The sequence below is a fragment of the Sphaeramia orbicularis genome, chromosome 11 (assembly GCF_902148855.1).
Source record: "Sphaeramia orbicularis chromosome 11, fSphaOr1.1, whole genome shotgun sequence".
NCBI classification, from domain to species: domain Eukaryota; kingdom Metazoa; phylum Chordata; class Actinopteri; order Kurtiformes; family Apogonidae; genus Sphaeramia; species Sphaeramia orbicularis.
In genome coordinates, this window is record NC_043967.1 from 36,253,579 (window position 1) to 36,325,667 (window position 72,089).

A 72,089-nucleotide genomic window follows, 5' to 3' on the forward strand; every position below is an offset into this window, starting at 1 on the left:
GAACAAACTGTGCTCTGTTCATTTACTGTCTTTTCACTTTACATAAGTAAATCTGACATCTGAATCGTCACACTGCCGCTTCAGAATCAAACTAATGTGGACTAAAAATGGTGTCTGCTGACTCTGTGTGGCAGGAAAGAAGAACAGCAGGCTGAAAAGAACACAAAGAACAAAATCGTATGAAAAGAAAATAGAAGTTTATTGAGATTTCTGAATCCTGCTCACCCATCCACAGTAGCAGAAATACGAGAACAACACAGACAAACATTAGTTAAAATCTGACACATAAATACCATTTGTCTTGAAAAATGAAATCCAAAACCTGTTCAGACAATCTACTTCAATCACACAAAAGTTGACGAGGAAAGGGTAGGGCGGGGTGCCGAGTGTCCGCCCCTGTTGAGTCGGAAACAAAAGAAAACGGCTGGTGGTCTGTCTCTAAACCTGAACATAAATAATGCGACTGTTTTTGTGGAGTCAGTGCAGTGGTGGAGTGAGCTGAAGGATTCAGATAAAATCTAAATTCTCTGAGTCTCTTCCTCGACCTGTCAGGGACACAAAGCTACGAGGGGGAAAACGGGGGGGGGGGGGGGGGGGGTGCACGTTTCAGAAAAATGTCGCACAGGTTATTTTCGCACTTAGGTACTGATGCCGATGTGGTTTGACTCGCGCAGACAGCTGGAGGAGTGAACGTAAGGAATTTATGTTCTGTTTTTGTTACTATTTCTTCATTAGAGGAAGGATGAATCCATTTAATTCTGGAGTAGATGCGTAAAAAAAGGAAAGAGAGCTGGAATTTTCTCATTTCTTCTAACACTGATGGAATTACAGAGCTGTCAGGCCTTGGCAGAAGTATGTGCTGTCTTAAATGTCTGTACGGTTAGGATTCGTCTCAATTTTACCCTCCTTTAAAAGCAGAATCTTCATAAACAAACCCATCTGAAAGTGACTCAAAACCATCCTGGGGCCTGCTCAGACCTAACATCGAGTCGAACAAGCGTTTATTATGATCCAGATATGAATGAACGGCTCCGATAAAAAGGTCTGAATGCAGCAGAGACAAACCCACATCTATCAGACCACATCTAAAACTGGCCTGGGTCGCACGTGACCACATTCTTTCAGCACAAATTAATTTAAAAAAAAGATGACAAACTGGTTCTCAACTCTGCAGCACAATTACTTCAGTTAATTTGGATGGTTATGAAGGCATCGGCGACTTCCCAAAACCTCTGTCTTTATTTATCACATCTCAAAAACTAAGACTGATTTGATGACCTTTATCAAAAGAGTGAACTGAGGTAACAAAAAAAAAAAAGCCAATATCTCTGTACGTGGGCTACACTTAAGGACCATCTACCAAATGCAGCAAGCACATGTACATACTCATGTGGACACTTTGGCTTTGTCCAAACATCTGAAACTTCATGACGCCCACAGGGATACGGTATAAAACACCGAAGTGATTAGTTTTGGCTGTAACACACCGACAAATAAACCCAGTCTGTGTCCAAAATCATTCACTTATAATCCACTAAAAAGTGAGATTGTCATTTCAAAAGGCTGTTTGAATGTGTAGTGAGTATACTCTACGTAGTTCGCTCCAATCATCCCACTATGCATTGAAAGCAGCATCCACAGCACAGGTGTCAAACATGCGGCCCGGGGGCCAAATCCGGCCCGCCAAAGGGTCCGGTCCGGCCCCTGGGATGAATTTGTGAAACGCAAAAATTACACCGAAGATATTAATCATTTTAGTTCAGGTTCCCAATTTAATCTCAAGTGGGTCGGATCAGTAAAATACTATCAGAATAACCGATAAATACTCTCAACTCCAAATTTTTCTCTTTGTAAATGTAAAAATTTTCATGTTATTTTACTGTATTTACACTAAAATTATTATTTCACAAAAAATGTGAATAGCCTGAACAAATATGAACATTTGGAAGTGTCTGAAGTGCAAGTTTTCCAATATTCTGCCTGTTATTAGATGTTTGGTGTGTTTGTTGATCCACTGTGATCTGTAACTTGTAATTTACATGTGTAAATGATAAACTGAGACATAATATCGTTAAAATTGCACTTAGTTTTCTTAAGAAATTTCAGTTTGTTGATGATATTCCCATTATTTTAAAGCATAGTTGATAGATGTAAACATTTTGATCGCATAATTTTAGTTTTTTCGCTCTAAAACAGAGGAAAGTTTGGAGTTGACATCATTTATATATTATTATGTTATTATTTCACTGGTTCGGCCCACTTCAGATCAAATTTGGCTGAATCTGGCCCGTGGACTAAAATGAGTTTGACACCCCTGGTCCACAGTATGTCCACTTTTGTGTGAAATGTCACGTTTACAGATCTAATAATTATCATGATTCTACAGCGACATGACAGAAAGTATCCGAATTTTCTCTTTACCGCTCACTACTGAATGAAAAGACTGATAGTTTCTGATAGTCCCTGTGTGAGCTCCTTTGATTTCTTCTTCTTTTAATTAATTTCAGGCAGACCAGGATTCCTAAACCAATTAATTTTGCCTGTACATGCTCGTTAGATCTGTTCAGTAACTTTACCAGAGAACTGACAGGGAACTGTAACACTATCACAAAAAAACTTAGACCAAAATGAAACCAAATGATTGACACATGAATATGAAGGAAGAAAAAAACAAAAACAAAACAGTCCTAACTGTCTGTGCGAGTGGCGGCCTAAGTGGACATGCATGGGGGAGGGGCTGATGGGAAGTTGAGGCAGGGAGCTTCCAGTGACCACCACCTTTAACCAAACTGTGCCAAATACAGAAGAAACACAAAGCCAGAGGTGAAAACTGACACGTCTCAGTTTTCTGTGCAAAAACTCCTGCACGTAAGACCGCTCTCTACAGGGAAATCGTCCCGCTCGACGCCCACTGATACGACAATTTTCCTTATCAGCGAGTTGGGAGTGAACGGCAGCATTGTTCACCTTTCTCTTCCTTCACCTCCTGTGTTCTGCACTGATGAGTTTGGAAAGGTCCGTGCATGGAAGTGTGTGGCTGCGTTTGTGTGTGCATGTGTGTGTGTGTGTGTGTATATGTGTGTTTGTGGTGAAGGTCATGGCTGTGCATTTTTATGTCTCGCTCACACTCAAAAATCTTTGTTTTCATTTGCCCTAATCTAAAACAAAATAATACAGTCTTCAAAGTGGGGAGGGGGCACCTGAAGAGCTTTGTAAAATGCAGGTGACCTCTCCCCTTCTGACAAATCTTCTTTCCTGACTTCTTCCTCATCTTCTTCCTCCTCCTCCTCCTCCGTCCTGGACGATCTAGCGGATGGCCTTCACGGGGCTCTTGAAGCTGGAAGCTGCTTGGAGCTGCAGCTGATACGCCATCGGGTGGATCTTAAACCCGTACAGCCTGAGAAGAATATTCAAATATTAATATTAGAGAAGCCACAATAAAGACCTGTACTGTTTAACAAATATTAACTCTGAATACAGCTGACAACACAACATAAACATCCATGGTGGAACAGATGAGGCTGTTTGCACTGTGATCAGTCATCTGTTTGCTTTCAGGGAGAAGACGCGGATGTGTGAACTTCTCCGTCATCTAAAGCCGACTCCTACTAATGCATAGGGATTTTACTGCTGCAAACAGTCGTCACAGCGTAAACTGATGGGACGCAACTAACGGATTAAGGACAGGCTTGAACAACAACAAATTAAGACTGTTTCACGATTATGAATGCAGCTTACACAGTTACTTTAAGTCTCCACAGCTGAAAAAGGAAGGAGTCCAAGAATAACACTGATGACTTTGTTTTCCTGACTTCCTATGTGACTGTGATTCCTCCTGGTTTAAGCATTTTCTTCAACAAAATATAGCACATTTTATTTTTCAACATACAACCTAACACTAACTGTGCTGATCTGTGTTGCTGCAGTTTTGTTTGATCAAAATACACTGAAAGAACTCCAACTTAATAACAAGTGTTTAAGCCATAACCAAATTGTGTTTTAAATACATTACAAAATTTTAAGACTTTAAATATCACATTTCTGGATTTTATACTTCTATTATGAACTTATAAAAACTAGAGAAAATGTCAGCTGATTTTAGATAAGCCACATTTATTCAGCCCAACCAATATCTTTCTGATGATTACTTGGATGCTAAAGAAAATGATCTGGTAAAATGTGTGTAATTGCCCTGAAGTTTTGAACAATTTGTTTTTTGTTTTTGAAACTTTCAGTCTCATGGAGATGTTTAGTGATCCTGAAATATTATAAGATCTCTCACAAAACCGTTATCAGACACAGACCTGTCTGTTTGTGTCCTTTAACTCATTACATCAGCTAAGAGATAAATGTGCATGAAAAGAACCTATTAATTATAACCAAACAGAAAGGGTTGTGTCATGGTTTATTAAGTCAAAGTATTTTCCCACGGAATAAGTGATCTAAGTTTACACCACCCCTCTGAACCACAGGGTTCATACAGGTTTCTACAAATTAAAATTAAGACTTTTTAAGACCTTTGTAAGACTACTTACAACAGAATTTAATATGTATTTCACAGCCATACTGGCAAAAATTCGTGACTCCTAGAATTTAGGAAAATAATTTATTTACTCCAGTGTCTTGATTCCCACTGTTCCGAGTCATTTCTCACCAGGGACTGTAAAGTTGGCGATACTTGGTTCCTAATTTCAATATAAATTGTCGGGTTGGAACGGGTGGAACGGAATCGACTAACGTTACTTTCTTTCCAACTTGGACATTTAACAGACACATTCAAACACAATACAGCAAGTTTATGGCAACCTAACAAATTTAATACCTTTTAAAGACTTTTTTTAAGGTATTAAATGCAGATTTGTAAACTCAAGACTTTTTAAGACCCCGTGGGAACCCTGTAACCAGACTCAAATGTCCTAGATTAAGGTAGTCACTGTTATACTGATCAGACAAAATCAGAGTTGACTATTTTTTGATTACAAAGCTATTTTTTTTGTTTATATTCTCTAAAAAGCCTTAAGTGATGTTTTCAAATGGCTTGTTTACACCAACCGGCAGTCAATAAAGAAGAGATATTTGTACCCATAAGAGCAGATTATGAACATTAGCCAATCAATATCATGCTGAGTGTGTTCGGGAACATCATGATTGCAGGTTTTTTATTCCGCTCTAACGGGAGCATTAACTCATCTGCTGTAGTTGCTGTCTTGACTCAGATCGATCTGTTGTACTAACCGTGGCACAAACTGATTGGCGGGCCGCTTGGGCCTGTACTCAGGGTGAACCATGAAGAGCATGTGGGGGAAACCAGTGCCGAAATAGGCTCCATCTGTGTGGTGGTGCCTGGAGGACTTAGGTGTGTAAACATCCATGCACTTAGGGCAGTAGAGCTTCACCATGGCTTCTCCTGGGATGTCCGACAGACCTGAGGAGGAAGAAAGAGACACACAAACATGAGGGCTTATCACAGAAACTACTTTACATAACTACAACCACTGAGGCAGCACTCACTTATGCCCCATCACTGACTGTACAATGAAAATATTTAGTTGTTCCTACATGGAATATTCACTCCACATCCTTTTTACCATCCACTTTTACTTTATTCAGATTTCAACACCAACAAAAAAACATAAATAGGAATAAGACACTTGTTTTCTGCCTCTCCAGCTCTCTAAGTATGAAAAACAGTTTTTTCACTCACCAATAGGAAGCATAGGCTGATTCTCACAATAGACCCGAGGGCAATAACCAAAGTCTCCTTGCTGATACTTCTCCAACTATAAGCAGAAATGAAGACACAAAGAGAAGAAATATTTTAGAGATACTTTGGTGTTTGTTCAACCAGGTTTCCTACATTATTTACATTTTCAAATTCCATTTTTGCACATTATAGGAGACAGAGCTTTTCACTCAGCAGCACCACAGCTCTGAAATATTCTCCCTGAGCTTCAAAAATCTCTTAAAAATGTTCTGCTTTTGTGTTTTTATTGTTTTAATTGTGTCTTATTGTTTTGTTGTTTCACTGTGCTTTTTTACACCCGTCTTTTAGCACAGTAAGATTTGTCCATCACAAATGTAAAGTGTTGCAAATAAAAGTAATATTATTATTATCATTTTCCATCTTTAAACACACCTGAGATATTCCTCTGTATAGTAACAGAATGTACAAACTTAAATCACAAAGTAGTAAACCCATGGACTCAACCTTATAGTTGACAAAAATCCCATATAATAGGATGAATTCTGTGTTTTTTTGTTGTAACTTTTATTTTAATACTTGTTCTAAACTTGCTCCCAGATTGTTGAAAAGTGTCAATGTTGAACTGAACAGAATAAGGCTACGACAGTCTTACAGGCCTAATAATACACCAAACACACATGCATTTTTAGAGGATTTATTTAGTGGATTTCATTTTATTTTTTTCCTTTTGGTTATGGGCTTTTATTTATTGATCGTATTATTGATTTTTATTGATTTGATGATTTTATGTATCCATATGTCTCTTAAGGTTTCCTTTCTTTATTGATCATTGCTGTAAGCATGTGATAAAGCTTCACATGAATTACTCATTTGGGATAAAATTACAGTAGGATGTACTTGCACCTGAATGATGTGATAAAATAATGACATAATTTCCTTATTGATTTGATAGCAGGAGTTGAGTTGCTTGTATTACATATTTAAAATCCCATTCTTTGTTTAGTTTGTCCTTCTTGTGAGAAGAATACAGCTCTGGATTTGTGTATGTGTGATTGGTCACTCAGTGCCATAAAAAGCACCACTTGGCATGAATGCAAATGTAACAGAAAGTGATCCTGGGTTTGTTGAACTTGCTCTGTGATACAGGCCCTATTTCTAAGTTAACAATCAGAGGTGTTACAATGTGTTGCCTCTGGAGAAGAACAGAATAGAGGTAATGAAGAACTTGAGACCAAGCATAAAGATCGTGAGAACAAAAACAATTCAAGTCTCTCTCCATAGAAATCAGTGGATTGTAGGTATTATAATTGTAGACAAATGAGACACTTGATGACATAGAAATGGACGTAGCTAAGGTCAACATACAACAGTCTCCAATACAAATTGCACATGAGCGCACAAGCATTCATCAACCTTTTATTCTGAACCTACGAAAATTCCTTCGAAATGAAGTTGCCATCTTTAACACTACGACAGCAGTATTTAATTTGAACATCATGGCCTATAAATCATTTTACACTCTGTCATGAAAAACACAAGTTTACTGCAACATCTATTTAATGCAAACAGGGATGACAGATTCTGCTGATGCAGCTGGACCTACCATCTGTGCAATGCCTCGGTTAGTGAGGATGTAGCGTGCGTGGATGAGGCCGTACAGCATCTCAGCTGCCTGCTCTATCAGGTCGCTCTGATTGGGATTGTCCTCCAGCTCCTCATCTAAAGACAGAAACCACACAGAGGAGCACGTTAGTGTTCACTTTGCTTCAAGGCTTACAAATGCTTCAAAAGGGACAGGGAGTTCCAAAAAGATAACCAGAGTGTGTCATTGTTTTTTTTTCCATGAGGAAGAATAGTGTTCAAGGTGTGACACATCAGAGAAACTTTTAATGTGCACAAGAATAAAGACAAAAGCCTGACAAATTCTGAAGCAGCTGAAAAGATCCTACAAACCGATCACCCACTGAGCAGCGTTAAAACAGAGGAATGCCTAGATCAAATGGCCAAGTTCATGTTCATTTACTAAATAACTGAACTTATTAATGACAACTATCTAAATGAAACACAAACCACTGTTTTCATCTGTACAGACTTCCCTCAAAACAATCATAGAAGTACTTTAGGGGTGTCTAGAGGTGTTAGGTCCCTTTTATCTAAACTTATGTCTACTTTTTGGAGAAATCATCTTAAACGACTTCTTATTTGGGTAGTACAAAGATTAGTAGCACATGCAAAGGCAGGTTTATATAGAATTGCATTTGTAGATCTACATTAAATGAATATCAGAGTGAGTCTGGTTGATCCAGATTTGGCCAAACAGTAAATTAAAGTATAAAGTAAAAGTTAGAAAAGGAATAAAGACTTTTTTTAACTTCAAAAATACAGAAAAACACAGAAGAGCTTGACTCAAATGAACAAAAAACTGAAATGAGGTAATGAAAGTAGGTCTACTATTTGTGGCAACTACAAACTCAAAAATTTAAGACAGCATAATGACTTATGGACCTAACATTAAATTAAATACACTTTAAGACTTTATAACCTACAGACACACTGACTTTGTACACAGCATTCACACAACATGAATGATTTGTACTACTCTAAAATCAAGATTGTGGAAGTATCAGCAGACCTGGTTCGAGGTCCAGGATCATGTCCAGGGCCTGGCGGTAGTGAGGAACCTGCTCATTGAGCCCCGTCAGGTTGAACTTATCTTGGATATAATCTTCATCCACCTGTCAAAGAAAAAGAGATGTTGTGAGTAATAAAATATGTGAGGGATTCAGAGTCGGTGAAGTGTGAAACATTCACATACCTATTTTTGTATCTAAAGAATCATTTACTTTGTTATTGTATTCATCTTCTTCATACTGGCAGGGAGGTAAATAGGAGTGGAAATGTAGTCACATGGTAGATGTGCATCAGTATAAACAAGAAGATGTTAACAGCAATCAAAAACTGGCTCAAACTGCATGTGGTCTTGTGATTACTGTTTGAGGACAGAATTATCTGGAAACTCATCTAGGTGTTCAAGGATGCAGATGTCTATTAGTGTACTATAATTTCCCTTTTAGTTCAGCGTTGTATTATTCCACCACACCTATGTGACAAATATCATTTACTCCACTACATTTGTCTGAGATCTTCCCTTACTTTTTAGCTCACAGTGTTTGTTTCCCTTCCTGTCCATGTATCTCCAAATGTGTTGCTTAGAATGTTGATTTTCAATGTGTGATGAATGATAAGTTGCTTTATGGATTCACAAATGTACCCTTCTATGAAAAGGTACATAAATTCTTTAAAACATGCTTGAATTTGTTGGAAAATACAATATCACAAAGTTTAACACATGCACAATTTACTTTTAAATGCTAAAGGAAGCACTGCTGTAAATCTAACCACCCAACAGTGCATGAAGCCGTAAAATGAGTGTAACGGGTACAGCAGTAAATGTAACACACTTTAATGCAGCATTGGCATATGTTATAATAAAAACAGTGAGAGGAACCATCTTACATCAATATGGCTACTTTCGCTTTTAATACTTAAAAAACCTTCTCATAACACTTGGATACTTTGACAGATTTTATAGGATGGACAATGCTTACAGTGTGGTATCAGTGCATTAACTTTAAAGGAAAGATTCAAGGACTTCTTCCATTCCTGTAAATATTTATGTACATGTATTTAAAGCCTGATCTGGATTATGTTTCTATGTTAAAAAAAAAAAAAAAAAAAGGCATCAAGGACACCAAAACAGAGTACACACACCATCAGACTCGTTCCTTTGTAGTGCAATATAAAGGTGTTTGATGATCAGTGTACACAACCAGTTGATGGTAAACCTACCTCACAGAAAAATTCGTTCCCCCTCAGCCCACAGAACCAGGAGATCCATGACACTTCCTCTGAACTGCTCATCTCTGAAGGCCTGTAAATAAGCGTTAAACAATTATTTAAACATCACTGAATAGTATAAATGGACTGTATCCGTGAATCACGAAGCTAACTTTGTCCACAAATACTTTGAGTTAAGAATGCAAACCTTTAGCTCAATATATCCTACTCAGGGTAAGTTGTTAAACATATTGTGAAATCTACCTGCATTGAGATACACTACATCACCACGAAGGCTAAGCTAATTTAGCTAACATAGTTTTTAGCTTCCCAATACCAATGGCTTCACAAATCTGTCTCTGACAACCAAAATCAAACACTTAAACCTCCCCATATTCTGACTCAATCTAAAATTTGTACAAGTCAAACAGGTTGGTAAATAGCTAACATACCCGGCACATTAGCTCGCTAAGCTAACATCGGGCTAGCGGCTAAAGCTCAAAATTCAATATGGCGCATCGTTAGAAAAAAGGCCACCTGCAGATAAACTCTTTAGGTTTCTGTTTGGGTTTGGAGTTAGACCATCTTAATACAGTTATGGGAGTAATCAAAACAGCCTACCTGCTTTAAATTTTTACGCCGCGGTAAAATCCGACAGGCAAATTTTAGCAATCTCACGGTAGTAAATAAGATGGACACCACCTCCCAGTTCACCCTCTAGGTTAGGGTCTTCTTCTGGGTCCTCATAGGCTTGTCAGTAGGACACGCGACCGGTGGTGCGCTGCTGCCACCCTCCGGCAGAGTTTAATACTACATGTTCGTTTATAATAATAATAATAATAATAATAATAATAATAATAATAATAATAATAATAAATTGCATTTATAAAGCACTTTTCATTCAACAGAATCTCAAAGTGCTACAGAGAAAAGACAGTCCAATAAAAAATAAAAGAATAAAAATAAAAAATAAAAATACTGCATCAGGAATAAAAGACTAGGCGAATAAAACAGAGGTTACAATGCTGTTTGATGTGTTTCAAACACCCTTCACATTTTATCCACTTAACAGTTGTTGCTTTAATGTTAAATACTTTATTAAAGCCTGTAACCACATAAAAATAATGCTTAGTTGTTATCTTTGACTATGAAAAACACTAACTTTTCAATCTTACATTTCAGATCAGTGATGGTTTATAGCAGGGGTGTCAAACTCCTTTTCCTTCAGGGGCCAAATTCAGCCCAATTTGATCTCCAGCGGGCCGGACCAGTAAAATAATGACATAATAACCTATAAATAATGACAACTCCAAATTTTTCAGTGCAAAAAATAACATTAAATGATGAAACTATTTCTATACAAAACAAAAAAGATGTGGATAACTGGGGAAAAAAAGAAATTTCTGAAGAAAAGTAAGTACAGTTTTATCAATATTATGCCTCAACTTATGATTTATACATGTGTGTTACAGATCAGATCTACCAAGACACAAAACAGGCAGAATATTGTTAAAATTACACTTATTTTTCTTTAGACATTTCAGGTTGTTCATATTTGTTTTATCCTCTTAACAGTCATTGTTTTAATGTTCAATTTGTTATTAAAGCCTGTAACCACATAAAAATAATGCTGAGTTGTTATCTTTGACTATGAAAAACACTAACTTTTACATCTTATATTTTAGATCAGTGATGGTTTATTGCAGGGGTGTCAAACTCATTTTCTTTCAGGGGCCAAATTCAGCCCAATTTGATGTCCAGTGGGCCAAACCAGTAAAATAATAGCATAATAACCTATAAATAATGATAACTCCAAATTTTTTACTGCAAAAATAACATTAAATGATGAAACTATTTCTATCCAAAACAAAAAAGATGTGAATAACTGGGGGAAAAAAATAAATTTCTGAAGAAAAATAAGTGCAATTTTATCAATATTATGCCACAACTTATGATTTATACATGTGCGTTACAGATCAGATCTACCAAGGCACAAAACAGGCAGAATATTGTTAAAATTACACTTATTTTTCTTTAGACATTTCAGGTTTTTCATATTTGTTTAGGTTATTGACATTTTATTATTAAAGGATATCAGAATTTAATGTTCAGAGGAAAAATTGGTGTTGCCATTATTTAGAGGCGTGATGTCATTATTTTTTTCACATTAAACCAAGAACAAAAATTGGAGTCATTATTTTCAGGTTATTACGCTGTTATTTTTGAGTTTGATGCCCTTGACTGTTAATATCTTCAGGATAATTTTTGCATTTTGCACTTTGTAAATTCATCTTGTGGGCCAGATTGGAACATTTGGCGGGCCGGTTTCGGCCCCTGGGCCGCATGTTTGACACCTTTGGTTTATAGGAATATTTGTCATGCTTAGAAAATGCATGAAGATACACATTAGTCTGACCTGCATTAAAGAGTCAGTCTATTTATAGGTCAGATTTTCTAGTCTCCTAAAATGTTTCTTAGTCTTTCATTTGCAGACTGAAACGCTTTGCTTCAGAGGGCTACCACATTAATACAAAAACATCAACAATAATAATAAGAACAATAAGAATGAACATCTACCTAATTTAAGCTGTAGTGAAAAAAAGTCTTAATGAGTCCTTAGAAAACATCTAAATCATGCAATTTGGCTATATATACAGAGCATGTTTACAAACTAAAAATAAAGCATATGCAAATTTGTATTAAAATAAAAAAAAAAAAAAATCAATATATTCTCTTTCATTTCTTATTTTAGACAGCTCACCTCTGAAGTTGTGTCTAAAACAGGACAAAAATAAGTATCATTAAGCCAGTCTTGACTGGACTAAACAAGCACTTTTTTTTTTTTTTTTTTGGCTATGCTGTATTGTAAAACGACTTAGAAATGTTGCAGTGTTTTTAACTTAAACAAATAAATGGCCTTAAAAACCGAAACTAAAATGGACAAGTCAGTGTAGACATTTATACAGATTGAAGTAACAGCATGAATTGCACAGTGTTGTGTATGTAGGTCAACTGTTAAAATTTAACATGACATCAGTAATACGATGAGTTATAACCAAAGTTTCCTTGAACACAGCAAAATATCTTCTTTCTTGTCTTATCTCAAACAAAAAAGGTCAGTAGTTATATTAGTAGATTTTTCTTTGGCTCTACCCTTGTACGGTTTTGGTAATGACCATTTTCTCACCATTGTGACATAAATATACCACTACTTGCCGTGTACTTCTGTCTTCAGACGGTGTAGTTATGCAGTCCGTTCTGCTTTTAAACAGACACAGGGTGTTTACGTAACCAACACAATCAGGATAGAAGCATTTGTCTCCATCTACTTTAAGATCTTTTACACATTTTAACCAGTCTCAACAGAAAAAAAGCACGTGATCCAAAAATATAATAGATCTGTACAGTTCAGTGACAGTGTAAGAGTATAGACAAACAAATCTCTAGACCTGAGGAATTTCCATGGATATTCGTCGCCACAACAGTTCATTTCCTGCTGGAAAAAGTCAAAGTATCTGCTGTTGAGTTGTTTATCAGTTCTTTCTTTCCCAATGAAATCTTTCTTAACTTTCTATAGCTTTTGTTTTGTAAGTAAACATCAAAATCAGACTTCTGAAACGTTTTGTTACTGCTTACTATTGTTCCAAAATTGCCTGAGATTAAAAATATTGTTTCGGTTATGAATAAATTGTACACTTCGGAGTTTCAGAGTCTCAACTTTTGATGATTACTGTCTGTATAAAAGCAGGCTACACCATCTGAAACATCATTTCAGAACACAATCCAATGAAGGAACCAGTATATTATTGTGAAACTGTATATACATAACAAAAAAAATCCAGTTTTTCTACTTGAGAAGAATGAGGCGTGCAATGTTTTTCCATTAAATCAAAAGTAGTTTATTTTACTTTGCCTTCTCTGTATAACTTTATTATAATAAGACACTTCTCTGCTTGTACATTGCTCCCTTGAACTAAAAATGGCAACATTTGTTTGTGGGAATGTAAGTTGGGGTAGACAAAAACTTAGATACATACCAATATACATACATGTGTGTATATTACGGTTCCATTAATAAAACCATAAATGCTAAAACAGTTTGAACCACTCCAGGTACCTCGGTAATGCTGGAAACGTAGTACAATCTTTGAGTAATTTCTGGAATACACTACTTTTGTTTGATTTTTTTTTTTTGTCTTTTTTTCTTAACATGGGTACATACAATAATGCGCACATCAACATTAAGAGTTAAGGAGGGATGAAGGACTCTTTGAGCCAGTGTTAAGTGAACAGCTATCCATGTATAACCAGTAACAGGCAAGGCAAGCTGCACCCATCGGTGTGAGTTCATGCTTAGAAGTCAAAGTGGAAAGGAAAACATGTCCAACTTCACTTGCCTGCTGAAGAATGTATAATTAAATTACAAAAAAAAAAAAAAAAAAAATGGTGAAGCTTTCCACTGCATGTTCTTCATTTGGATGATGAACATATACACACAATTGAATGTATATATGCGGATGTATTTAAGAAAACAGTAGAATTACCATTATAATAATAATAATAACAAGAATATTGGTAAAATCAAGTGTGGGCAAACAAGGCAGAAAAGTGCTTGCCATTCATGTTACCCTCTGGTCCCCACCCCTACCGAGTTATTACACAGAAAACACACACATGCCACACACATACACACACACGAATCATCAAATGCCCTACTCACAACATCCCAGAGACGATCTCAAACTGTCAGTAAACAAACAAACCCCAACTTACAGCAGTGACAGAAATGATGTGAGAATTTAGTTCATTTCGGATGTTGTCTCTCTTTTTTTTTTTTTTTCCTCAAAGCCGTGTGCCATTTTATGTCTTTAATGTGTGATACAAACTAAGTGTAATCCAATATTTCCCGAACATTCCAGGACCGCATTATTCGTTGCAAGTGAATTCTCAGAGAAAAACTGTGTGGTGAAAATGTAGAAGGTGATTCACACTCGTCACCCCCTTTTTTTTTTCAGCATAGTCCTGTATTTAATTAGTTTGGGCTACTTGTTGCCACCAGGTACTGAAACAGCCATCCTGAAAACACACACATGTTGAAAAATACTTCCTCAGTCAAGGGGCTCTTTTAAGTCCTTCTTGGTGTGAGGAGTCTCCACTAGAGCGGAGTGTGTACATCGCAGTGCACACACACAACAGCAGAGGAGGTGTAATAGTACAATACTCAGCCTAGCTCTGTACTCTGGGCCCAAACAGAGTACCTGTCCTGTTGCATCACATGTAACTCGCCCAAAATCAAAACAAAAAAAAAAAAAAAACCACAAAAAAAAAGAAAACAGCAACCATGGATGTATGTTATACTACAAGGAGTGCTTATTAGAACATATTCAATTACCTATTGAAGCATAAACAATTCTATGAAAGTCAAACATTTGTGTATTTTCATGACCTACATTTTCATTTAACTCATTCTTCTCCTAATAAGATAGGTAGGGTTTTTGACCTGAAATTATCTTTGATAGAGAAAAAAAAAGTGTCTCCATAAAAATGGAAGTCACTGAGGAAATAATGGTTGTTAGAATAAAGCCATCAAGCTATTAATACAGTCCTCGAAGGGTAAACAAAACTCAAATGAAAGAAAGTGAGCTATTGTCCTTAAGGAGACTCATTTTTTGAGCTGCTGTAGGTAAAGAGGATGCTACGATGAGGCCAAAAAAGCCTTTATATTCTAAAAAAAGGACCAATAGCAAGGAAAACGCCAGAGCAGGTCAAAAACTGGATGGGGGGGGGGGGGGGGGGGTGTCACACAGTCTACCTGGACAAGCAGCAGAAACATTGATATTAAAAGACAAATTAATGCAGGTGTAGGTGAGCACTGAGCAGTAGTACTTCGATGGGTCTTATCACAGTAATCAGAGACCAAAAAGTCAGCAAAAGGAGGAATTGGGGAATTTAATAAAAAGGTTTTTAATGACCTGCTTTGTAGAAGAAAAAAAAAAATAAACACACACACCCAACATTTCTCAGAGGCTGAAACTGAAAAAAAAGACACAAAGAAACAAATATCTTACATTGTTCTTGTTAAAAGATGAAGCTGCACTAATTCCCTTTGTGAGGGAAGTAATGCAGAACTGCACTACTAAATACCACCCAAGGCCAAAGTGTGGTACAAATATACACAGGTACATAAATATAAAAGTTAGCCCAATCCAACATTTAGCCAATTTTTTTCCCCACATTTTCATTTTGCACCCACATGACCGCATGTGTTCGCTTAAGGATGTCGTATTGTGCTTGTATATGCAAGTGTGTGTGGATCTCGGTGTGAAACGTCGTGCATCTCTGCTGCAGAACCACATGCTTCTTAAATCCGACTTGGGTGAGATCCATTTTGAGAAGGTAAAAGGGGGCCACAACTGAACAGAGACGGAACAAACGGAGAAATTTACAATAACGGACGGTAGGTAGGAGATCAATGCAAAGGAAAAAGAGGTGGGGGTAGATTAAGTGATTGTGAATACCATCTCCATATACTGTACAATGCACTAATATGTTAAGGGATGCAAACAGATAAGCCATGGAGTAATGATCAAAAGGGATTTGGGGTGTAGGTGGATTTTTGTGTGGATGTGATGTAGGTGCTGAAATGTTTGGAAATGTTCCATCACTTCCTATTTTTTGGGGAGGGCCAGTTGCCACGTTTCTCTCCGCGGCCACCACCTCCATTTCCACCTCCACCAGAGCCCCCACCAGGCGGGCCTCGTGGACCTCTGCCTCCCCCTCCACCTCCACCTCCTCCAGCGTTGACCCTCCGATTCTGACGCTCCATTCCAGGACGCTGACTTGAGAAGCTCCGTTTATTGGCAGAGGGCTCTTTCCCTGATATCTCCCGCTCTACAACACCTCCACCTCCGCTGCCTCCTCCTCCCCTGCCCAGGTGGTGGTGATGGTGAGATGAATACGACTTCCCTCCGCCTCCTCCCTCCCTGTCTCTGAACTCTGTGAAGTCGCTGCTCTCAGAGGCGGTCTCCCACTCCTCATTGGCCTGGTCCGAGTTCTGGTTGGTAAAATCGGGGGACTTTGCTCCATGGCTATGGTGGTGCTGGGGATGGGGTGGCCCCGCGTTGCCCTGGTTGTAGTGGTGATGGTGGTGGCTGTTTGCATTGCTCAGATGCCCACTGCCACTGTTACTGTTGGTTGTCAGCGTGGCATTGTGATTCGCATTTGGAGCAGTCACTGGAGCAGAGATGGGGGCCCCATTACTTTCCTGAACTGAATTCACAGATGGAGACGAGGGCCTTCCTCCCCCAATAACCCCTACCCCTCCATTTATACGTGCCGCATTCTCTCGCTCCTTCAGGCGTCGGAAGCGAGGTGGTTTGTCCTGCTGATGCTGGGAGCGCCCGTGACGGCGTCGTCTCGGTGGTCGTTCAAACCCACTAGGTGGGAACCCTCGCCCAGCAGAAAGGGGAAGAGCATTTGGTGCTCCAGAGTTTGAAGTGGAGTTTGTATTTGCTTGTTGGGTCACTACACCACCATTTTCTGTTGAGCTCAGAGCAGCAGGAGTTGCAGCAGGCAAAGGCGGTTGTGGAGGATTGGACCCCTGACTCTGAGCTGGACCTCCATCAGCAGTCTTATCTTTCTTATCAGCACCATTTGCTCCCCGGCCCAAGTCTTTGGGGCCAGAGGTTTGTGCTGATGCCTGCTGCTTCCGGGCTGACACTGATGACTTTGAGGATCCACCATGTGAGGTGGAATTGGGTCCAACCCGGTGTCCCCCAGCTGGACCCCCGACATTTCCACTACTCCTGTAGATGTTTCCTCCTCCACTACCTCCACCTCTGCCCCTTCTTGAGGGCACACCTCTAGGGGTGAAGACCCGGGCCTGATTACCTCTGGGTGGAGCTGATGGACCACTGGTTGTGGCATTTGTGTTTTCAGAACCGTTCTTGGCTTTCTGGTTGTCTTCCTTGTCTGAGTGACCGATGTCACTTGCTCCACTCTCACTTCCAGTCTCTGAGCCTCTCTCCCTCCTTCGTTTGGGGATTTCCTCATATTCCGAGCCCTCACTGCGGGTTTCACTCCGGTTCCGGGCCCGAGCTGGGTTATGCTGAGACCGGTCCTGACCATGTCTTCCTCCAGCCCCCTCCCCCTTTGACTCCTGGTGGTGGCCACCAGCGATAGATGCACGGTAGTCTCTGCCACTCCTGCCACTAACTCTGCCTCGGCTGCTACCGCCAGGCCCAGCGCTGGCTGTGTATGAGCCTCGGTAACCACGACCGCGGCCATAGAACTCTCCTCCTCGCCCACGGTTGGCTCTGCCACCTTTGGCGCCGACGCTGTGGTGGTGAGAGGAGTTACCACTTCTATCAAAGGAGCGTTCTCTGTCCCTCCTGGAAGAGGACCCTGTAAATCCAGCAGCAGTGGCGTCCACATCTTTGGACCCTCTGCCTGATCCTCCACCACCTCCTCCTGAAGGACGTTCTTTTCCTCCATTCCTGGATTTGGCTGCTGGTGCAGACTCATCTTTAGATGGTGCTGAACTATTCTGTGAAGCAGAGGAACCTTCCTGTTTTAAAGAGGTGTTCTGGCCACCATCTTGCTCTTTATCTTTCCCAAAGCTTGTTTTTTCTCCTCCATCAGCCTCTCCACCTTCTCTCTTCATCTCCTTAAGAACCGGCTTCTTAATAGGGCCGGCCCTCTTGTTGGCATTGCCACCTCCTGTTTGGTGAGAAGGTTTGTGGTCTGCTGGAGCGTTGGAGGAGTCATCACCACCACGGTGATTCCCACCTCCTGCATTGTTGCCTCTCCTGCCATGGGAGGACCCTGCACCAGTATTGCTGCTGCCAGGTCGCGGGCCCCACTGGGTCTCTGTCTTGTGTTCCCGGCCCCCTCTTTGGTTTGATTTAGGGTGGGGATGTTGCTGCTGCTGAGGCTGAGGATGACTGCCATGTTGAGAAGGAGGCGAGCTGGAAGTCATGGAGGAATGCTGAGCATATGCTGGACCTGTTTTCTCTGGTTTCACATGGCCGCTACTACCAGCATTCCCACTGTTCCCTCTTTCAACATTGTGACTGCCACCAGCTTCCCCATCTCTCTGGTGATGATGGAGGGCAACCTTGACATTCCCATCTTCTCTGGCTGAAGAAGAGGAGGATGATGAAGAACAGGAAGATGACAGGGAGGGTTGATGGAGAGGGGGAGAGGAGTCTGTCTTCTTGTTGGGGGCCTCACCAGTCCTGTCGCGGTTGCTGTCAGACTTATGGGAGTGGAGAGGGAAGTGAGGCTGCTGAGGGTGTTGGCTGTGATGATGATGGAGGTGCGAGTTGTTCTCAACAGGGGCGAGGTCTGCACGACCGTTGCGATCGTAGTGAGGATGTGGGGCTCCCCAGATCTGACCCTGCTGAGATCCTCTAGATGGACCTTCATCTTGGTGGGTGAAGTTTCCTCTCTCAGCTGCTCTCTGCTGCTGCTGGTGAGGCATCCTTGCACCTTGGTCAGGGAAGTTGCTGTAGTTTCCTCGTCCGCTCATGTAGTGATGAGGGTGATGTCCACCTCCCTGTGTGCCCACCTGTGTACCAACAGGAGGTGGTGTCTGATTGGATGTTCCAGAGCTCGCACTGGGCTGCTGGATGGGTCCCAAACCACCTTCTCGCATGCGATGTGGAGGAGTATCACTCCTAAGACAATGAAGATGAAAAGAAAACTTAAGTTAAATTCAATTCAGCTAATTTTAACAGACTGCATCACGTGGCATTTGACAGCCCACATGACGTCACAAGAGTATGAAAATCCATGCCCTTTTATGTTTGCCTTCTTTACTATCTGTGCTACATATTAAAAAAAGAAAACAAAAAAAATGTTGGCTTATCCTTTTTTGGCAATGAATACAGAAAGTCTTGTCTTTCAATCCATCAAATGAACAACAGCAGGACAGCAACAAAAATAACTAGAAGCACTCAGAGAGCGCAGACCTCTGCCAAGGCCGATCAGTGGGCCCCACCACCACCCCCAACAAAATTTAATCATTTGTTCCTTGTGCCAGTATCAACATTTCCTGAAATTTTCATCCATATCCGTCCATAACTTTTTGAGTTATCTTGCACACAGACAAACAGACAAACCAACGCCAGCAAAAACATAACCTCCTTGGCGGAGGTAATGAGTAAAAAAACTTTAGAATCCAAATGCTTTTTTAAACATTAGGACTGCTTAATTGCCATCACTTAATTAAACTGAATTGCACATTCTGCATATTCATACCTGGGGCCTTTGGCCATTTCATCATCCTCCAGCGCCTGCTTCTGCCTCAGTGGGGAAGTAAGCCCACGGCCCTCTGCTCCTCCAGGAAACACCTCTGGCCCCCAGGCAAGCTTAGGATCTATTGGGGGAGTCCCACGGTGAGGATGTCCTGGATGTTGCTGCTGCTGCTGCCTGTCGAAAGGGTCTGAACCAGATCCCCCTGAATCAGAGCGCTCACGCCCAATAAGACCTGCAAGATAGACAGAAATTAATGTTGGGTAGAATCTTTAAATCACTGACTCACGTCTCAGCGATTACAACTTCTACTCACCAGATGGGTGCATGCCAGCTGAATAGTAGTCCATAGGAGGAGGGCGGCCCTGCATCATGCGAGGGTCCATATAGGGCATCATCATCCAGCGGGGATCAAAATTCATTGGCAGAGGTGGAGGTCGAACCATATTGCTAGGTTGATACAGGGGTCCACCCTGCTTAGGTCCAGGTCCTGGCTGTGGTGTGGAACCTGGTGAAGGGCCCTGTGGAGCCTGAGGCTGTGGAGACAGCTGGCTTTGTGAGGCTTGGCTGTGCTGCTGCTGTTGCTGTTGCCACTGCTGCTGCTGCTTCAGAAGCTGCTCCTTCAGACAAATGACAAAATTTTAACTTTTGATTATCACAATTACACAAAACAGATTAAAGAGCAAAAAGTTCCCATCACAGAATCTCAGTCAAACAACGCAGACATAAACTAGTCCTAACCTGCTGTTGCCTCTGGAAACGAGGAGGAAGCGACTTCTGGTATTTTGAGTAACCCTGGCCAGGAGGACCACCCGTTTGACGACCTGCTCCCCCTCCGATATTCTCAATCTTCACTGGGTCTACTCCTCGGTCACCTCCACTTCCACTTCGAATGTGAGGACTGCTCACAGTCTCTTCCTTATTCTCTCCTAGTAAAGGTAAAGGTACCTCCACGGTCGGTTGCTGTGGCTGTGTCACAGCAGGCTGAGGACACTGCTGGGCATCTAAACAAATGAAAGATTGAATAATGAAGTTTAGTAAAGAAGCACAATTTCTGCAGGTTTCAAGAACTGAAGACTTTTAATCATCATCTCTGGTGTTGATGTGTGTTTTTCTATGTTCCAATGAGATCTGGTCATTTTACCCAAAATTCCAAATATAAGCATTTTCTTGCAGAAGGTGCTGCTGGCTTCAAATTTATTATTTCCAAAAGGCTTCAATCAACCATTTCAGCCAGATCTCACTGGACTTGTACTTACCCATGTTAAGGTGATGTTAACAGAATAAATCTTGTCTTATTACTTATAGCAGTAGTTTTAGAGTTGATTTAAAGCCAAAAATTCAGATTACTGGACTTCAGACTTTTGAAGGACTCTTGGAGACCCTGTCGTATATCAACATATATTAACACATACATACACCAAGTAATGTAACCAACAAACGTCATTACCGATCAAGTGTCTGACATATACACCTCACCTGCACCAGAGTCATAGCTGCTGTTGCTGCTTGCTCGCTGTCTTTCACTGACTGCGGGACCCGAACCAGTCTGGACCACCAGCACCGGTTCCTCAGGATCAACACAGGGCGATGGAGGCTGGCTTATGTTGGGAGATGACGCAGAGGCTGACATAGATGGACTAGGGCTGCCTGCTGTGGCAGTTGTAGAGTTTCCATCAAGGCTGGGGGTTTTACTGTTGTTTCCTCCACCTCCTACATTGCTGCCCTGCTGCTGTTGTTGCTTCTCGTCCAACCTCTTCAGCTTTTCAGCACAAGCAGCACGTCTCTCCTCCTCCATTCGACGTTCTTCCTCCTCCCGGCGACGACGGGCTCGCTCAACAGCAGCAGAGATCTCTGAGGAGGACTGCTTCCTGCGTTGACGCCAGGTCTCATCCTCATCATCTCCCTGGGCCCCGTGGACTAGGAGGCTAGTCTGTGAGGGAGGGTTAGGGCTTCCGGCTGCTGGCGCATGTTGGGAGGGTCCAGGTTTCCCAGGAATGAGAGTCCCTCCTTGGTTGTGGGGCCGGTCCTAAAGAATACGTTCAGAAAAATCTTGTTTGTTTTTTTCCCCCTGTTGTAATACTTTAACGGACACTGGGATCTCGAGTAGGGCTGTTCAATATGACAATATTTTTTTTCATACGACGACAACATCCATTGTTGCATGTTATTATCATTCACCCCCCCACACACACACACACACACACACACAGTAAATCATATTCCTTAAGTCTATACTTTTTGTCAAACATTTTACATTCTCCCACAGCTCATTGAAGCAGTCAAGAAATTTGCATGAACGGGACAAACACTTATGGAGGACAGTGGACATGATACAAAACAGAATAACTGTGGACAGCGGGACATCTCTGGCCATCCAAAATAAAACAAGGACCTCAGAAGTATGTCATATGGACATGGTTTGGGTATGAAGGCAGACTCAAATAATATTAACCTCTTATCATTTCCACAAATACTGTGAACAGCACAAAGCAAGTCTACCAACAGTATCATTTTAGTGATTCATGTTTGGTTTTAATTATTTTTTATTTTTTTATTTACGCAAATATTTTAGGCCTAATAGTGTTTTCTATTTACTCTACTTTGCAATCTAATAATCCAAGTTATTTGATGATTTTATATAAAATGTTCATAGAATTAGCAGAAAATGTACCATATTGAGTTATGGATCAGTATTTGGATACAAAATGACCTGTACTGGGAAATGAAACTTTGGTCACATCGCACAGCTCTCAGCTTATACATAAAAACTGACCAATGGTTACATCAAATAAACCAAAACTTAAAAGACAAAAAGCAAACTTTAAACTCAAAACACATTTTCTGCCTAAGAGCTGTGGGTGGTGGATGAAATAATGATAGGAATGGTTTGACTATGAGGCCCTATCCAGATGTCTACCTGTCGGTAAAAGGAGTAGGGCCCTTGTCCAAGAAGCGGCCCAGGTGGGGGGGAGGGCTGCTCCCGGGGACCACCCAGTCCAGGCCTGCGCCCCTGTATACAGGCAGACACAGTTAACCATGCTCCACCATAGTACTCTACACTGACAAACACATACTAACATGTCAGGGTTGCCCTGTATGGTTAAATCAGACTGTCTATCTTCACACAGCTCCACCATGACCGGTCTGACCAATAACTTGCTACAGGTATTTGGTACACTACCTGGTAGCTGGATGGAGCCCCCTGTCCCGCCTGACCCCCCCAGCCACTGCCTCCCTCCTCGGCCCATCCTGGCTTGCTGGAGGGGGGTTGGGGGCCATTGTCAGCATTATTATTGGGAGGGGTATGGCGTGTTTCCCCACTGCTTTCCAAGGCTCGGGAGCGTGAGGCTGCAGGAGGGGCATCCTGGGACCTCTGCAGCTCACTGAAGATGAACAGATGACAGAAGAAATAAAAGTGGATGTTTTCAAACAGATAAGAGTAAAGCAAATACAGGTCAGTCATTTTTCACACCAGAATATCATTATCATTGTTAGTTAAAACACCCTAAATGCCACATACTGTGAGTCATTCTTGCTTTCTGTTCTCTCCTCTTCCACCTCTTCATCTCCTTCATCGTCACTGAACTTCAACTTGGCTGAGTAATCAATTTCTTCATGAGCTCCTGTTAGACATAATAGCAAAACCAGATTTGAACTAAATAAACAAGCATGAAGCACATTTAGACATGAAACTTACAGAGACAATCAAAATTCAGCCCCTTATTAGGAAGACCTATGTAGTGACTAGCAACCCTCGACTTTGGTAAGCAGCAAACAATGACAATACAGAAGCATTTGCATTAACATACATTCATTATTAAAGTACGAGTATCTTTCACAAGTTATTGCCCAGTTAATGATTTAGTAGAATACCTAATAACTCTACATGCAATGCCTTAGGATTCTTTAAAATTAATTTGGGCTAGTACCACTTTGTACAAAAAAAATCCACTGAATACACTCAAAGAGCCTGGACCTCATCCAACATATTTGCAGAATACACTAAAAGAAATTCAGCAAGGTTTCGAGTCATCAACTCAAAACGACTGAACCTGATTTGAATAAATTTCCTAGAACTTTGGAGTGCGGTGGACACGCAAACGACACAGATTGCAGGGAATCTTTTACCCAGGTAAATACTTTTTTGGGAATAAAAGTTCCTGGGAATGTTGGCGGAAAGAAGGCTTTAACTAAAAAGGCAAACCAAAACCCTGACACAGTTTCAGTAAGTTTAAATTTACACTTCATCACAAACACATTCTTTACATTAACACTATCTAGTGCATATGCAAGCTGCTTATTGTAGAATGAGTGTCTCCGGACCTGCCCAGCCCTCATCGCCATCATGGTCCAGCTCATCTAGCTCCTTCAGGTCATCCTGCTTTAGAATGGAGGGCCGCTTCACTACTTCTCCACCTGCATCACGAGGGCCTCCCTGAGGCCTGCTGTCAGGACCACCCTGCCCACGGGCAAACCTGAAGGAAATGAGGACACATTTACATGCACATTCACTTTTATTCAAAAAGAGAAAAAACAAATTAACTGTTAATAAAAACAATTACTTTATAATATTGACATTGATAAAATATTGACTTTGTCAAGGAACATACCTGGGAGCAGGCCCTTCCCCAGGTGACGGGTACCTATAGGGCCCCTGAGGACCATAGGGGGCCGGGAAGGGCAGATAGGGAGGGTACATCTAAGGAGTAAAAAAAGCACACAGAATAAGTTTAGGCATCATATTCTCATTATTGTGGCACTACACTAGTTGTGGTTATCTACAGCCATCTTTATAATATTTCTGCACACAAATGTTACAATGAAAGAAGAAATTAGCTGTGTAACTTCAGGAAAAAAATGGCATCACATTAAAAGAAATATGAAAACCACTTCTATAGTGTCTGCCTGAAAGCAAACAGGAAGGAGGACTTACGAAGGGAGGCATGATCCCTCGGTATGGGGGAAACCCAGGCCCCACAGGCGGCTGGGGTAGGGGCAAGGCGGGGCTGCCCGCGGGAGGGTTCCTAGGTGGCCCGTGGGACTGCGAGTTCTGAGGGGGGACCCCAGCTGCCCCATCCATCACCAGAGCCCCACCATTGCCACCCTCTGCTGCCCCCTCCCCAGTGAGGGTGGGTGCCAGAGCTCGGCCCCCACCGTCCCGCCAGCTTGTAACGTCTGAGGACAGAATAGAGGACAAGAGCACTCAGAATAGTTTAGGAATTTATTTCTATAAACTGTAGAGCACAGTGCACCTGATAAAGAAGAAAAGTATTTGGCACTGAACACTAGGACAAATAAATTTAAAAAATTGCATTTCTGTAAACACAAACTGGACAGGTCAGATGTGTACAATAATTTAAACTGAAAGACAAAAACAAGAAGATGACATCAATAAAAGAGAGCTAACTGTCGTACAGTAAAAAATTATACCGACAGGAAATAAATGAAAATGCTGAGAGGAATAAGGCACATTATGTTCATTTGATCCATTTATATGAAGCTAATTAGAGACAAGTGTCACAATAAGGCCATTATGTAATAATCGTGCGTCTCTGCAAAGCCATTAATACAAAAGGATAACACAGTATTTTAATATTAGACATTTATTAAGTCTACTTTATGCCACAGATAGGTACAAGTTTTGAAACAAATCTGTACCCTGTTAAAACTTCACACTGACTCTTTTTTCAATTAATTACAGGTATATTATGGCTGAAATATCATGTAATTTGTTTTGAGTCCAAAAAATAACTAGAAGAAGCCATAACTGTATGATAATTACCCCAGTTATCAACTTACCCACCGCAAAAAAAGTTGTCATCAGCATACAAAATCAGTGCTAAATCGGCCACTGGCTTCATTTAATGAATGGTCGATCAATTATTGGAGATTTAAAAGGCATCACTCACTCTGGGGGCGGAGGCTTGGTCCGGGCCCATACCACTGATCTGCAGTGCCCTGTTCTCTGCCAGCTCTGTCCTGGTCGCCAGCCGCCTGCAGGGTGGGAAATTCCTCGCGAGAGAATGGCGACGGTAGGTTTGATCCCTTTCCACCTGCACAAGAGACAATGACAGTGTGCTCATTCACTGAGGGCAGATATGTAACAAGAAGCTCCGTATGAAAAAATGCATGCATATAGAGAGACATATAACAAAAACAGGACTGACCATCCCCTTGTGTTCCATGTGTAACACTGGCCTGTGCCCATGACCTTGCCCCTACGGCCTGGGTTGAAGCTGGGGCCAGAGCCTTATCAAAAGGACACACAAACATAAGTTACACATTACACGTGTCAACCAGGTCCATTATGAATCTCTGAACACTGTAGGTAATGTGGGTAACTATCTGGTAAGCACCTCTGAAGCTGGCGGGGTTCTCGGGCGGGTCGGTGCAGGTATCTGTGAAGCCACAGGCTGCTGCGATTCCGGCTGCGGTGCTGACAATGCATCGGTACTAAAAGAAAAAAAGAAACAATACAAATAGCAGAGTGGGGATATTAGACAAATATGAAAAAGTAATAGAAAGAAACAAGGATACATAAACTACATAAAAATGACACAATGTCACAAAAATGAAAACCGTAAATCTAACCATGGAACAGCATGGAATCTATAATCATGATAAAAAACTACCAGTTACTGGCCGGCAATGACTAGCATTTCAGTTTGAAAGATAATGTAACTTAAGATATTCAGTGTTTGACCAAACATGCATGCAATGTTTGGAGGTGTGTTCACAGTGTTTCTACAACATAACAGAGAGCCGCCTTCTCAAAACACTCTTATCCATATGTTACCATTTAAAGCTCATTAGGTCCCTGAACATTACAGATGGCAGTGTTTGCAATTTTCCTTCTATTTCCCCATTGCTGGATGCATTCCTGGGCTGTTTCTGACCTCAGCAGATACAATCTAAAATTTGTGTGCTAGATGACTAGTGAGGAGTTCCTTTAATTAAACTGCTTTCTTAATCTCTAATGGGTAACCGCTACCAGTAGTATAAATATAGATGTTAAAGTCCATATACTTGCCTCTTTGGGTCTGCTTGTTCCTGTTTGCTTGCCCATCCTGTGCCGTCTTTGGGAACGAGCGAGACGTTGGGATCGTTGCCTTTGTTCTCTGCCTTCAGACTGGGCAGGTTGGCAGGGGGTGGCATACGCCGCGCGGAGGCAACTTTACCAAGAGACTGCAGGCCATGGCGGGGGGGAACTGATACAGGCAAAGGAAAGGAGATAATTAGTACAGATGGACCTCTGAAACCCAACACCAGTAAAATCTACTGGATGTAAGAAAGGCCCGATAGGAGATATGACATTTTTACTTTGCTGCATCTGTGCATTTAAATGCCTGGCAACCAAAACGGCTAGAGGCATGGCAGTTTCAGTCTAATGATTCTGATGAAAACAGATTCAGAAGATGTTCCATTTTAAGTTATTAAAAACTTTAAATGGCCACATCACTTCCAGTTTACGTAAAAGTGTAAGTAGAAAACTGTGAAGCATAGAAAAGTCTTTCAATTTCAATAAGAAATGCTGTGCTGAATTTCAATCTCTCATTTGTTCCTTTGAGGCGCAGAGAAACCACAGCAGAGCATGGCCCCACTATGTAATCGGGGGAAACGGGGACAGCTGCTTCGATCTAGTGGGGAGCTTCTGAATAAAACATAGACTCAACACAGAAGTCAAACAGTGTCCACAAATAAGCCTCTGTTTCAGGTCAGGCTCATTGGTACTAAAGACTCAGCTGACATGTTGCGGTTTAACGTTTACCATTCACTTTCAAGAGTATGCATATTTCCTTGCGATATGGCAAAAACTGAACATTGTTTCTTTCTTTAAGAAAGATGCAATTGTGGTATGCATCACCGATCTATGTGAAATATTCACAGTATCAGCAACTCCTGGTTGGCAAGCAGGTTATGGATGCAGCATGTCATCATTTTTCTTTATTGGAAATCAACAGCAAAGCTATTAGGTAGGCAGTAGGCTAATGCATCAAAGCTGTTGCACTTGATGGCAAGAGACACCACAGCGCTGTAAGGTATTTATAAATCACAAAAACAAGAAATTCTAACTTTATTATGACAAAAGACATTACATCTAATAATATACAACACAGCTCTTAGAAAATGAAAGTTTGTTTTAACATAAAACCATTAGTCACAACATAAAAGCAGTCTGATGGGCAAACCATTTTGAAAACCAATACTCTCTACAGGGGTGCAGAAAAAAAAAAAAATCAACCGATTACACTCTATATAGCTTATTACATACAATGGAAGTGCATGCATAATAAAGCCAATATACTCACCAACAGGCTTTTGTGTTTCAAGGCTCTTTCCTTTGTATGTATCAAACAGGTTGAGAGACGCATACTTGGTTTTGCCTTCCTTCCCCTTTGCAGTTTGCCCAGAGCGCTCTGACATTGCGCTGTCCGCTCATTGAGTATGGTGAGGCCTGAGACTTAAGAAGGGCAGAGAGGGAGACAAGAGGGCAGAGATTTGACACCAGGTATAGACTGAAAGTAAAAGTAAATGCATCCATAAGTCCGCAAGCATGCATTACAAATAGTATTATGCATCTACAGTGTGGTTCAGCAAAAACAAAATGGGATTTCATAATGGTGACTAAACTGAATCTGGAGTGGTACAGAGCTCATAGTTAGTTATGCACAACAATACAAAGGAGTTAACATAACTGAGACAGTATCATGACATAGGCGGTGCAGTAAAATTGGTTTCAGGATAGAATACTTCTACTCGTACATTAGTAACACTTTTAAATGAAATAAAATGTCTGTAAGGTTCGAGGTTAACTTTTTGCTATGCATGATGGGGAGCCGTTTAAAAAAAGCTTCAAACAATACAAAACATTTTTCCCTTGACAGAGCAACACTAACAACAATAAGACATTGAATCAATTAAATACTAATGATTAAAACAGTCTGTAAAACTAAACTGTGCCTCTGTTTTTATAGTTTTTAGCCTTGGTCTGACAAATACAATATTACTAGTAAGCTTTTTAAGCTGCATATGAAAATTAATATTCCACTAATTCTGTTGTTTACATGCCACCATGCACAGATACATTAAATCAGAGGATTTCGGTGCCGGACAATGTAATTCATATGCCATTTATTTCACTCCTTCAACAACCATCTTGAACAGTTTAGCAATTAAATATTTGCACATATTCATCTCTCAAAGCATTTAACAGTAGACTAGGTGGTTCTCCTTCCAAACAGAAATGTGGGCTTTTTGGGGGGGTGGGCACAATGAGATATCCAGAATATCCAAATACAATACGCTGACATGTACTGCATCAAATTCCACATACTATCATACTTGGAAAAATAGTTGGTGTCCAAATATAGTTACTGTTTACTTAATCTTCTCTGATGTGAAATTGATCCTCCATCAGAATTTTTTTTTTGTAGATTCCAGTATATTATGATTCCATATGACAAGTGTAGATGTACATAATAATGACAAAAAAGGAATTCCATAGGACATTAAGCCTATATTTTAATAGCATGCCATGGGTCTGAGCCAGATATTACAAAAAATAAGTGTGCCTACCCTTGGACCATGAACTGATTTAAAATAGCTTCCCTTTAGTCATTTCCACAAAGCCGTGTCTCATGGAGTAACACAGTATTTATTATTTGTCCAAAGATGAAAGGGCCTAATCTCTCATGATGTACAATGTTAAATTAGAGATAAGTATGAAAATTGTATGAAAATAGCAACAAAGAAAACCTCCATAAGTCAGGTTTATCTTCAAGGCCATTGAACTTGGGTATAATTTGTATAAGCACATCATCTCAACACAAATTTCACATGAACCATAACCTGCATTATGCCAATGTTTATTATTTAATATGGACAGACCTAGTACAGTGCATGACTAAACACTTCACCATAGCCAACAGTGTATACAAGACACAGAAAAAAAGCAGGACCATGGTTTCCACAGCAACGTTTTATAAATGATATTCTGCAATGCTTTGCCTTGAGACTGGGTAGGCTCCATGGCAACTGCCGTGCCTTTAGCTTGAACTCATTTTACTGCACATCAATAAAACACACTGCGACAACATCTGTCCAATTCTAAATGATTTGGCTGCATCAGTCAGGTTAAACTGTAGCCTCCCCTCAACTCATGGCCCATTAGGTACAATTACTGAGGACAGATGACTCTTCTTCCATTATTAAGCTACAAGTAAATTAGTCACTCCATTCCCTAACCTTGAATAAAAAGGTAAAGTGACAGGAGTGAATTCCAATGGCCTGTAACTACAAGAACGATCAAAGCAAGAGATAAAGCCAAGTACCCAAACCAAAATAATTCTGGCATCATTATGCAACATGTTGGCCTGTGAAATTTAATACCTCAAATCTGTAAGAGGTATTGAAATTAAATCATGGCAAGCCTACCAACAAACAACTGACAAATAAAAGTAAAAACGAGTACAAAATCTGTCAGCAAGATGCTGATTCACCACAGCTTCATTCAGTAAGTGTTCAGATACTACGAGAGTGATGGATACATTCTTCCAGAAGATATTAACTCATTTGGTGTTTTGACATTGGTACAGACTGTAACCCAACATGCTAATTTAAACTCTACCTGAGGTGGACAAATGGGTTAACATGACTGTGCTGTAGCAGTGAAAATTCATTCCTCATGGATGGAGGCATTGTCATCCTAAAGGACACCACTCCCATTAGGTTTTTCCTTTCATTTGCCATCCGTCTGTAAATAGACTCAGGCTTTACTTCCGGCGCCATCACAGATGGCAACCAGCCTGACGCGTTTTCCCTCCTCCACTTTCTGTAAGGGGAATACCTAAATCTGTTATGTGTAGGGGATAACATTGTTATCAGTATGGCAGACAGTACTTAGGTACTTTATTGGAAGCCTGAAAACAAACTAAAATATTATCAAAGCTACAATATGGCCAAATGTAATATCCCAAGGTAAGATGTGTCACAACATAACATTATAAATCAAAGTTTGAGATGCTTCAACTTACAAATCAGACTCTCCAGACATATGGAAAATTGCTTGCTTGGACCTGATACAAGCATTTATATTTCTATAGAAATTGTTTTTTTTTGTTTTTTGTTTTTTTATTGAAATGACACACAAACATTACAATTCCCCACTAACATTGTGATTCATAATGCAATCGTATTATCTGTCAAAATAATTGCAATACGACTTTACAAAACTCAGTTCACCCATTTTTATACGGTTTTAATTTGTGACTAGTAACGCATCTTTGCCAAATCATGACTCATATTGTAAATTACAGTATCTTTAGTATTTTGTACTTAGTTATTTATCTTGTTATATTTACTTGCTATTTTGCACTAGGCAATGTTGTGGCACCAAAAATTCCTGCGGGATTAATAAAGTTCTTATCGTGGATGGCTGCAACAACACAGCTCATACAGCAATATTCTGAACATCAGTGCTGTGCCCATGCCCAGCCAGTCAACCAGTTTAAACACGGATGAACACATCAACCACCAAGAGACTCCTAATATATAACGCCATCTGCCTTCTACAAAGCATTGCTAATCTTTGTTAATTACAAAATCCACAATGTTAGCATCTCACATATGAATATATTTCACAAGAGACTACAGGATAAACAGTTATTGGTTTCACAGCACAAGCACCGATCAGTCGCCCTGCACCGCGTCTCAATAGCCAGATGAGATTAGAAAATTAGGTCGTGGGATGGTTGGTCAACTACATGTTGGATGGGGATTAACTAAGGCCAGCAGCTCTACTACCAAGCCATAGCTGCAGTAACCACAAAGGGGCCTTGTAAACCTTGAGTTAAAGACCAGCGCTAACCACGTATACATGACATTTGGATGATACAGTCACCTGACAGCGACCCCCAGTAAAAACTTCAACCAATATGCCAAACACAAACTGAAGTTATGAATGTTCCAAACACATTTATTGTGGTGCTAAGTATCGTTAGCAGGCTAGCACACGGCCTCGACGTTCGCGTTGGGAGGGGGACTGCGTTGATGTTTCATAATGCATTTTCAACACCTTGCAGTAACATTAGCCTCTCACTCTTCAGCTCGGCGATGTGTTACGTTTTGAGTCACACAAATGACATCGGAGCTGATTTTTACAGTAAACTGTGTCACATACCAGTCGCTCTGAACAGACAGTGGGTTACGCAGAAAAAGGATTTTATGGGGAGAACAAAACAAAATGGCGGTGGACCCAGGCCGAATGCATATTCACAGTCAACCGGCACAGTTGTATAGCTATGCGATCGCTTATCATAATACACCTGATTATGGAAGACCCGGTTGGTGGTAGTGTACAGTTACGCTGTTAAGTAAAACAATAACCACGCTGACATGTAATATAATGTTATGATATTGTACTGGCTCTGTATTAGCCAAAGCTACACGATTAGCTTCAATGTAATCCAGGCGATAACGTTTATCTGCCAGTGATAGCCACTTTAACTTCGAGTACTTCAACAGTTATTACACTTATCTACCCCATTGTTGGATACGACTAAAAAATACACGTGGAAGTTAATTCAGAAAACTCCTAACCTCAATCGACAGCAAATGCCACTCAACCACGTAGCCAAGCTATGCTAACAAGCTAACCTTAACGTTAGCTAGCAAACAACAACCAATACACTAGGACTTAAAAAGCAGACTGCAGCTCTGCAGAACACCTTCGCCCGTTAGCTGATAACGGACATAAGTAACGTACATGAGTGACGGTAACTATTTTTGGTTAAGTACAGCCTAACTAAGCAGGTGTTGCATTAAAAACTTAATATTTTCCTCTGACTGACCTGGTCTTGTCCCGACTGTCTCGAGGTTGTATCACAGAATGAGGTTAGCTATGCTATCGCGTAGCTTTCTAGCAAGTGACCCAACTAGCTAAGCAACGTTATCCTCCTGCATTAACAAATACAGATGGTCCTCGCAGTGGCTTGCACTAAATTACAAGTAAACTGTGCTATAAAAGAAAAGAAAGTAGTGGGCTTACTTGCACTCCTTTTCTTTTGTCCCAAAATAAACGAAAAGGGGAAAAGAAAATTGTAATACTGGACTCGAACCGTCACCTAAAGAGCCGTCAACGGCTACTGAGAATTGTCGTGAGATGGGAGCCGTGTGGGACCTCTACAGTAAAGACCAACACCAAACTCACCTCAAATCAAAATGTATAAAATTACAAATTTAGATCCCTCTGAAACAATGATATAGTAAAATTGGTCCTGATTTTGTAGTATGAGTAAAATATACACAGACACTTAAAAATACCCATACCAGTGTAAATATAATAAAATATGTAACAGTATTTGAGCTCTAACAGGAAAATGTAAAAGAATTAATAATAATGGTGGTCAAAGTACAGTAAAGAGATCCCTGCCTGGGTGTTATTATCATGTATTTACTGTTATATTCATTCTAATGCTGTATTAATATTGTGTTTTACTAATGCATTATCATAAAATTTGGGGGAAAAAAATCTTTTTTTGGTAGAAATTCAAGATAACCCTTCAGCAATTTATAATGGTCATTTTAACATCTGATAACTGAAGTACACTCAATGAGTTATATATAAAACATGATATATTATATGTATGATTAGAATTTAAATTGTGTCTAAGGGCCCCGTTTATAAGCAGAGGACTGCTTCTGGGGTGTCCTATTACAAAATGTACCTTGTAAATGAATTGTTGATCTTAACTATTTGTAATAATTTTGTAATAAATTGAATTGATTGATATTAAAATAGTATAATTCCATTTTTTACATTAGATATCCATAATCACTGTGCATCACCTACCTGAGGTTAAGACAACCTTAACTTTACTCAACCATGAGAAGAAAAAAAAAGTGAGAAGAAGACAGTCATTTTGATAGGAGAGTCATTGCAAAGAGACGAGGAATAAGCAAAACAGCTGTTTATTACAACTTGTAAAAGAAAATGTACAAAATCCAAATACAAAGTGGGTGAAAATGCATTTCAACACCACACCATCTTTTCATGAGTTCAGAAAAGCAGGCTGGTTTTCTCCTTTGTGACAAGTTTATTTTGCTTAAAGAAAGGCAATTTCCAGCTCCATCCATAAAAAGACACTATCCTTAGGTTTATCACAGCATAAACTTTAAGAGAAGAAGAAGAATAGCACACACTGAGATGTAGTAGAGTACTTTTTTTAATTGCAGGAAATTTAAGTACTAAAAAAAATTATTTAATCTTAAATTTGTAGTCAAGGTAGTTGAGTAAATGTATTGCAAAAGATTCTACCACTATCCACATCATTATTGCAATGCTGTTTTATTTTATTTTTTAAGTATTGCTAAATATGTCCTGTTTGAATATCAACTATAGTGCCTCCACGTCTCATTAAATTTCTCCATTTGCAAACACAATTTCCGTCCCTAATACTCAAAGGCAAATATGAGCAGCTGTTCATTTCCTTGTGATCATTATACCTGTTATTCATTAAAAAGTCAAACTCTTCATCATAGGATTAAAGATAAAGTGCCTTTCAAGTAAGTGAAAAACAAAAGAGTAAAAAATGTTACAGATAAATCATCGATATCATTCATTACCCTTTATTATGTTGTAATCATTGATATGAGAAAAAAAAAACATAGGACGGTTTTGAATCATTTACCTAAAAACATGAACATTAGCAGTACTGCACACACACAAAATTCACCTGTAATAATTTATTAATTATATAAAAGTTTGTGTTGACCTGCATAAAAAAACCCTGTGTAAATTTGTGGCAATACAGGATTCAACAAATAATTGATTTGTAAGAAAATATGCAAGTCAGTATTGTGGAATGGAAAGTGACAGATCTATACACTACAGAAGATCATTGACATATTTTATTCTTCACATTCAAACACGCAGCTCATTTTTTCTTTCATGACAATTGTTCTTCTAATACCGCACAGCCTCTTCAGTAGAAAATGGCCAAAGATTCGAGTGCGTTCTCATAACAAAAGAGTATGAACATTATTCAACACATTTTATGGATTTACAAAGGCATAATCAGTATTAATCTGAATGAATACATGTGATTCTCACATCTTAATAGTGTATAAAAGCTACAAGCAAAAACCCATTAAGATGAAAATAGGCCACTTTAATATGAACTTACATTATGAGCGATAAGAAGCACCTCATTTCATAAAGGTGAATAAATGATCAAGTTTACCAGAGCAGAGTCTGTTAACTTCATAATTATTCGACTGAAAAATTCAACAATGAACCCTTTTTATATAAAGGATTTTGGTGGGATGCTTTGGCAAGTTGTCAGATTTACTCTACGATGTACAGTACCATTGTGCATTGTTACCTGCAAATTAGTGTATAATATAGAGGTGTGCTCTTCAATACTATCCACTCATTACATCAAATTTCATCTTATCTAAGGACATTATTTAAAAAAAAAAAAAAAAAAAAAAAAAAAAAAAATCACTCAGCCCATACCTCCACAGTCGTATCATTCATCCAATCATGTCTCACAATCAAAACAAAAGGCAGGGGAAAAAATATGGATAAAAATATGTTGGTCCTTGACCAACCCCTCCACCAAGTTTCATGAAAAATGTACAGCAGTTACTGCATAATCTTGCTAAGAGACAAAAAAAAAAAAATTAAACAAATTCCCACAAGTGATTACATAACCTCCTTGGAGGAGGTATTAAAGGCTGTGCAAACTTCTAGCAAAACATAGTTTTTGGTGACAAATCACCACACATGGAAATATGAGACTTGAGCGAATTATCTGAGAATTCAAGAAACAAAAGAATCAAACAAAGATAACTGTATTCAGACAGCTGGAAACACACAGTTGACCATTCACCCTACATTTTATACCATAAAGTGAGTTTCGAAGTCCCTTATTTTGTCCTGAGAAAACTGAGGGAGTACTCAACCTCTTCCCGTTTCCTTTTTCTTCCAGTTTTTTGGCTCTAGGGAACAAAAACAATGCAGGATCAAAATGGGAATCAGAAATGCTGATCAGTGTTTCTCAGACTTATTAGTATGACCAGTCAGTCTGAAGTCACTGGATTGAATTTCTAACTGTTTACTGTATTCATCTTTCTCTTCCTTACCTCTTGCTGTTGCATTCTAACGACCGCCGTAAAGGTGGATCTTCGCAAAAGATACAGTCTCGTCGTAGTCCTTGTGACCTTTCTCGTAGATGACAAATATGTACTTTCGGTCTTCTGCAGAGCCGCTATTCAGAGACGTCATGCAGGAGTAGCCACTTGGCCCTGCCCATATCTGGACAGATTTATCCACCCAAGATTTGCCATCAGTCAATGACCAACGTAAGGTGAGGTTAATTCCTGACAAGGACAGAGAAAGAAGTCAGTGACTCTCATTCATTCATTCATTTTCACTTTAATCTGAAGTAAAGGATGTTGAGTATATAAATTAAAGTTCCCGTAAAACAGTCAGTAGAGACTTATTTATTCTTTTGCATATTTATGTGTAAAAACAGGAATTGATGGAGGCCAACCCCTCCTGAAAGCCCAGTCTGTTCTGATTGGTCAACTTCACCTGTGGAGCGACAACCCATAATCCACAGCACCTCACAGATCGAGCTGTATTTGGTACAATTGGATGTCATGGAGGGCAGATATAAAAACTCATGAAATCATTTACTTGGATAGAGAATTAGAATACACCCTCAAAAGCAGGATGAGTCATCAATTATTATTATATTATTATATTTTTTTGTTTTCCTGAAAATGTCAAAATACATTTACAATACATATAAAACTAGCAAATTTTAACCAAATCGTAAGAGAATCTGCAAAATTAAAATGTGTGTTCATCATCATGGTTTCATGGAGTATTTTATATTACAACATATTACCTGAGCTGTGAACTGAGGAGCTTAAAGATGCAAGAGAAAGTCTTTGTCAAAACCCTAAATATGGCTTTAACTTTTGCCTCTTGAACTGGTCTGGATCATATCATGTTTTAAAGTCTTCCACTTGTTTTCAAAGTCTTTGTAAACATTTGTTTCTGCAGCTCTTCATGCATAGTAGTGCTTCTTTCCCATTTCCATCTACATTTGTTTCTTGTTGCAGTCTGTAAGCAGATGCTCAGGGCTTTTTAGTGGTAAAAATGCAAATTCTAGCTGAAAGGAAACACATTGCAATTGGACCAAATACAGGTGACAAGCAGCTCAAGACATAGGATACAAAAACAGGATTTGATTTCAGAGGGACTTTCAGTAAAGGATGTTCAGTATGCAACTATTATTCATGCTACAATGTCATATTTTCGCAGGTAAAATGACTTCATGGTGGATTTATACCCCAGTCACTATCAAAAACACATCATGAAGTGGCATTAACCGGCACTGCTTTGACAATACCGTATAATAGTTGGACCAGATACGGGCATTAAGGTGATATATAGCACAAAACATGTTAGGTAAGAGCACTTTAAAATCAAATATGACTTCATGAGACTATTAAAAGCAGTATGTAATGTGACCCATTAACAGCTCTTACTGTGCGCGTCACTTGCTGGATTGGTGAAGTACAGCACTTGGTCTTTCAGCAGAGCTCCGGCTGCGACGACAGGGTCCACCAGGTGTTCGTCAAAAAACAGTTCATCTACAGGCAGAGTCAGGCCGCCATCGAGACTGCGCACTATGATGCGACACCGACAGTGGTAGGTGTTCTGATTTCGCACATTGATGACGATGGTTCCGTCTGTCATCTCAACCGGCTGTAGAGGGAAAGAGAGGTTGAAGAAATATTTATACACTGGACTGATTATTTCAACTTGCGCATTCACATACAGTCGTAGAAAAAATTATTAGACCATCAAAAGTCATCAAAAACAGTGGCTATGCAATAAGTACTAACTCCTGTGTGTGTCACGTGACTAAAACAGACAGAAAAGAAAACATGGAATGCCTAAAAGCACTGTTTTTGTCAGTACAATGCCATAGATATTGATGTAAGAACTGAAGTGATTTTGGTTATTATCAAGAAAACCATGGAAAATGGATAGATATCAGCTCTGAAATTAAACTCTTATGAGCTATTTTTGTTGTTATCCTTATATTTGTCCAAACAAATGTACCTTTAGTTGTACCAGGCATTAAAATGAACAAGAAACTGAAGAAAACAAGGGCGGTCTAACATTTTTTTAAGCGACTGCAGACCTTTGATGGAAAACAATGCTGATTCTCAGTGTAGAAGAATGGAATTCATATTGATGTTCTGGGGCATCATTGTATAAAGTACCAGAGAATGGATTTACAACAGTGCAACTGAAGACAGGTTATCTAACAAGTAAAAAGTCAGGTAAATAGTAAGTAATGAAACGAGCAAGACTCCCATTATCCCATTTTCTCAGGATATAAACATCTGCCACAAGGTAGTAGACTCAAGGAGCCAGAGATGTAAATAAAACCACCTTATTTTTCTTCAAAAAAGGTAGCAGCAGTAGCAGACACTTAAAGCTATTGTTTGTTCTCCCTCTATTAAGATGATGAAACCCAAACTCTTATAATTCATTTTAACCTTTAAAGACCTGGAGCTATTTTTGTGCAAACATCCAAATGAATTCTCCTCTACATAAGACTTACCCTTCCTGAGTGATTTATTACCACTTATTATACGAGGGCTGTTCAATAAGTTCATGGCCTCACCCAGAAATACTGGTTGTTATAATACATGATGTTACATTCTTTCGTGATGGGATAGTGATGCTTGAACATCGATGGACCAAGTGCATTGCTGTAAATGGAGATTATGTTGAAAAATAAAATATAAATTATCAGTCTGTGTTGTTCTGTTCTGGGTGAGGCCATGAACTTATTGAACGGCCCTCGTAGTATTATCTTCTGCATGTTGCATTTTTCGGTGAAAATCAGGTATTTTCCAGTATTCAATAAAGTAGTAAAGAAGTAAATTCAAAGGTTGCTAACTCAAAACAGAGAAACCTAAAGAAAAAGTGAGGTTTTCCACAAAATATATCATTAACTGAACATAAAAACATATATCTACACCCATTGTCATTTGTCAAACTACATGGGCTTTAATGTTGCAGAAAATGATTTTGTTTCTGTCATTCACTACTGAGCCTCTGAATGTCCAAAAAAGACAAATATGATTCCTCCAACAAGCTGAGAAACTACACTTTATATTATTTCAATGTACTGGTTAATGCTTCAAAAGTAAATATTTTAGCTCAATAGACGGTTTTGGTTGACTGCCAATTTAGGTTTTTAAGGGTTGATGCAGTAGAGCACTCAGTAATGTTACTGTATTTTATTCTTGTCCGTGTTAAATGTAAAGTAAATGTCAAGTAAAATGTTTCTTTTAGAGAATGCAACCGACTGTGGTGCGGTGCTGTTTAAACAGACAGACAACTTTTTCCTTGTGGTCAATAACATTACAGGAGGGCATGATTCAATAACTGTTTTACTGATTCTGTGGGCCACAAGAGGGCAGAATAACCCCACTCAGCTCATATTTACAGATAAGAAAAAGCAGAATTAGCAATCATTTATCAGTTATGTGTCTTTTTTTAGCTGCTTAATATTTGAGCTGCATCACATAGCTGTTAGCTTTCACTGTCCATAGTTTGGGACTGAGCAGGTAATACAATGCGTTTATCAGTGCTGAGTTTTTTAACAAAACCTTTTGGATTGCTGCTGGAAACAGGAGTTGATAAGAGCACATAGACTGACTCATAGGTGTATTGTAGTAAATGATAAGCAGAACCTAAAACCAAACAATGAGCTAAAAGACTCAAGGCTCCTTAGAGTGACTATTTTCAGTTGATTTCATTTATCACAAAAACTGACAAAAAAAAACTTAAGTGAAAGTGAGTGAACATCTGAAGGGTATTTTGTTCCCGTTTACTGTTGTTCTGGGATTGCACCATCGTGTTTACATTCTCCAGCAAACAGACCTGGCACTCATCAGGGTTGAAATCCTGTGGTCTCTTCTTTTGGTTGTAAGGAATGCTTTTCAGTGCTGCGCCGTTGAACCAGTTGCGTCCATGGTCATCGCTCAGGATGCAGAAGACTCCGTCTCCCTCTAATGTCCCATGACCACACACCACCAACCTCCCCTTTGCTGGGTTGTAGCGCTTCTGTAATGCAAAGATACAAAGATGCAAAGAAATGTAACTGAACAGAGAAAAAACAGGCCAAATGATTATCAAATAAACTCAAGTTGTCCATTATGTGTACATTGTTGGGTATGTGTATCCAACCTTTTTTTTCACCTTGACTTCAAACAGTCAAAATAACTATTAAGATAATCAAGTATTTCCCAACAATTATTATGATATAAATCTGAAATTATGTAAATTTGCATTGTTTTTACACAAGCAATGACCCTACAAAAGCCTAAGGAAAACCCTGAGATGTACTCAGCTGTCAAATAACAACTATAAGCTGTGATTTACATTGGACTTTTACATCAGGAACAGAAAAAAACACAGCATGAAATCAATCCATTTTGCTGCTACCGACATTGCATGGAAAATCTGTTTCAAAGCAGTGTATGACTTTGAAGAGGAACAGTAAAAAGTACAGCTGTACAGAGACAGCAAAAAAAAATCCTAACATTATCTCATAAGTATAATAAAATAATTATCTCACCACAATCATCACGCAAAGTTTGTGACTGAGCTGCTATGAAACAGGTTCAACATCTTTTATGCTGGAAGGAATCTGCACGAATATCTCAGCTACAAAGCAGCTCAACTCAGGAAGTGAAGTGAGATGAGCAAGTCAGTTGTTTGATATGAAATTAGAAAATGGTTTGAGCTGTATCATTTATCTAAATGTGTAAGAAATCACATTTTTTATCACAGTATTTTTGGATAGTACAATGCACTGCATGTAAAAAAAAAAAAAGACAGAATTTTTCCAACCTAAGTAATAAAATAATTATTACAAACTTAAAACAAAGTGTAATTCCAGTGTAACTAACCCCATAACAAAATGTTGAGACAGGAATCCAATAGAGTTTTTATGTTTCACCATTTCTGCTTTCATATTTCACTTCCTACCTGTAAACATGCACGATGTCACTTTTCTGTCAATGATTTGTAATCCTTTCATAAACATCACATGGAGGCAACAGGAGTCATTTAGCTTAAATTTTAGCTCCTTTTACAAGGACGAATCAGCTTATCCAGGGCTCCTCAGATAAATATTATACACCTCTGTTGATCTGTTCCTTTACCTGGATGCCAAAGCCTGGTCCAGGTGCAAAGCTCTTCACTCCGAGCTGGACTGAAAGGTTTTTAGGCGGGCTCCAGCTCAGGCCATCGTCCCTGCTCTCCACCATCATGGTACTGGATGGCCTGCACTGGTACTTGTGGAAGCAGATGGTGTAGACTAGGATCACTGATCCCACCTCCTCATCCACCACCACAGCACCAAGATTCAGGCCGTCAGGCTTTAATCCATCGTCTATGATGAAGGTAGTCGGGGACCAGGTGCTTCCTGGAATGATTGAAGAATTGAACATTTAAAACATTGTTCTGAGTAAGAAATTTGCAGTAGATGGTACCTTACAGACCACATTGTCAGTTTCTTTTCAGTGTTAAAGCTCAAATGATCATCTTTTGTTGTTTTTTCCTTCACACAACAACTGTCCATGTCTATTAAATAGATAACAGGGTTACTAATACAGACAAGGAGAACAAGTGGAAATCAAATGACTGGGACAACAGAAGACTCAGATATATCTTTTCATGTTAGAGACTGAGTCATCAACAAAACCTAACATTTAATTCCAAATAATAATTCAGTATGAAATAGAGTTGGAGGTAAAATCAGGCTTTTTACATTTGTTCCTTCATTAATAGTTAATGATACTCAAGAAAAAAAATGGCTTCCAACAGAATGGGATCCTTAATAAATGATGGTTTTGTCATCATAAATGATACAGTTCATTCTTTCATCTTGTCTTTTCCAAGACTTTCTTCATAACACCTGAATAAACAAAAAGTAACACCAAAGTCCTATTCTTCAAAATACATATAAAACTATTTATGTACTCCTAAAACTAATTATAATAAATTGAAATGAAAAACTAAATTTAAAGCCAAAACAGCAATTTAAAAAAAATAAAGGAAATTGTCAAAATATAGTACTGCTGCAATCGTTAGACACTGTGATGATCAAAATAGTTTTGTCACAGAGTGCGTTGTCAACAATCTACACAGTTGGTGGTTGAATCCCCTGCTCCCGTTAATCTATTGATGTGTCTCTAAGCAAAACACTGAAGCCCAAGTAACTCATGCTGTGAGCTCTGTCACCACTGATGTGTGATGGTGTGCATGAATGGGTTACGGCAAAGATTTACAAAGATACAAGAGCATACGCTTCACCAGTGACATTAAACTATTCACTTCCTATCTCCTAAATAGACATGGCCAGAAAAGTGGATGACTTAATGTTTATGGATCAAAGCATATAAACAAAAGATCTAAACAAAATAATACACTAATATCACATGTTTTGCAGGTCACTAACAACAGCTTTATTTTCTTCCTTGTTTTTATCTCAATCACACGCAATTTGTGGTATCTTATTAGTTGTTCATTGCTAAGAGACAGGCCTCAAAGTATTTTTCCCCACGATCTTTGTCTCTGAGAAATGTAACTTTGGTGTGAGATGGGTTACTTTGGGTCAACAAATAAAAAAATCAAAAAAAAAAAAAAAAAAAAAAAAAAAAATCTGCTAAATGCTTTCACTTCTCTAACTGTAAATAATGGGACAGGATCTGCCTCTAGCGTCCTGAGAGGTGGGACAGTGGAGAAACCAGTCACCAGTGCGTCTTTGGCTAAGGTTAGGCAACATGCTTTGTCAGTATTGTCATCAGGATATGAACATGCATTATAGTCATTTGACATGTGATGTCAAGAATGACAAATAAACTCAAATGCATCAATGTACAACTATTTTTTGCTGCTTTATACAAAAGACAAACTTACACAATTCCGTCTCTATCTAACCTACAAGAGAAGTCTCTCAGTTTGACCTGATTTAAATGGTAAATGAAGCACATTGTACAGTTCTTTGTGTACCAGTAGGTAGAAAAGCACTGTATGAATATAGTCATAACCACAAATTTTGGCAGTGGCACAAATTTTCATTTTGCAAGTTACTACTTCCGTTTTTCCTCCCACATGTTTCTGTGGTAAATTAAAGAACAAGCTGCACAAGTTTAAAAGACTTTTATTCCGAATTAATCCCAGTTATGCAAAAAAAACAATTTATGTCCATGCCAAAACTTTAGGCTATGACTATATGTCCATTCACAAACTCACTGAAAGCTTTTTGCTGTAAACCTATGTTTTGAGATTTTAATTTTATAGCAAATAATACATATCTGATTGATTTGAATGCTTCATATGTCCCCAGGTGCAGAAAATTTTTGACATGATTGAAACTATATTTATACATGTGTAACTATCTTTCAGAATGCCCTAATTCTACATCCTTCCTGTTACGTTTTATTGTTTTGTTTGTGTGCAGCCTGATTATTGTGCTTTTGTGCAACTGTCTACTGGTTTTCATCTTACCTTTGTCTGTGGAACGCCGCATTGCAATGAACTTCGCTCCCACATCACTGGCTGACATCTTTCTGCCTTCTGCAAAAGCCAGAAGGCTTCCCTGTGGAGTGAAGGTGAGCAGTGGGATCCTGTAGGTGTTCACCTCTCCCTGGGTTCCACTCACCCACAGCAGCTGCTCCTCATACAGCAGAGGATCAATCTGAATCAGGAAGCCACAAAATGAGAAGAGAAAGTTAGAATAGTCTGACTGAAGGAAATAATATAGCACGCATAGACCTGTTCAATCAAAAATGATATCTGAAATACCAACAAGGAGTCAGGTTCTATGTGGTTTTACTCAACTACTGCAATTAAGAATAAAAATTAAGTATTTGTACTTTACGTGAGTATTTGCAGAAGTGTTGATTTGGAATTTTGTGTGATAAATTTAAGGATGTAGTATTTTTTTTTTTTTTTTTTTAATTTTTTATGAATTAAAGGAGCTCTGCAGAAAATGCTCATTAAAAAGTATTTCATAAATTTGCAAGACTGAGGCTCTGGTCATTCATAGACTATGTGATGAAGGGCTGAAAGCTTGTAAAACAAAAGTAAAATGCAACATAGCCATTACTGAAGCGGTAACATGACCCCAAAGCCTTGACTACTTTTACTTTTCATACTTTAATTAAATGTGGATGATTTGTAGTTTACAGGGAGGCACAATATCAACCGAAATGAACCTTTTTTTTTTGCCCAAACTAGAAACTTGTGTAATGAGTGGTAAGCCAATGCATTAAAACAGACATTTCTGGCTCCACAACAGTGAATTCTGACTCCTCGTATATTTACTTACACGATAAATTCATGATATTTTGACAGTTAATGAGAGTTGGCTTTACCTCAAGGCTACATACAGATGATAAAAACAGAGCAGAGAAAAGCAGCGGCACTGAAACCAGCCGGCTTCCTGTTTCCGCTGTAGGTCCACGTCCTGAAGCCATGTCTTCACCCGACACACAATTAACCTTCAAATAAACAAGTTAACTTTCGAAATTAATCGGTAAAAACAAAAAAGAAAGACAGGGATAAGTGCGGTCCTCAGCGTATCCGCATTACAACCTGGAATTCAGTCATCTTCCGTGGTCGTCATATGACCAAGGTGGGCGGTCACATGACATCATGACGTAATAAAATAACAAAATAAAATAAAATAAAACCAAAAATAAATAAATAAGCAAATAAATAAATAAATAAATAAATAAACAATGGCCTCTGTGGATTATTAAAAAGTCTCTAAAATATATCAGGTATAGAGATTTTTTTCAAAAATAGAACTTCATTGCAAAGAATACAGTTAACAAAGAACAAATATACAAACAACAAGGTCACATACACATGAACTTACAACAATCTTAACCCTTTCATGCATAGTGATCACAACAGTGGACAGCTATTCTACAGGTGTTCTATTGTTAATTCATGGGTTTTGTTGTTTTAGTTCAATATCAGCCAACACAGTGGACACTTATACATCATCCCAAATACTGCAATTCATATAATGGGCTCTATGCACAGCCCCACTACTTCCTGAACTTCAGGTGGGTTCTTTATTTCCTGTCTTTGATTATTGGACACACTGATTTATCCAGGTGTGTCTACTACTTCTTGTTGTGACAACTGATTAATTAGGCACACCTGGATTAATCAGTGTGTCCAGTAATCAAAGACAGGAAATAAAGGACCTGCCTGAAGTTCAGGAAGTAGTGGAACTGTGCATAGAGTTCATTACTGTAACTTTGCTGTTCTTGATAAACTTGATCTGCACTAACATGTTTTAGTGTAAATCAACTGCTAATTGTTATTAGACTGTAATTAACAGTTTTCTGAAAAAAAAAAAAGATTTTGTTTGTTTGTTTGTTTTTTTGCATATCCTCCTGAGACCCAGCAATGCATTTTGTCCTCTGTAGGGGACAAAAGTTCGACAGTTTAACTTAAATGCTGTCTATTGCAAAGGACATTCCATTAAAAAAATCAATCAATGAAGAAAATTATTTTAAAAATGTATCTGAAAAAACTGTTGCATTATGCAGTTTCCAATCAAGACATTTTTTTTATGTAAAAAAAGCTAAAATTGTCAATTTCCTGGGTCTCAGGAGGATATTATCTCCATGAAATGAGTAATAACTAGTATTTGAGTATGAAAAAATGTGAGAAAATGTCAGATTAGTGGCATTAAAAATGTTTTTATGTCATAGTTTTCACACAGTATATCACTTTCTGATGATGAGTTTTAAATACATGTTTCTTTGCTTCAAAAATTAAACACATGGTGTCCAGCTGAGTGGACATTTTTGTAACTCCACGAAAAATAGGTTCACAAAATTTTCAATTGCATTGTTTTTTTCATGCCTAAAGAGGAATAAAAACACTCAAGAAAAAATATTGACTAAGGTTCTCATAATTCATGCATCAAAGGGTTAACATAAAAAACAAATACATACAAAGCAATTCTATAACATTAGTTCTCTGTAAACAGTTATTCATATAGTTTGACAGTATTATCACATTTGGGGGAGTCTATAAGCTTAATACTGTATATGCAATGTTCAAATTCAGCCAGGAGTCTGTGTAAACTGGGGGTCATTTTCAACAGTCATAGTTATGGAATTTACAAAACAATATTAATAAGTTAATAATGTACTCAATGCTGCTCTCTTGGTGAACAGAATATGTAATAACAGACTTACAACCAATTAAAATGGGGTGTCTGACTTTACACAATATATATCTTACCGATTTAATATCATAGGGATAAAATAACACAATAGTAGTATATCCGTGCACTTTTGAATGGTGTGTTTTACTACAAGTATTGTTATTAGTAGTAGTAGTTGTTGTAATAGTAGTAGTCGTAGTATGAAACTTTAATATAATATCAATTTTAAAAATTAAAAGTGACTCTCAAGTGATTTTCCTCCCCTCTACATTTAACTTTCCCTGAGTGATTTGTCACCATTTCATATAATATTACCCATTTACCCCTACATTTTGTAATTTACATTGAAAATCAGATATCTTATTATATTTAATTTACTGATCATGTATACGTTCCCAAAGCTCAGTCTGAATTCAATTTTATTTCATTAGTGTGTCAAAACAGAGAAAACCGAGGAAAAAGGGACCTTTTCAGCAAAAAATATCATTAACTGGACATAAAACATATGTCTACAACCACTGTCATTTGTCAAACTCCATGGGTTTTACTTGTGAATCAGTGTTTTAGAAGATGCCTGTGTTTCCATGTCTGCTGCAGAGCCTTTGAACATCCATACTGAGCATATCTGATGTCGCAAAAAAGCTGAGAAACTGCATTTTACTTTAATTATTTCAGTGTATTGGTGGGATTAGTTATTCCACAGTTATTAAATGTTTTAGATCAGTAAATGCTTCTTCTCTAGAAGGTGTGTAAGGGTTACTGATGTTTGAGTTTGCTATTGTTCATTTCAATAATGGACTTAATTTAGACTAACTGGAACAAAAAATATATCATATTTAAGAATGTTACAATTAAGCATTATATATACGTATATTCTATTTATTGCATGATTGACTTCATGTCTATTTCTTTTCATCAAACAACTTAGCTAAAAGATCACTTGGAAAAATTTATTAATTTGTTTTTTAATGATAAAATAATTTCGACATAATTTAGACAACATCAGTTTTAAACTACACACAATTACATTACATTCATTCATTCTTGCTTGCATTTTCACATCCTTATCTGTGTATAAGTACTGTTCATATTGAATATGATTGAAACCACTTTTATCCACATGGGGGCAGAAGTTTTCTAAAACAACACAGACTTTAGAGAATGTTTATTTGTGATTCTGTGGTTGATATTTGCACATTTCTCCTTAGACGTACAGAAATAAAAATATGTTATTTGGTTATTTCAAGTTAAAATTTAACTTCAGCTCAAATGTGTCTGAGAGAGAAATGTATTTAATGGGTTTAACAGCAAATAAAGTCTGTCCTAAAATATGAAAAGGATGAACACTGACATTTACTCACATTCAGAGTGTTGAATTTTGATGAATGGCTTAATTTTTTACTTTGTAATGAACATTTTCTAAGGATAGACGTTAGGCAAACTTGTATCTGATAATAAGTAGCTGATTTGCTCAAAAATACAAAGCATAAAATTGCTTTTCACCTCATTTTATGAATATATTAGTAACTTATTTGTGAATGTGCTTTAGTTCATCAAGCTTATGGTCGTTTTGGTAGTTTGTACTGGTAGTGAGGCTCTTTATTGTTTTAAGAGTAATCTAATCTGCCTTGATTACTTTATACTGTGTGATTCTAAAAAATGGCACCATGCTCCAGAAAGGCAGCTTTTTTTTTTCTTTTTTTTTCACAAGCAAAAGTAGACAGGATGTTTTGTTTAAGATTGAGTTGTGATAGTGGTTTTGTAGCCTCATGAAATGTAAACAGATGTAACCAGGACATCAACATAATATGAAGTGTAAGAAAACAGATAATAGGTTTATATAAATTAAAAGTAATACACAGATGTCAATTGAAACAGCAACTGTCTAAATTAAATCTAAAACTAGTTGATTGGATGTGCAGGAAACAGAGTCCACGTCCTCATATACTTAAGTGCTGAAACATTTCCTTGAATTATCTACAGTAAGTCCTATAAGCAAAGACATTGAAGTCTCTGTTTCAGGTTTAACCATTGAACTCTTCTTCCTTTTAAAGCTGCCAAGGCTCTGCTTCTACAACAATGGAGGAAAGAATGTTACCCTCAAGAAGAATGAACAGTAATAACTGCACATTTGGCTCCTCATGAGCAAGTAACACACTGGCAATTAAATAAACTTCATCAATACATGCTTTCCTCAGTTGTATATGGCTAAACCTTGCCATCAGTTTTCATATTTTATTAAATAAACTGGACGACATGTTTTGTTTTGTTTTGTTTTGTTTTGTTTTTTTAACAGATCTCCTTTTAACTGCTAAAGGTAAAATGTCATCAGCTGAGTCAAACTCTGAATGAACTGCAAGTGTTTAACTAAATTTTGTGTTCAATCCAATCCATGTTTATCACTCTGCTAAACAAGGAAACTCACTGAAAGGCTTGTTTTTTTTTAGTAATGTTGGTCATTTTATTCCATTCATTGGGTTGTTTTTCATGGATTTTATAGACTAGCGGCATTGTACCTGTGGTGCCATCGTATGATAGCGTCCTCCCGTGGTGCAACAGCGGCATTGCACCCGTTCGCCCTCCCATGCTGCAACATCGGGACACGCGTCGGACACGGATCGGACAAAGACACGCTGGACACAGAACATCCATTATAGTAGGATGTTATGATTAGGTTTGCATGTTATGATTAGGTCAGCTGGTTTCAGTATCCTACTATAATGGACATTTCTGTGTCCGACCCATGTGTATCTGATCGATGTCCCGATGTTGCAGCATGGGAGGGCGTATGGAAGTAGTGCTGTTGTTCCACCACGGGAGGGCGCTATCGTAAAATGGCACCATGGGTACAATGCTGCTAGTAATCATAATTTATTTTATATATTGTGAATACGCTGCTCTTGCACATACAGCGTCTGTTTTTATGTATGTGTGTAATTGCACTGTCTGCATATATTGCTCTGCAGCTGTTCAGCACTTTGCCCTAAACAATTTTTAAAATAATTTTATTGAATAAATTGGAAGACATGTTTTTTTTTTTTTTGTTTTTTGTTTTTTTTAACAGATTTCCTTTTAACTGCTAAAGGTAAAATGTCATCAGCTGAGTCAAACTCTGAATGAACTGCAAGTGTTTAATTTAATTGTTTGTTTAATCCAATCCATATTTATTACTCTGCTAAACAAGAAAACTCACTGAAAGGCTTGTTTTAAGTAATGTTGGTCATTTTATTCCATTCATAGGGTTGTTTTTCATGGATTTTATGGATGTTATGATGAGGTCAGCTGGTTTCAGTACAATCAAAATTTATTTTATGTATTGTGAATACACTGCATTTGCACTTACAGTGTCCGTTTTTATGTATGTGTGTAATTGCACTGTCTGCATATATTGCTCTGCAGTTGTTCAGCACTTTGCCCTAAACACATTTTTTTTTTGTATCATTTTATTGAATAAATTGGAAGATATGCTTTATTGTTTTTGTTTTTTTTTTACAGATCTCGTTTTAACTACTAAAGGTAAAATGTCGTCGGCTGAGTCAAACTCTGAATGAACTGCAAGTGTTTAATTTAATTGTTTGTTAATCCAATCTATATTTATCACTCTGCTCAATAACAAAACTCACTGACAAGCTTGTTTTTAGTCATGTTGGTCATTTTATTCCGCTCATAGGGTTGTTTTTCATGGATTTTATGGATGTTATGATTAAGTTTGTATGTTATGATTAGGTCAGCTGGTTTCAGTATAATCATAATTTATTTTATATATTGTGAAAACGCTGCTTTTGCACTTACAGTGTCCGTTTTTATGTATGTATGTAACTGCACTGTCTGCATATATTGTTCTGCAGTTGATCAGCACTTTGCCCAAAACAAATTTCCTCTTATGAGTAATAAAGTATCTCTGATGATTTCATCACTGCTGCATGAATAAAAACAGGACATAAACTCCTCAGTTGTCTTTATATTTTTAAGTTGATAGAAAGTTATATATGAAGTATGTATTATATGAAGTATATGAAGTACAGGTCAGAGTTTATTAGGTTGTAAAGTCAGAAAAGGAGATTTAATGTACCTCCAAACTGTCCTCATAGGTAGTAAAAAGTTTGTTTGCATAATCTGTCCTCATGAATCAGCAACCACTCCAGGACTTTGACATCTCAAGCATCAATAAAGTACATCTGGCTTCATTCCATATTTGTACAGTGCTAATTAAAGCACCTTTCTTTTACTCAAACATAAAAATATTTCCTTATAGTTTCATTTGTTCTTTATCCAAGTGACAGTGGCAACCAAATCCTACAAAAACAGGCCTGGATGGACTTTTTTAATTACCATCTGTTAATAAAAATGGGTCAGTTTGCTCAGTTCAGTTCAGTCTACGGTCGTCTGTTGGAGCTGCTGAGAACCACAAACCACATTCCTGCAGTCATGCGGCTGAACTGATCTGAGTCACACGCTACCAGAGAAAGAGAGAAGTAGAATAGAAACTATGTGGAGACTTGTTAGACTGTGAAAGTACACACAGAATGCAGGCACTGCATGTTCTTCAAGGCAACTTCGTGTGGAAATACTGATTGGAAATAAATATTACAGGAGCGCTGGTATGGAAAAACAAACATCACAACTTTTCTAAGGGGATGGACCTTCAGCTCAACTGCAGGTTTGGATGTGTTCAACTTCCTACTTACTATCACTGTTGGTTTTGAGTTTTATTTTCACTTTAATTAAAAAAAAAAACAAAGTTAAACATTAAGACACAAGTCATACAGTATTTTCTTGTGAAATTTTGAGAATACATTTTGTTTCAAGCTCCTACAGCATAAAAGTTTTTATCTTAAACTGTTTGTAAAATGTTACGTTTTTTTTTTCTAACAAGCTGTTCTTGAAACTGTGATGAATCAGCAGTGTGTAGCACCGGACATGTAAACACAAGATGTTAATTTTAAGATAACCGTTTAAACTGATCAGACCATGCTGCTTCCTCTGTTTAGCAGAGAAAACACTGATGCTGCTCATGCTCACACTCAGCCCTGAATGAAAATGAAAACAGGCACAGCGTAAGGAAGCGATGAAACACTGGTTTTGAGTTGGTGCCACTTTATTTTTAGGCGAGAAAAGTGAAAATGAGAGAGTAGTCGAGCACAGAGAGGAGGTCTGTGTTAAAAGATAAAGCTGAGACCGAGGGGATGAGTTGACATCTCTCCTGCAGACTTGAATTTTCACACCTCAGTGGCAAAATTTGGCAAGAGAGTGACATGGAAAGACACCACAGAGAGCTGGATTTGTAGGTGTTCATTTGCTTATCTGTTACCTTCTGTCATTTTCTCAGTTTTACAGATGTTAGGCTGTTAAAAGAAACAGAGGAAGTGAAACTGTAGCTTGTGGAAGGTCCCCTTAACGCATACAGTATATGTCTTATCCTCTACAAACAGACCCAGCAGATACACTGATAAAACATAATGTTCTGGATCCATTTTACACTCTTTACAAGACCGATACTAACAACTGGAAAGGAAGAGATTTGAAAACATGTAAAACACGAAATAGATTAAAAAATATATTGTAAAATGGATTAAAAATAAATATAAGTCTGAAGTATATGAACATTATTTATAAGATTTGGGACTTTTGAGAGTATATAACCCATATTCAGCATATAAATCTTTCAAAATCTGCACAAATAATTAATACAAATGTACTTACAGTGAGATAAGGCTTCATTCTAACATGTTTTGGTCACTTACATAAACTTTCTAGTAATTATCTATCTGTTTGGATATCTGTTTGAGTTGTATAAGGTTGGAAACTTAGAAAAAATGGAAAATGGATGTGGGTGCTTGTCTGAAACTGGGTTCATTTTGGTACCTGGCACTTTTCCAGCTTTTTAGATCCAATAATAAAAGAGAAATTTACATATATTTCCCCTCAGGATGTACCTGATGACCTGATATCTGATGACCTCAGATAAATGCAAAAAAATTATACTCTTGCTCTGAGCCATCCCAAAATTAATGCATTTTTAATAAAAAAAAATATTGGAGCCAAAATGGGACCAAAATTGGGACATGAAAAGCTACCTAGGTGTCAGTGCATTTGAGCTGGAGAACATGGCTTGAAATGGTTTGATATACCACTATAAGTAAAAACTCTGTTTTGTGAAACACTCTGTCTTGCATAATTAGTTTGATTCCTAAAATGTACCTGTGAGAGAATAAAGAGATATTCAAAAAAATAAAAAAATAATAGAAGCGTGTAATGTTTGTGTAATTCTGACCGTGTTTACATGCAGATTTTTGTATTAAATATAATGTAAAATAATGTAAAAATGTGTTTTATCTGAAAAATAGGAAGACTTTTTTTTTTTAACAGATCTCTTTTTAACTGCTAAAGGTAAAATGTCGTCAGCTGAGTCAAACTCTGAATGAACTGCAAGTGTTTAATTTAATTTTTTTGTTCAATCTAATCCATATTTATCACTCTGCTCAATAAGAAAACTCACTGAAAAGCTTGTTTTTACTAATGTTGGTCATTTTATTCTGTTCATAGGGTTGGTTTTCATGGATTTTATGGATGTTATGATTAGGTTTGCATGTTCTGATTAGGTCAGCTGGTGTCAGTGCATTTGATCTGGAAAACATGGCTTGAAATGGTTTTATATACCACTATATATAAAAACACTGTGTTAAATGTGTCAGTCCTAGTGGTTGTTCTAATCCAGACGTGGGTTTTTCATGAATCTCAGTCTAATTCCAGGTTTTGTATGTAACCAATTGTGTCCACTGGCGTTACATGCAGAACCTGCCCAGTTAAACGCATATAAATCCCAAATGATTTTGCAACAGCTGTCATTTTTGTGAAACACTCTGTCTTGCATAATTAGTTTGATTCCCAAAATGTACCTGTGATAGAATAAAAAGATATTTTTAAAAAATCGAAGCGCATAATTTTCGTGTAATTTTGACCATGTTACATGCAGATTTTTGTATTAAATATAATGTAAAATAATGTAAAAATGTGTTTTATCTGAAAAATAGTTTCTCTTTTATGTCAGCAAATATTCATTTTTAAAATAGACCCAAAGTGCTTCCAAACTTGCATCATAACATGAGTCTACATCTGGTTTGAATTTTTAGCCCCATGTCCTGTTTTTAGGACCAGTGTCATAGGTGCACCCATACTCACAACACTTTCATAGGTTTCTTTTGTGCCTCTGTGAGCAGATCTGCAAAGTGAAAAAAGAAGTGATCTTGTTTCGATACTTTTTTTTGCCACTTCAGCTAGACTAAATAGATGTTTTCAGACATTATCAGCAGCACAAACAGACTAAACAGATGTAGATGGGAGGACCTGCCTTAATCTTACAGAACAGGTCAAATCAGAATGAATGAAGGAATGGCATATGATCACTCACTGTAACCTTGAGCAATACACTGTCATTGATCAGTCTCTCCATCATCCATATAATGGATTCATCTTTGACCTCTAACTCTTTCATAAGGTTTCATAGTTTCCTTTTTTTCTTGTACATTTCTAATGAAACAGCAAGTGAAGCATAACAGCAGTCACATGGTGCCTCTAGAAAATCCCTGCTTCCTTTTGTTCATGCTCAAAGTGAAAGGTTCAAGGGTGTTAAAGCGTCACGGAAATTCAAGATATGAATCACATCATCAATCATCTGAAATAAGAATGTAATACTGTAAGTTTAACACATGAGCCGTTAATATCACATGCATACACTGTAAAAAAAAATCCTGTTTTTACAGAAAAAAAACTGGCAGCTGTGGTTGCCAGAACAATACTGTAAAAAACACATCCAACCGTAAACATGTTTACAGAGTAACATGTAGATTTAACATTTTAAACATGTAGATTTAACACTGGATTGAAATGATAAATGGTCTGCACTTATTTAGCACATTTTCTCCACCTTCATGGTGTCCAAAGCACTTTCCAAAACCACCAGGTCCAACTGGGAGCAATTTAGGGTTCAGTGTCTTCCATGGACACTTTAACATATGGACAATCAGAGCCAGGATTTGAACCACCAACCCTTTGGTTTCTGGATGAGACGCTCTACCAACTCCACCAACCCATTCATTTACAAATTTAAAATGTTACATTGTTAAATGTTTACTTTGTTTATAACTTTATATATATATATATATATATATATATATATATATATATATATATATATATATATATATATATATATAAAAGCAAATACACTGTTATTTCAACAGTATGGTCTGTGCAGTTTAAACGGCACCACATTGTTTTTCAATTTACAGTTTGATTTTCTAAAAACAAATAGAAATCCATCCTTTCTACATACAAATCTGGTTTTGTTCACAAACTCTACCTATAAAAACTATAGCTATATTTGATTTAATTATTAACACAAAACTCTTTTCAAATAAACAACTTTGCATTGTATTGTCACTTACAGTTTTTTAATGTTGCAATTTTACAACTTTTTGGTGTTAATTCTACAGTCATTTTTTACAGTGTATGACAAATCCAAATATTCCCTGAGTTTTTAATCCGATCTTTTTCTTCTCCAGGATCAGTGGACGCCAGGAATAATGGAGGATAAAAATGGAGTTTGTCATGTGATGGAAGAGAATGAGGTGGATTTTCAGACCAGACAAAACAAACCCCAGGAAAACAACTACGACAGACCCAGATGGTTAAATGGTATTGTTATTCTTTCATATTTCATAAAAAAAAAACACCCACATTCACAAGTATTTGATTGGTAGTTGTTGGTGTTTGAGGAAACATGTAATTTCTAATATTTTGAAACTTTAAGGTTTGAAAAATCCCCTTTTATCTGACAATACAATGACCAGTAAATGTTGCTCAAGCTCTTTATTGCGGCTTTGTTCATTCATTTATTCACTGAATGAATACATTTTTTGCTCGCAATACATTAAATATACAGTAGTGATACAAAATGTAAAAGGTAATTCATAAAAATTACAGTTTTAATGTACAAAACAAATTAATCAGCTCCAAAAATAGCTAGAAGATAATTTAAATAGAACTGTGTTTTGTCCTTTTTATCAAATTAAAACACTTACAGAGCATGATTTTATAATTGTTCAACAAAATGTACTCTGACAAGTTGGCTTTCCTTTAAAACATTATCGTATCTACAAGATAATCAAATAAATAAAAGGTTTTAGGAAATTAAATGACATTTAATATCCTAGTACGGTAAAACCACTGCTTTATAAAAAAGATTTACAGCCTAATTTTCCTGTTTTCATCACTTGACATTAACTCACAGATTTCTAAAATTCTCTATAACATTTTGTATTATGACAGGATAATATTTTAGTAATAAATGGATAATAAATTTAGCACTATTGTATGATTGCTAAAGTAATAACTATGTAACAGCCAGCAAAAATTCCTGGAAATAATTCCAATATTATAACAAGCTAACTAACTATAAATTACTTTTTTTTTCTTTTTTTTTGGAAAACACTGCGTAAATTAGATCTATAATTCCATGATTTGTTACTTGTAAACATCTGTGGTCATTTCAGTTTAATAACCATTAGTCTGTGCTGTTAAATGCAAAACATGTAATTTAAGAACAGAATAGAATATTATTTATTGTTATTGTAACATGTACAATTGAATGAGAGTGCCATCCAGTACAAAACCATTAAGGATCATATAAAATACATTAGAATAAATATGATAAAACAGCTAAAATACATTTTAAAAAAGATAAGCACAAATGCACACACACCATGTAACATTGCACAATTTCTGTATTAACTGTCCTTGAGTATTGTTATTTTATTATTTATTGCAGAAGGGCACCACAGCAGGATACAACTGAAAAAAAAACAAGACACGAGCAAAGACGCTAAAACAGAAAACGCCACAACACAATAAAAGAGAAATCTACAGCAAACTCGAAAAAACATAACACTCCGAATAAATTTAAATGTATCGAAGTACAGAGGGCAGAGATTACGAAACATGATGCTGTCAAATCAATGTAAAAATGAAGGCATGGAATAAAACAACATCATGTATGTCAATATAAATGAATTACCAAAACAGGGTAAAATTAACCCTTTCATGCATGAATTATGAGAACCTTAATCGAGATTTTTTTTTTTTCCTGAGTGTTTTTATTCCTCTTTAAGCATGAAAAAAAGAAAAAAAAAAAAAAAGAAAAAAACAATGCGATTGAAATTTTTTTATGAACCTATTTTTCATAGAGTTGCAAAAATGTCCACTCAGCTGGACACCATGTGTTAAATTTTTGAAGCAAAGAAACATATATTTAAAACTCATCATCATAAAGTAATAGACTGTGTGAAAACTATGAAATAAAAACATTTTTAATGCAGCTAATCTGATGTTTTCTCATATTTTATCATACTCTAATACCAGTTTTTACACATTTCATAGAGATAATACGTAAAAAAAAAAAAAAAAAACTTTTTGTTTGAGAAAATTAGCTGTTGATTTACACTCAAACATGTTAGTCCAGATCAGGTTTATCAAGAACAGCAAAATTAAAGTAATGGTCTGAATATCAGTGTAGATGATGCATGAGCATCACTGTGTTGGCTGATATCCTCCTGAGGCCCAGGAAAGTGAACATTTTTAGCATTTTTACATTAAACAGTCATCTTGATTAGAAACTGCACAATGCAACAGTTTTTTCAGATAAATTTTTAAAATCATTTTCATTTATTTATTTTTTAATGGAATGTCCTTTACAACAAACAGCATTTTTTTTTTTTGTAAAACTGGCAAATTTTTCTCCCCTACAAAGGACAAAAATGCATTGCTGGGTCTCAGGAGGATATGGAACGAAAACAACTAAACCCATGAATATACAGGGTGGGGAAGCAAAATTTACAATATTTTGAGGCAGGGATTGAAAGACAGTGTATGACCAATTAGTTTATTGAAAGTCATGAGAATTTATTTGCCACAAGAAAATTTCCATAATAGAAAATGTTTTTATTCTATGTGTCCTCCTTCTTTCTCAATAACTGCCTTCACACGCTTCCTGAAACTTGCGCAAGTGTTCCTCAAATATTCGGGTGACAACTTCTGCCATTCTTCTTTAATAGTATCTTCCAGACTTTCTCGTAATAGTTTTGCTCATAGTCATTCTCTTCTTTCCATTATAAACAGTCTTTATGGACACTCCAACTATTTTTGAAATCTCCTTTGGTGTGACGAGTGCATTCAGCAAATCACACACTCTTTGACGTTTGCTTTCCTGATTACTCATATGGGCAAAAGTTTCTGAAAAGGTATGGATAATAGTGTTAGGTATGATTATGACATCAATATATGTTTGGTTTCAAAACAATTGATGTAGTGCCTGCTGAGAAAAAACAACTAAATGTTCATTGTAAATTTTGCTTCCCCACCCTGTACAAGAGAACAGCTGGAAAATAGGTGTCCACTGTAGTGACCACTATGCATGAAAGGGTTAAATATTCAATATTCAATATTCAGTGTCATTTCCAGATCACTCATATAGAGGAAATTGTGTTTTTTGAGAGTCAAGATTTCCCGGATCATAGTGTTTTTAATTATTATTTAACCGCGCTTATAAGTACGATTTATCACCAGGTTGAATTAGGAGATTTAGAGATGATCTTTCTTTTAAATGTGAATCGACATGTCGTCTTTGTGCATTGTTGCAAATTCTACACCCGGATGTAGATTTGTTGGGTGTTGCCCTAAAGTTAATCAACCACACTGATCCATCACACTCTTTGACCTTTTAGCTCTGATCTAAGGTTACAACAGTTTTGACTCCAATGCGTCACTTGCTCAAACCAGACTTACCAGCTCCACAAAATATTTTTGTGTATTTGTCATGGTTGAAAAGGCTGCAAATCCAAGGAGTGACACTACAGATCTGGACCAAGACCTCACAAAAACACCCAGTCCATATATTTGATCACATGATGCCAACAGAAACATGGAGCCAATCTGAAATAAAAACATTTGAAATCCCTGCTGCTATAAGTGCCTTAGGTGTTTTTGTTCATTTGACCCATGCTTTTTATATCTGTGAGGATACATTTCCACCATAAACCATCTGTCCTAGCTGGTTTAAACATTTCCAGTGTTGACCTAATTTATAACCTAATTATCCTTGGTTTATAAATATCTCATAAGGCTACACTTATTGTAATGTAGTAGGTCAAAATACTTCATATTCTTCTGAAAAAGAGCCAAGGTTCAGATCAGTAGAATTTAACCCTTTCATGCATATTGGTCACTACAGTGGACAGCTATTCTACATCTGTCCTCTAATATATTCATGGGTTTTGTTGTTTTAGTTCGATATGACTTAACACAGTGGACACTTTTGCACCATCCCGTACACTGACATTCATACCATTACTATAACCTTGCTGTTCTTGATAAACCTGATCTGCAGTGACATGTTTGAGTGTAAATTAAATTCTAATAAAATTGTGCATATGATCAAATTGTGAGAAAATATCAGATTAGCTGCCTTAAAAATGTTTTGATTTTGTATATGACTTTCTGATATTCAAAAATTAAACACATGGTGTCCAGCGGAGTGGACAATTTTGGGACTCCACAAAAAATGATGAAGGTAGATTTGTTTCTTTATTGCTTTAACCCAAAAAATTATTTTCATTAAAAAAAAAAATAATAATAATAAAAAAATTTTAAAAAATCACTTCGATCAAAGTTCAAATGCAATCGTTTGGATTGTAATTTTTTTTTTTTTTTTTTTTTTTTTACATTCAAACACTTTTTTTAATTGATTTGTTTTTAGTTAAAGCAATAAAGAAACAAATCTACCTTCATACAAAACAGGCTTATTTAAAAAATTCAATTGCGTTGTTTTTTCATGCCTAAAGAAGAATAATAACACTCAGGAAAAAAAATCTCAACTAAGGTTCTCATAATTCATGCATAAAAGGGTTTTAGTAAACTGGAACAAACATATAATAGCATAATATAGTGAATAATATATAATATAAACAGTTTAATACCAATATCTTCAAACAGAGCTGAATGTATATCTGATATCAGAATAAGAACATTTTCTGAGGAGCTAAACCCATATTTTCAGGCCAGTGCTTGATGGGATTAACCTGAAACCGTTTGAGGAGGTTTTCTACCGCTAATCGGCTGCTCATCATCAAAGAGGAAGAAGTTATACTCCACATCCATATCTTGTGGAATGGCTGTGGATAAATGCCCTAAATATGTCCCTGGAATTTGAGAGAAATGTTGAGATGAAGCTTCTAGATTGAGCCAAAATGTTCACTTTATAAAAACACACACGTTTGTAGTAAATCCAATGATCTCTTAATGTTTTCCAAAAAAATAATGTTTTTCCACCAAATTAAAATGCTTTCATTTAGCGAGACACAATTTTGTTGAACCAACTAATTCTAAGTATGTTGAGTGAATATAAAGTATCGGTGTTACTGTTACTTATTTGCAATGTATAGGTCCAGCTGAATTTGTGAAAGTTGTTTTAACATATTTTCTATGGAAGGATTTGACTTAACTGTCTTGGGTCACATTAACTTGTTTAATGGTTATGGATAACTTATTTTGACAGAAATATGTTCAAGTGGTACAATAACACTACTTAATCATGCTGACTGAACAATAATAAAGTCAATTCAACTATTAGATTATAACTATATCTCTGTTCTTAGATCCTTGGAAATTCTCAAACCTTCCCTTCAGTCACAGTTCTGTACTTTTTTTTTATTTTTAATGTTCCTTACTTTAAATTTTCCAGATTCCTCATACTCCACAGGTGTGTTTAAAGGTGCAGTATGTAGGAATCATGTTCTAAGTAATTATAAAATGGCGTTGACTGTCACCAGACATTAAGGAATCATGTTCATTTCAAATACTGATCTCACTGACAGTAGTAGTCCAGACAGAATATTTTCATTTGAAAAGCTAAGAATCAGCCCCCAAATGATGTTCATGTTGTCATTGTGTGTTTTGGTCTGATGCTCCACCCATCACCTGTCTGCCAATCCAGTTCCCAGTGAGCTGTAGCTGGAACATTTCTGATCATAAATGTCTGACGTTAATAAACCTAAAAGGCCTCTTATTATTCCTAAATACGTTGTGACAAAGTCTGTGTGTTTACATGACAACTTTTATTCCTGGTTTAATCTGAATAAATGTTAGATCCTATTTAAGATGACCATGTAAACACCTTATTCCAGTTGAAAAAGAATAGTTCGGAATAAATTTAAATCCGATTAAAGTCACTGGTTTAATCCCCTTTTAATTCCGATCTAAATTTTTCCTGGGACATGTAAACCCTTTATTCCATTTGGACTTTATTCCTTCCATTCTGCACATGCTCGTTGTCTTGTCTTGTCGCGATGACGCACACATTCTGTGCTGGCGGAAGAATATGCAATGCAGTCTAGTCTTACCAAACCGTTCCAGTGGGCTATTCTGATGGGATCTACCAGCCTGGAAAACCCTGAAGGAAGAGTTCACCACTTGTTTTTTATTCATTCATTTGTCATGCACTAATGAGTTCGATAAGTGGGCAAATCAGTTTGCACTGCAGTGCACCGATTGCCTTGTTCTCTCAGCCCTTCCATTAGCTTAGCCTAGCTTAGCATAATGGCTTCATTCCTATGGTCAGACGTAGCCAGGCTTTTATAGGTGATCTGTAGTATTTTATGAGTGATTTTGTGAAATTCAGTTCTCCCTAATCATTACTTTAGTCCGGTGGGGTCAATATGATCACAAATTGAGGCTCAAATCATGGCCATGTGACTTACTACAGGAATGAAATCTTGGGAAATAAAAACTAATGCAAAGCTAAAACGATAAAGCAAAGCTAATTTAGCGCATGCATCCCTTCCAACAAAAAGATTTTCCAACTTCCGTCAACACAACAGTCCCAAGATTGTATGAGTGCAGTAAGTCGCAGATCTAAAGAAATAATTAGGGAGAATCGGATTTCACAAAATCACTTCCAAAAGACTACAAATCACCTTTAAAAAACTGGCTACGTGTGACCATGGAAATGCAGTGACTATGCTAAGCTAAGCTAACAGAAGGGCTGCGAGAACCGAATAAACGTTTCTCATGTAAACCTTTATTCAGGTTTAACATTTCAATGTAAACAGAAGAGAAAATACTTTAGTTCTGAATTAATTTCTTCTGGAAAAATAAATCAGATTTAAAAAATGTCATGTAACCGTACCCAGTCAGAAACAAAAGAAGGATATGTATAGGAGATGATTTTGAAACATAGACTGTCAGCCAGCTGAGCCCATAAAGAAAAAAGACAAAAAAAAAAAAAAGAGACGGATGAAAGCAGAGAAGAATTTGAAGACCGACGCTGGCTAGTCTCACCACCTGGTAAGAGCCACTGAGAGCCAGGGCCGCGGCCTCTTCACCCAGTCCCAGACCATCAGTGTCTTCTCCTGGCCCTGGTGAAGAGACTGCTGGTCCAGGACTGGTGAACAAACTGGGTACTGGTGTTGGACTGGTCTCTTGCCATGGTAGCTCCTTGTAGTACAGTGTTTTCTGTGGAAGTGACCTCTTCATGTAGCGATGTGTAGTCCGAAAAAGGGGGGGGGGTCAGTAGTCCGGCATCCGTGGTTCAGTGGGGGGGGGTATGGTAGCGATCCGTGCCGCTTGTACTTCGTCGAAGTAAAAGTGAAACTTTCACTGGAGTGGGCAGGACATTTATCCTGTTCTATTCTATATTATACTTATGTATAATAAGTCTGGTGAGGATTTTTTTTGTATGAAATTTATGTTGTGGTGGCAAGGATTAGTGGAAACACTAGCAGTAGACGCTCATGCTGGATCTGGCAACCCCTAATCTGGGGGGATGAGGAGAGGATACCACGCTCTACAGTATTTTGAATGTGATTGCAGTACCAGTTTTGGCCACGGTCCTACATACGGCACCTTTAATCTCTTCCACCAGTGTGGTTGAAGGTGGAATCAGCCAGAACACCTGTTCTTGAAGCGGCCATTTTGAAACATCCTGAGTCAATGCGGCCTCGCTCATTCTGGTGTAGGAATCCTAATTCAGTATTGGCTTGGTTATTTTCTAACAGATCTAGATAACATTGGGACTTTAATCCTAGGTTTAGGATTAAAGTTAAGGCTAGATCTGCGCTACACTAAATGATTGCCACCTTGTGCTCTGAAGGGGTATTGCAGCTGGAATTCCTTCCTAAACCCATTAAGTTGCACTGACATAAAGGAATCCTGTAGTTTTAAGGATTTTGTATGTCATGTTAAAATTACATGATGTAAAAATGTTTAACCTCTAAACATGAATTAATATAATAGAAGCTACATATTATACTTATGCTGTAACAGCAGACACCCATGTTGCTTTTTTTGAGTGTATAATGCTGATCTGTGTTTGTCTCAGGTCAGTGTGTTCTGTCTGTGCCAACCTCTTCAGTATTAAACCCCAGCTTTGATCTGACACTGTGCCGGGCCAAGCTGGAGAGGGATGGATTCCAGGTGAACACACACAAATAACTAATATTTTGTTTTTTTTTATCATACATATTCAAATGGTCCTCATATCAAATATTTTTTTTCATTTGTTCAAATTATTGCAACAGATTCCAGTCACAGACATGGAGGATCCACTGAGAACAGCTCTGGACGTTCCCTCAGTCAGGAGATACATGGTCTTCAACTCAGCCCTCTTCCATCTCATAATGGCACCGGTATGATATTCCAGTCTGATAATACATTTATATGTATTTATTTATTTATTCTGAACATGCAAAGAAATGAAATAAAACAAAACAAAGCAAAATAAGACAAAAACTAAATAACATTTAAATGAATCTATCTTGAAGTACGTGCTAGTCTGAGTTTTGCATGATCGAAGAGGAGTAGGAAGATGTCTAGACTTATTTAATCCTACCCCTCAAGCGCTTTTACACCTTTATTACTAACTTAATCAAACAATTCATTTTTCCTAATTTTTGCATTTAACCCACAGCTAATACATAATGCAATAATTGAATTATATACAACAATATGACCATGGCAGTACAGTCACACAAACAGACTCAACAATTCAACAATTTTCATCAATTTTCTTCAATAATTACAGCATATTTATCAATACAACATTGTCAATACAATATGAGTCACTACTTACCTACTGTAAAGGCTATTATTCCTTATTTCTTCTTTAAAGCTACAAAAAGCTTTAATTCTATATACCAGTGACAGACCTAGGCCTTGGTGTTCTACCTTACATAAACCACCTTTTAACATCAATACCATCAATAGTGCACAAAAAACATAACATAACAAGATATTACATCATAGACAGATATGTCACGTAACACAAATCAATGCCATTAGAGAAGCAAGAAATCTAATGAACACATCTCAGCCTGTCTCCTTTCACTACAGCTGCACCACATACATAATCTCAAACACAGTCATCAATATTTACTAAATAAAATGGCAAAAACATAAAAATGTTGATAAAATATATCATACTCTATATATAGTTTTTAGGACATCTATAACCAAATCCAAAGCCATTTTGGGAAAACACCTTTTGAATCCAAACCAATATATTTTGTCTTATGCAAGTCAATACAGATAAAGTTTGCTAACTGAGAAAGCATTCTCTTGAACCATCCAATCAAATGATGCGAAAATGTCAATATTATAGTATATCTGCTGGATCGCCCACATGTGGCTAACATGAAATCTGATTGGTTAAAGCAACAGGTTCATTCCATTAATGTGAAAATACAGTTGTTGATTCTGAGCCTCAACGCAGATTTCTTTTACCTGGTAAGACATAAAATTGAAATACAGTCGCAGAAAAAAATTTGTTTCCTTCAATTTCTTGTTCATTTTAATGCCTGGTACAACTAAAGGTCCATTTGCTTGGATGAATATAATGATAACAACAAAAATAGCTCATAGTAGTTTAATTTCAGAGCTGATATCTATCCATTTAACATGTTTTCTTGATAATAACCAAAATCACTTCAGTTCTTACATCTATAGCTATGTCATTGTACTGACAAAAACAGTGCTTTTAGGCATTCCATGTTTTCTTTTCTGTCTGTTTTAGTCACATGATACACACAGGAGTTAGTACTGGATTACCATTGTTTTTGATGACTTTTGATGGTCTAATAATTTTTTCTGCAACTGTATATTTGGACAAATTCTGTAAGGTATACTTACACTACTGGAAGCAATGTAAGCGAGAGAAAAGCAAGAAAATACAGATAGTAGACTATTGGGAATAATTTAATACAACTTAATGAAACAAAAATACAAATGTAGGGTGTAAATATAGGTCAGTGATTCTAAGTTATTAGGCCAGCAGTGGTTATAGCCCACATGTACTCTATATACAAAAATTATAGGTCAAAGCAACTAAATGGAACAAACAAAATAAAATGTTGGACTTTTTCATGTGTTTATTGTGGAAAATGATGGAACATTACATGCACACGCTAGGATGGTCATATGTGTCTTTGTCAGGTCATACCCTATACATTCACAATGAAAGTCTTAGAGCTCACTTCTGATTTACTACTCATATTTAATTTAAATTTGTTAAGCTGTTTTTAACTGTGGCTACTACCTGATCAGTCATGGTCCTGAACTGAGCCACTTGCACAAAAGTGATGTTATTGTTTCCATTAGTAAAAAATCTGACAGACACTGAAATGCTCCACTACAGCTACAAGTTCTGTAAAAGTACTGTATATCATGTCACTGTGCAGTAAAGTGGTAGCTGTCAGTGTTTATGGTGCTGTTTTACTGCTGCATTCACATGTGTGTTGCATTTTACTGTTGGGTAGAGCTCATCTGAACCACTTTATAGCATCCATGTGACTTCCTCCTGTGCAGACTTGTGATGAATTCCATTTGTGTATTGTTTTGTACATTTTTCAGCTCTTTCTTGATTGTTTTGTTAATTTTTTTAATGATTTAGTAAATTTTTGTTGATTTTCTTAATTATTTAGTTGTTTTTTTGTTCAATTTCTTGATTATTGCATTGTCTTTTTATTTTTATTTATTTTTTTTATCATTTTGATGCTTATTGTGATCATGTTGATCTCATGTGGTCAACGAACGTAGGCAAAATACATTCAGTCTTCATTTTTACACATCCTTATATTTCCAGAGATATAAAAATACCCTGATAAGTGTATTCATTTTCAGTTTTAAAAAAAAAATGAGATGTGATAGGAGTTCATTTTTTAAGCCTGGATCTTAAGTAGACACTACATTTCTCTTTTGTGCAGTGGCCCAGAGGTGCAACTGCCCAAAAAATTATCCACTATAAGAAAAAAACAGAGAACAGCCCAAAAAATTATTCCCCTTAAGAAAAAAAAAAGAGAACAGCCCAAAAAATTATCCACTACCCCCCCCCCCCCCCCCCATAAAAAATCCACTACAAAAAAAAAAAAAAAAAAAAACAGCCCAAAATTATCTACTATAAGAAAAAAAAGAGTTTTGGGGGGGCTACTGGATAATTTTTGGGCTGTTCTCTTTTTCTTTTCTTATAGTGGATTTTTTTTTTTTTGGGGGGGGGGGGGGGGGGGGGGGGGGGGGGGGGCTGTTCCCTTTTTTTTTTTTATAGCGGATAATTTTTTGGCCTGTTCTCTTTTTTTCTTATAGTGGATAATTTTTTGGCCTGTTCTCTTTTTTTTCTTATAGTGGATAATTTTTTGGGCTGCTCTCTTTTTTTCTTATAGTGGATAATTTTTTGGGCTGTTCTCTTTTTTCTTATAGTGGATAATTTTTTGGGCTGTTCTCTTTTTTTTTCTTATTGTGAATAATTTTTTGGGCTGTTCTCTTTTTTTTTTTTCTTATAGTGGATAATTTTTTTGAGCTGTTCGTTTTTTCTTATAGTGGATAATTTTTTGGGCTGTTCTCTGTGTTTTTTCTTATAGTGGATAATTTTTTGGGCCAGTGGATAATTTTTTTGGGCTGTTGCACCTCTGGGCCACCATACTTTTGGGTATTGAGCAACAACGACAACAAAAAAAACCTGAAACTGTTGACCTAGAATGATGTAAAACACCAGATCAGAATTGGAAAGATGTGGTTCAGCTGATTTAAGCTGTTCACACTAACAGAACTAGCAGAACTGTATCACATGTGAGCAAAAAGTGAAGGACTAGATCAGATATTGTGGTGGTGGAGGAATCTCAAATGTAAAGACATGAGATATAGGCTTACAAATCTGGAAATCTCAGTTTAATGTGACATGGATCCAAAGGCAAAGACTTTATGAATACAATTTTGTGTGTGGTTACCAGGATAATCATGATAACAGAAATAATTAAAGCTTACAGTTTACATAGTTAACAGGTTACGTCTAGTGTTTATCAGTGAAAATCTGCTGTTGACTCTGTTCTCATGCACAGTAAAAGTTCAGCTGAGGACATCTAACTCAGGCCCAGTAAGGACATGAAACTCAGGTCATTTTAGGACAGTTTCAGTTTTCTGAAACACTCACAACATTTCCTTCCTTTTGTGGGTGACCTACCCTCAATCACCAATCAATACAAGTAATGGCAAAAAAGCTGGATCAGACTCACTTCAGTCTGCAGCCTGAATGGAGTCCAAGGTTATAATAGTTTTGGATTTTTCATTATAGTTTAGTTTTATTTAGTTTTAACTTTTTTCCCCCTCTAATTCAGTTAGTTTTACTTAGTTTTTAGAGCAGGTTTGCTAGTTTTTATTAGTTTTCGTTATTTTCTAAATGCTTAGTTTTAGTTTAGTTTTAGTTTCTTTATATCTTTTCTCTTCTTCTCTGTCGTCGTATTCAAATAAATCCCAGACAGGACTCTGCTGCTTTCTCCCAACTTTAATTTCCATGTTTCCAGGTAGAGTGGGAACGAGAAGACGCCTAAACGACAAGTGACAAGAAGTGATGGACCGTTAAATATCATATGGTGCCAGCAGCTAAAATTGCTTGAGGGAAAAAAATTGATTTTATATCAATCCGACACTGACAAAGATGAAAACTAAGGGAATTTTATCCATAATTTTTATCTGTTTTAGTTAGTTTTGTAAGCACACAACACAGTTTCAGTTAGTTATGTTTTTTTCTTTTAATTATAGTTTTTATTTATTTCAGTTAACCAAAATGTTTTTACAATTCTAGTTTTCATCATTTCGTTAGTTTTCGTTAACGATAATAACCTTGATGCAGTCTACAGCTGATGTCCATATACAGTCTGTGTTTTACCTCCACCAGGTGCTCTACATGGTGTTATGGTGCGCCGTCTTCTCCACCCTTCACCTCTATATCCCAGTGAGCGACTACTGGGTCCTCTGTCTCTCTGTCAGCCTCGTCGCCATCTTCCTCACCAGTGCCATCATCTACATTCTTCACCATAGTAACAAAGAGGTAAGGAGGATATAGATGAGGGGTGTCGAACTTATTTTAGCTCAGGGGTCACATAGAGCTCAATTTGATCTCAAAAAGTAAAATAATAGCCAAATAATAACCTATAAATGATGACAACTCCAAATTCTTCTCCTTGTTTTAGTGCAAAAACTATTCTTTCACTAAAAAATGTGAATTACATGAACAACCATAAACAACCTGAAATTTATTCTGAGCATAAGTGAATTTTTACCCCACCCCCTGAAGGGATGGGAAGGCAAGGGGTATTGTTTTTGTTCCAGGTTGTTTCTTTGTTTGTTTGTTTCTTTGTTTGTTTGTTTGTTAACACACTAGCAGCAAAACTATTGGTTGAATTCATACCAAATCGGGTTTATTGACTGCCAGTGACCCAGAACAGATCTGATTACATTTTGGGAAATGTGGGCCCAAGTTCAGATTTTTTATGAATCTTTTAAATCTTTTTTTTACTCATAATGGGCAAAATTTCAAATGTAAGTAACAGCAAAACTATTAGTTTGAATGCATACCAATTTGGTTTATAGATTGCCAGTGACCCAGAATAGATGTCCTTGAATTTTGGGAAAAGTAGATTTAAGTGTCAGATTTTTTATGATTTTTTTAAATTCTTTTTTTCCCCAGTTACTTACAGTGGGTGAAATTTCTAATGTCTCTAGCAGCAAAACTATTGGTTGAATTCATACCAAATTTGGTTTATAGATTGCCAGTGACCCAGAATGAGTCTAATTACATTTTGGGAAAAGTAGGTCCAAGTTCAGATTTTTTATGAATTTTTCAAATCTTTTTTTTTCCCATTTACTTGTAATGGGCGAAATTTCAAATGTCTTTAGTAGCAAAACTATTGGTTGAATTCATACCAAATTTGGTTTATAGATTGATAGTGACCCAGAATAGATGTCATTAAATTTCAGGAAAAGTAGGTCAGAGTTTGAATTTTCTATAAATTTTTTTTATCCCCCCCATTCACTTACAATGGGTGAAATTTCACATGTCTGTAGCAGCAAAACTACTGGTTGAATTCATACCAAATTTGGTTTATAGATTGCCAGTGACCCATAATAGATCTTGTCACATTTTAGGAACAGTAGATCAAAGTTTCAATTTTCTATGAATTTTTTAAATTCTTTTTTTCCCCCCCATTTACTTACAATGGTCGAAATTTCACATATCTCTAGCAGCAAAACTATTGGCTGAATTCATACCAAATTGGGTTTATAGATTACCAGTGACCCAGAATGGTTGTTATTACACTTTGGAAAAAGTTGGTCAAAGTTCAAATTTTTTATTAATTTTTAAAATCTTTTTTCCTCTCCCATTTACTTATAATGGGCGAAATTTCAAATGTTTATAAAAACATCAATTTTGTTTCAATTTACTCCAAACTTGGCACATATATAGAGGCAATTGAGATGCTGACATCATCACACACAAATATAAGTTGACATCAGCTGGATCGATGCCAAAATAAACTACAATACATGCGTGGGGCGGGGTTTGTTGTGTCTGGCACCACATGTTAACAGTGTTATGCATCAACTTATCATTCATACATCTCCATTACAGACCTCAGTGGACACAATACATTTAGTAACAGGCATAATATTGTCAAAATTTAGGACTTTGGAGTTGTCATTACTTAGAGGTTATTATGCTATTATTTTACAGGTCTGACCCACTTGAGATAGAATTGTTCTGTATGTGGCCCTTGAACTAAAATGAGTTTAACACCCTTGACTGTTAATGTCTTCAGTGTAATTTTTCCACTTCACTGGATGTATGTTTGACCCCCCTGACATAAATACAATGAGAATATTAGTATGTAAATAATCTTTTGAGTTTTAGCTGTGAAGTCAGACCAGAAATATTGTTAAATCTGAGTCAAACTTGACGTTAGAAGAGGATTAAGTTGTCACCTCTAGTGAAATAATCCATCACCAATCCTGTGTCTGTGACAGATCACCATGAATTTAGATGTTCGGCTGATCCAAGTGAATGAGCTGATGGTGAAACATAAGCTGCTGGTGGCTGTGGCTGACTGGGTGCAGAACTGCACAGGAAACATGCAGGTTGTTCTTTTTAAATCAATTCAATTGTGTTTTGTTTTGTTTCTCTGTTAAACCTGTTTGCGTTCCTCTGTGTGCTGAATCAGGGAGAACACACCCACGTAAAAGTGAAAAAAATGACTGCAGGATAGAACAAAACAAAAATCACAAAGCAAAAACACGCCACTAACCAGCTGAGACACAATAATTGTGGCTGCACCAGTTTGTTTCATTTTGTAGAGGTTTTTGTTAAATGAAGATTACATTTACTTTTCATCAGACAGGGACAATGCACAATGTAACCTGAAAATGGAGAGATGCAGTATGCCAGGTTGTAGCACTAGTGCTAATTTCCACCTACAGTCCCAGGGCAGGTTGATGTTATCATTAAAAAAACAGACATTAATAAAAACTAAAACATACAAAAAACAGTAAAAAAAAAAAAAAAAATTAAAAAAAAGTTTCTTTTACATGTAGATATAAAGATTACATGTAGTGCTATTTTTTACATTTTATGATCTCATACTGAAACACACTTTTCAGAAAATCCACTCTAAGTAAAGCTTCTGCAATGAAAACTTCATTTAACCCTTTCATGCATGAATTGTGAGAACCTTAGTCAAGATTTTTTTCTTCAGTGTTTTTATTCCTCCTTAGGCATGAAAAAACCAATGCGATCGAGTTTTTTTTTTTCTATGGAGTTACAAAAATATCCATGCATTTAATTTTTGAAGTAAAGAAACATGTGCTTAAAACCCAGTATCAGAAAGTGATATGAAAACAATGAAATAAAAACATTTTTAATGCAGCTAATCTGATGTCTTCTCACATTTTAACATGTTCTAATGCTAGTAATTACTCACTTCATGGAGATAATGTGCAAAAAAAACCTTCTTGTCAAACAAATAACAATTGATTTACACCTAAACATGTTAGTGCAGATCAGGTTTATCAAGAACAGCAAAGTTACAGTAATGGTCTGAATGTCAGTGTATGAGATGGTGCGTAAGTGTCCACTGTGTTGGCTGATATGGAACTAAAACAACAAAACCCATGAATATACAAGAGAACAGCTGGAGAATAACTGTCCGCTAGAGTGACCTATGCATGAAAGGGTTAAGTAAAAGTATCTAAGTATCAGCAGTAATATGTGCTTTTAAGTATGAAATGAGGGTTTTTGATTGACTTTGATTGAATTACATTGGTAGATTTTTTTGCTTGAATTAAGCCAAAAAAAAACAAAAAAACATTACTCTTTAGGTGATTGTCTTATTTTAAGTGTGATGAAATATTTTGCCAAGAAATGAGAAAAATACACTTGGTAAGATTTAGATTTTTGTAGTGGATGCACCACCCTATGCTTTGCAATTCGTACTGTTACTGTAACTTTACTGTTCTTGATAAACCTGATCTGCACTAACATGTTTGAGTGAAAATCAGTTGCTTGTTATTGTTATTAAACTGTAAGTAACAGGTTTTTGTGGGGTTTTTTTTTTGCATATTATCTTTATGAAGTGAGTAATGACTAGTATTAGTGTATGTTAAAATGTGAGAAAACATCAGATTAGCTGCATTAAAAATGTTTTCATTTCATACTTTTCACACAGTTTATCTGTAAATAGGGGGTAGGAGTTCAGAAGTTTTTACTTCTTCCTACTCCTTTTAGAACATGTATAATTTCATTTCATTTGTTTTATTATTATTATTATTATTATTTTTTTTAACTATTATTTATTTATTTTTTTATTTTGTTGTTTGTTTGCTTATCAATCATTTATGTACCAGTACTTATATTTTGTTGGTTGATTTTTGTTTTGATTTCACTGTCTACATGTTCGAAATAAAGATTTCATTCATTCATTCATTCTTTCATTCAGATATGTTCCTTTGCTTCAAAAATTTAATTCATGGTGTCCAGCTGAGTGGACGTTTTTGCAACTCCATGAAAAATGGGTTCACAAAAACTATTTCAATCGCATTATTTTTTTTGTTTTGTTTTTTTTTTTTTTTTTTAATGCCTCGAGGAATGAAAACACTCACAAATAAAAATCTTGATTAAGGCTTCTATAATTCATGCATGAAAGGGTTAAAGTAAGAATACAGCATAAAGCACCTTTAAAGTATTTTCCACCATGTGTTTCTAGATCCACTAAATCTGTGTGACATTGAAAGATGAACAGCTATCACAATGACAAACTGCTTTTTTACTTCACTAATTGAAGTGTAAATTCAGTTCCTATGTGTCTGTCTGCAGCTGTTCTTTGTTTACTGGGACATATCTCACTGTCTGAGGACGCTGTCTGAAACTTTAGAGGAGCGAAGCTTTGTGGTAAATGACACCCAGGTGAGTGAGTCATGGATACTACATCTGTCGCTTCCTTTGTTCCCCTGCTGCTTTATTGATTTTCCCTGTGCTCCCATGTTGCCGCTTCCTCAAAATCAATAGAAATATAATTCTATGAGCTGTCGAAAAGATATTTATTTCTGGATCAGTAGTAGTGTTTGTA

General features: G+C 37.1%; 4 protein-coding genes across 8 annotated transcripts in view; 1 reads left to right on the plus strand and 3 right to left on the minus strand.

Moving 5' to 3' along the window:
• Positions 1-2,491: 2,491 nt before the first annotated feature.
• csnk2b (casein kinase 2, beta polypeptide) lies at positions 2,492-10,296 on the minus strand. Its single transcript, XM_030147382.1, has 7 exons — positions 10,163-10,296; positions 9,554-9,635; positions 8,337-8,439; positions 7,308-7,423; positions 5,705-5,780; positions 5,236-5,425; positions 2,492-3,397 (listed from the first exon to the last, which is right to left on the minus strand). Exons 2-7 carry the CDS (start codon positions 9,623-9,625, stop codon positions 3,307-3,309), a joined length of 648 nt encoding a protein of 215 aa, XP_030003242.1. The 5' UTR covers positions 9,626-9,635; positions 10,163-10,296; the 3' UTR covers positions 2,492-3,306.
• Positions 10,297-13,416: 3,120 nt separating this feature from the next.
• Positions 13,417-32,937, minus strand: prrc2a (proline-rich coiled-coil 2A). 3 transcript variants are annotated; one of them, XM_030147715.1, is made up of 17 exons: positions 32,844-32,937; positions 28,108-28,259; positions 26,829-27,006; positions 26,155-26,251; positions 25,966-26,047; positions 25,708-25,851; positions 24,732-24,973; positions 24,409-24,497; positions 24,122-24,273; positions 23,319-23,421; positions 22,980-23,181; positions 22,716-22,808; positions 21,275-21,824; positions 20,537-20,799; positions 20,112-20,415; positions 19,802-20,030; positions 13,417-19,218 (listed from the first exon to the last, which is right to left on the minus strand). In XM_030147715.1, exons 2-17 carry the CDS (start codon positions 28,220-28,222, stop codon positions 16,203-16,205), a joined length of 5,859 nt encoding a protein of 1,952 aa, XP_030003575.1. In that variant the 5' UTR covers positions 28,223-28,259; positions 32,844-32,937; the 3' UTR covers positions 13,417-16,202. The 3 variants fall into 3 exon arrangements, with proteins under 3 accessions (XP_030003575.1, XP_030003577.1, XP_030003578.1); XM_030147717.1 differs by lacking the exon at positions 32,844-32,937 and adding an exon at positions 32,647-32,782; XM_030147718.1 differs by lacking the exon at positions 22,716-22,808.
• Positions 32,938-33,752: 815 nt separating this feature from the next.
• On the minus strand, positions 33,753-44,526 carry neu1 (neuraminidase 1). Its single transcript, XM_030147719.1, has 7 exons — positions 44,282-44,526; positions 43,413-43,602; positions 41,063-41,325; positions 39,777-39,959; positions 37,358-37,577; positions 35,942-36,178; positions 33,753-35,797 (listed from the first exon to the last, which is right to left on the minus strand). The coding sequence occupies exons 1-6, from the start codon at positions 44,381-44,383 to the stop codon at positions 35,958-35,960; spliced, it is 1,179 nt and encodes a 392-aa protein (XP_030003579.1). The 5' UTR covers positions 44,384-44,526; the 3' UTR covers positions 33,753-35,797; positions 35,942-35,957.
• A 5,957-nt stretch (positions 44,527-50,483) lies between these two features.
• Positions 50,484-72,089, plus strand: part of tmem268 (transmembrane protein 268) — a 26,029-nt gene continuing 4,423 nt past the window's right edge. Inside the window, exons 1-7 of one of the 3 annotated variants that reach the window (XM_030148167.1) lie at positions 50,484-50,758; positions 54,663-54,795; positions 62,528-62,622; positions 62,724-62,834; positions 67,370-67,522; positions 69,496-69,606; positions 71,837-71,926. In XM_030148167.1, the coding sequence (XP_030004027.1) occupies positions 54,684-54,795; positions 62,528-62,622; positions 62,724-62,834; positions 67,370-67,522; positions 69,496-69,606; positions 71,837-71,926 (672 nt within the window). In that variant the 5' untranslated portion in view covers positions 50,484-50,758; positions 54,663-54,683. The remainder of the gene's footprint in view (positions 50,759-54,662; positions 54,796-62,527; positions 62,623-62,723; positions 62,835-67,369; positions 67,523-69,495; positions 69,607-71,836; positions 71,927-72,089) is intronic. The other 2 variants (XM_030148168.1, XM_030148169.1) reach the window with 2 other exon arrangements.

What these genes read in the sequence shown, in the direction of transcription:
- csnk2b (XM_030147382.1), bottom strand. Translation starts at nt 9,625, where the DNA reads ATGAGCAGTTCAGAGGAAGTGTCATGGATCTCCTGGTTCTGTGGGCTG. An exon ending in GGAACGAATTTTTCTGTGAG is followed by an intron (nt 8,440 to 9,553) that starts GTAGGTTTACCA and finishes TTTCTTTGACAG; the next exon opens with GTGGATGAAGATTATATCCA. An exon ending in GATCCTGGACCTCGAACCAG is followed by an intron (nt 7,424 to 8,336) that starts GTCTGCTGATAC and finishes TTCTGTCTTTAG; the next exon opens with ATGAGGAGCTGGAGGACAAT.
- prrc2a (XM_030147715.1), bottom strand. Translation starts at nt 28,222, where the DNA reads ATGTCAGAGCGCTCTGGGCAAACTGCAAAGGGGAAGGAAGGCAAAACC. An exon ending in GGGGAAGGGCCTGCTCCCAG is followed by an intron (nt 24,274 to 24,408) that starts GTATGTTCCTTG and finishes CATTTCCTTCAG; the next exon opens with GTTTGCCCGTGGGCAGGGTG. An exon ending in AGCTGGCATGCACCCATCTG is followed by an intron (nt 20,031 to 20,111) that starts GTGAGTAGAAGT and finishes TCTATCTTGCAG; the next exon opens with GTCTTATTGGGCGTGAGCGC.
- neu1 (XM_030147719.1), bottom strand. Translation starts at nt 44,383, where the DNA reads ATGGCTTCAGGACGTGGACCTACAGCGGAAACAGGAAGCCGGCTGGTT. An exon ending in CATCTGTATGTAGCCTTGAG is followed by an intron (nt 43,603 to 44,281) that starts GTAAAGCCAACT and finishes TTCCTGATTCAG; the next exon opens with ATTGATCCTCTGCTGTATGA. An exon ending in TCCAGCAAGTGACGCGCACA is followed by an intron (nt 36,179 to 37,357) that starts GTAAGAGCTGTT and finishes TGTCCTTGTCAG; the next exon opens with GAATTAACCTCACCTTACGT.